The sequence below is a fragment of the Pituophis catenifer genome, unplaced genomic scaffold (assembly GCF_029215685.1).
Source record: "Pituophis catenifer annectens isolate HBS135680 unplaced genomic scaffold, rPitCat1.0.hap2 SCAF_3, whole genome shotgun sequence".
Taxonomy (NCBI): Eukaryota; Metazoa; Chordata; class Lepidosauria; order Squamata; family Colubridae; genus Pituophis; species Pituophis catenifer.
In genome coordinates this window covers 211,808,074-211,879,149 of record NW_027256883.1, presented here as the reverse complement: position 1 = coordinate 211,879,149, position 71,076 = coordinate 211,808,074, and the positions used below count along the sequence as shown (strand labels likewise).

General features: G+C 46.9%; 1 protein-coding gene across 3 annotated transcripts; it reads left to right on the top strand.

The window, feature by feature from the left end:
- The first annotated feature begins 16,115 nt into the window (after positions 1 to 16,115).
- Positions 16,116 to 39,654, top strand: LOC139314559 (serine/threonine-protein kinase 35-like). Of its 3 annotated transcripts, XR_011600192.1 has the most exons (4): positions 16,116 to 16,596; positions 27,604 to 28,352; positions 31,702 to 31,802; positions 39,459 to 39,489. XR_011600192.1 is itself a non-coding variant. In XM_070940242.1 (3 exons), the coding sequence occupies exons 1-2, from the start codon at positions 16,116 to 16,118 to the stop codon at positions 28,314 to 28,316; spliced, it is 1,194 nt and encodes a 397-aa protein (XP_070796343.1). In that variant the 3' UTR covers positions 28,317 to 28,352; positions 39,459 to 39,654. The 3 variants fall into 3 exon arrangements, 2 of the variants coding, with proteins under 2 accessions (XP_070796343.1, XP_070796342.1); XM_070940242.1 differs by lacking the exon at positions 31,702 to 31,802 and having other exon boundaries at positions 39,459 to 39,654; XM_070940241.1 differs by lacking the exon at positions 39,459 to 39,489 and having other exon boundaries at positions 31,702 to 31,810.
- Positions 39,655 to 71,076: the final 31,422 nt, after the last annotated feature.

Sequence of the window (71,076 nt, the reverse complement as noted above, 5' to 3'; positions counted from 1 at the left end):
ATGAGTTTCCACCCATTGCTTCTTGTCCTGCCCTCAGGTGCTTTGGAGAATAGCTTGACTCCCTCTTCATTGGGGCAGCCCCTGAGATATTGGACCACTGCTATCATGTCTCCCCTGGTCCTTCTCTTCATTAAACTAGACATTCCCAGTTCCTGCAACCGTTCTTCTTATGTTTTAGCCTCCAGTCCCCTAATCATCCTTGTTACTCTTCTCTGTTGATGAAATAGTGGTCAAAAGAGAAAGTCGATGATTGGATGACATCGTTGAGGAGGTCCTCGGGGGAAGGAGGTGAGGAATGAAGTGCACAATTAATGTAGGAGGTCAAGAGAGGAAGATCAAGAAAGTTGATGGTTCAACAACGTCGAGGAGACCCTCTCAAGAAGAGGCCATTAGATGAGGTCAAGAGAGGAGGAACAAGAAAATCAGGGTTGAGCAATATGGATGAGATCTTCATGAGTTAGATGTGGATTAAAGATGATGCATGGAGCAGTTGATAGACGTGGGGAAAATATAATATAGGTTTGAAAACAACCACTTCGCAAATGCATGGCACAACCAGGAGTGAGATTCAGCCGGTTCGGACAAGTTCAGCCGAACTGAAAGTTAATTTTACATCTGGTTCCGCCGAACCGGTAGTTGAAATGACTGGCTGATCCCGCCCACCTTACCCCACCCCTGCCAGGAATCTCCACGCGGCCTGTTTTGGATGCCAGGTAAGTGCAGTGTCTACGCGGAGGCTCTGGGAGGGTGAAAAACAGGCCTCCCGGAAGTTCCGGAAGTCTGGAAACAGGCCTGTTTCCAGCCTCAGGAGGGCCTCCAGAGCCCAGGGGAGGCCGTTTTCGCACTCCTGGAGGCTCGACAAAAGCCTATGGAACCTGGGGAGGGTGAAAAATGGGCCTACCAGAAGTCTGGAAGTGGGCCTGTTTCTGGCCTCCGGACGGCCTCCAGAGCCCGGGGGAGGCCGTTTTTCGCCTTCCCAGAGGCTCGAGAAAAACCTACGGAACCTGGGGAGGGTGAAAAATGGGCCTACTGGAAGTCTGGAAACAGGTCTGTTTCCAGCCTCAGGAGGGACTCCAGAGCCCAGGGGAGGCCGTTTTCGCCCTCCCAGAGGCTCGAGAAAAGCCTACGGAACCTGGGGAGGATGAAAAATGGGCCTACTAGAAGTCTGGAAGCGGGCCTGTTTCCGGCCTCCGGATGGCCTCCAGAGCCCGCGGGAGGCCATTTTCACCCTCCCGGAGGCTCAAAAAAAGCCTCCAGAGCCTGGGGAGGGTGAAAAATGGGCCTAACGGAAGTATCGGAAGTCTGGAAACGGGCCTGTTTCCGGCCTCCGGAGGGCTTCCAGAGCCCAAGGGAGGACATTTTCACCCTCCCGGAGGCTCAAAAAAAACCTTCAGAGCTCGGGGGAGGCCATTTTCGCCCTCCCGGAGGCTCAAAGCCTCCAGAGCCTGGGGAGGGCAAAAACGCCCCCCCACCATGGTGCAGGAAGCTGACTAGGCCACACCCCCATGGCCACACCCACCCAGCAACCAGGCAGAGAACCAGTTGCTAAAATTTTTCAATCCCACCCCTGGGCACAACGTAGGAGAACCGACCCATCAGGATAAGATTCGGCAGTCCAGTTGCATTTAAAAGACAAAGGCCACTCTTTTGAAGACAGCAAAGTCCACCTTCTGGACAGAGAGGGCCGCTGGTTTGAAAGAGGGGTCAAAGAAGCCATCTGTGTTAAGATTGAACAGCCCTCTCTCAATGGAGTGGGTGGGATACGACACGACCCCACCTGTCTCCTGTTTTTACGACACAGTCCTTTCAGCCGTTCCAAGAAGGTTTCGTAGCCATTTGCACTATTCGGGCCCAGATAACCTCCAAGTGACCTCAAGGACTCTCAGAGAGAGTACTAATGAGCAGATGACTGCAAGGAATATATAAAGCTTTCCATTCTCCACCATTCAGTCAGAACCGAAGAATCTTCTTGGATGAGGAGCGAAACGTCTTCAAGCAAACCAAAAGTCCAGTTGCCTCTTGAAAAAGCAACAGGAGCCTGAGTGGCGTAGGAGGCTAATGCCTCCTACTAAGGCAGCATTTAACATCCAGCTGCCTGCAATTACTGGTGAGTTCAATTCTCACCAGGCTCAAGGTCGACTCAGCCTTCCATCCTTTCTAAGAAGGGTAAAATGAGGACCCGGTTTGTGGGGGCAATAAGATGACTGTGTATAAAATATACAAAAGTATGAAGGCTATTGCTTAACGCATTGTAAGCCGCCCTGAGTCTCCGGAGAAGGGCGGCATATAAAAATAAATAAATAAAATAAAATAATAAAATAACTTTGGGATGCTTGAAAAAAGCTAAAAATAAAAATAAAAAATGGAAAAGTACTGGGAAGTCATAGGTATAAGCCAGCTGTATCTAGCTTACCCTTTCTTTTGCTTAAACTGTAATTCCTTGGGCTTATTCCCCCATAACTCTTTTTTTATGCTTCGCCTTATGTTTATTTATCTGTTTATATCTATCTATTGAATTTATATCGCCATCCATCTCACGTTCGTGACTCGGGATGGCTCACATGATTAAAACGGCCTCCCCAAAAACACAATAAGTAAAATACAGATGACAGTAAAAACAACCCCATTAAAACTGAATTAAAACCCGTAAAACATCATCAGGAGGAGAGTACCACTCATGAGTCAGTCAATAGATTCATCTAGGCTACAGATCATCACCAGCTCTGCTGGCAAGAAGGCAGAAGCCATGGCTACGTTTGGGAGGCAAGGAGATTGAGAGAGGGGGAGAGTTTGGTCTAATGGTTAACGTAGCAAGATAGAAACTAGGAGACGGTGAGTTCTAGTCCCACTTTAGGGACGAAAGCCATCTGGGTGACTATGGGCCAATCACCAAGAGATTGCGAGTTCTAATCTCGCCTTGGACATGAAAGCTCTCTGGGTGACTTTGGTCCAATCACCAGGAGACGGTGAGTTCTAGTCCGGTCTGCCTTGGGCATGAAAGCTCTCTGGATGACTTTGGGCCAATCACCAGGAGACTGTGAGTTCTAGTCCAGCCTGCCTTGGGCATGAAAGCTCTCTGGATGACTTTGGGCCAATCACAAGGAGACTGTGAGTTCTAGTCCAGCCTGCCTTGGGCATGAAAGCTCTCTGGATGACTTTGGGCCAATCACAAGGAGACGGTGAGTTCTAGTCCAGCCTGCCTTGGGCATGAAAGCTCTCTGGATGACTTTGAGCCAATCACAAGGAGACGGTGAGTTCTAGTCCAGCCTGCCTTGGGCATGAAAGCTCTCTGGATGACTTTGGGCCAATCACCAGGAGACTGTGAGTTCTAGTCCAGCCTGCCTTGGGCATGAAAGCTCTCTGGATGACTTTGGGCCAATCACAAGGAGACGGTGAGTTCTAGTCCCGCCTTAGGTATGAAATCCAGCTAGGTGACTATGGGCCAATAACCAGGAGACGGTGAGTTCTAGTCCCGCCTTAGGCATGAAAGCCACCTGGGTGACTTTGGGCCAGTCCCTTTCTCTCGGCCTAGTCCCCCTCACAGGGTTGTTGTTTTGGAGAAAATAGGAACAGGAAGGAGCATTACATATATTTGCCACCTTGAGTTGTTTACAAAAATAATTAAACGTGGGGCATAAATAATTTTTTAAAAACCCAAAATATACAGGCTACGAGGGGATGATATTCCCAAGAGCAGGTACCTTGTGTAGCTTATCCTAACAGGGTTCGCTAGATATTGTGCAGTTACATATGCAATTATACTGTCAAAATATATTCCAGTATGTAGGTCTACATAATTATACTGTCAAAGTAATTGGAAACATCTGGCCATCCTTGCCTGATCTTGAAAAATTAAGTAGGTTTGTTCTTCGTACTTTTATGGGATTTTTTTTTTTTTAAAAACTGATTGATTCTATGCCATCAAGTTGTTTTCGACTCCTAGATAAATAGATCTCCACCATTACGAGCCATCCCTAACCTGTTTTCTTCAGGACTCCCGGGGGTGCGTTGGAGAGGGAGTTTGGTATAGTGGTTGAAAAAATCCCTTAGTAACCAGGAGGAAACTAAGCTCAGAGAACCCTCCTTTCTCTTCCTCCTCCTCCTCCTCCTCCTTTTTGCAAATCTCACCCCCTTCTAGCACTGATAATGTTGCCTAGTTGGGTCATGAGATGTCTTCAAGAAAACCACCAAGCCCAGAGGGCTCCAGGACCCTATAATCTTCTTCCCACTCTTCCTATTCTTTCTCCTCTTCCTCTCCGCAAACCCCACCCCTTTCTAGCACTGATGATGTTACCTAATTGGGTCATGAAACGTCTGCAAGAAAACCAACAAGCTCAGAAAGTGCCAAGGACCCCACAGTTCGGGCTTGAGCTATAAATATTTTCTTTTATCAGAAAGTTTTTTTTTTAATTTTTTTTATTTATATGCCGCCCTTCTCTGGAGACTCAGGGCGGCTTACAATGCGTTAAGCAATAGCCTTCATACTTTTGTATATTTATACAAAGTCAGCTTATTGCCCCCATAATCTGGGTCCTCATTTTACCTACCTTAGAAAGGATGGAAGGCTGAGTCAACCCTGAGCCTGGTGAGATTTGAACTTGCAGTAATTGCAGGCAGCAGATATAAGTAGATGTTAATAACAGTGCTTTAGGCTGTAGAGCCACCAGAAAGTTTGTTCATTTGGGAGACCGTTTGGGACCTTGCATCTTTTCTGCAAAGTTTGTATCCGTGCAATGACCTAATTTTCCTCCCAGAAATTCAGAAGCACGCCAGGGTGTTTGCCTGCTCATCAGACAAAGCGTTTCACTGTTAGGCCATCTCCGTGCATTTTTCAAGGCGCCGGCTTCCACATCAGCTGGCAATGCTGGTAAACAAGGAGAAATGAGTTTCTCGGACACCATCTACTGGCCTTCAGAAGAAATAACCTTCTGAAGAAAGTTGCAAAACTTTTACCGGTACCTAACACAGTGGCTCTATCATCTTCAAGCCAACAGGACAGATCAAGAAACCTGGGGGGGGGGGAGAAAGAGAACGAGACAGAGAGGGAGAGAGAGAGAGAAGAGAAAGAGAGACAGAGAGGGAGAGAGAGAGAGAGAGAAAAGACAGACAGAGAGACAGAGAGAGAGAAAAAGACAGAGAGACAGAGAGAGACAGAGAAAGAGAGCGAGAGAGAGAGAGAAAGAGAGAAAGAGAGAAAGACAGAGACAGAAAGAGAGACAGGCAGAGACAGGCAGAGAAAGAGAGACAGAGAGAGACACACAGACACAGAGAGAGAGAAAGAAACAGAGAGAGAAAGAGAGAGAAAGGGACAGAGACAGAGAGAAAGAGAAAGACAGACAGAGAGAAAGAGAGACAGACAGAGAGAAAGAGACAGAGAAAGAGAGAAAGACAGAGAGACAGACATGGAGAGAGAGACAAATTGAGAGAAAGAGAGAGAAAGAGAGCGACACAGAGAGAGAGAAAGAAAGAGAGACAGAGAAAGAGAGACACAGACAGAGACACAGACAGAGACAGAGAGAGACAGAGAAAGACAGAGAGACAAAGAGACAGAGAGAGAGACACAGAGAGAGAGACAGAGAGAGAGAGAGAGAGAAAGGCATTGAGACAGAGAGACAGACAGAGAAAGAGAGACAGACAGAGAGAAAGAGACAGAGACAGAGAAAGAGAGAAAGACAAAGACACAGAGAGAGAGAGAGAGCGTGACACAGAGAGAGGTACAGAGAGACAGAGAAAGAAAGAAAGACAGAGAGAGAGACAGAGACAGAGAGACAGAGAGAGAAACAGAGAGAGAGAAAGAGAGACAGAAAGAGAAAGACAGAGAAACAGAGAGAAAGAGACAGAGACAGAGAGAAAGCGAGAAAGAGAAAGACAGAGAGAGAAAGAAAGAGAAAGCAGAAAAAAAGAGAGTGACAGAGAGACAGAGAGAAAGACAAAGAGAGACAGAGACAGAGACAGAGAAAGACAGAGAGAGAGAGAGAAAGAGAAAGACAGAAAAACAGAGAGACACAGAGAAAGAGAGAGGGAGAGATGAATGATGAGATCAAAGGGAGTTTATTTTAGATCTTAAGCGCTAGGGAGCCTCTGAAAACTGGTGTGATGCCCCCCAAAAAGCAAATTATAAATCAGATCTTGAATTGAAATCTCACTCCTGCTGTGAATTCACCAGGATTTTATTTATTATTAAAAGTTTTTACCTCACCTTCATAGGTTTATACAGTAGGTAACTCAAGGCAGCGAACGTATTTAATTCCTTCTCCTTCCTTCCTTCTCTTCTTTTCCCCACAACAATCCTATGAGGTGGACAGGGCTGAGAGAGAAGGACTGGCCCAAAGTCACCCAGAGAGCTTTCATGCTTAAGGCAGGACTAGAACTCACTGGCTCCTGGTGACTGGCCCAGGGCTATCCGGCGAGCTTTCGTGCCTAAGTCGGGACTAGAATTCCCCATCTCCCTGTTTCTAGCTGTACTGCAGACCGAATTGGCTCTTAATGCACCTTATAGAATCATTTAAAGCAGAGTTTCCCAGCTTAGCCATTTTAAGATGTCTGGACTTCAACTCCCAGAATGCCACCTGGGGAATTCTGGGAATTGAAGTCCATGCATCTTTGAAAAAGTTTATGAGTTCATTCAGGGAAAAATTACTGCAAAGCCCAAACATCTGGGCAATTCTAAGGACTGAAGTAAGGAGGCAATTCTTCTTTGGGGTGCCATTTGGGGATCAGGTGAGCCCCCCCAATCAGAAAGTTCACCCCAGATAGGCTTGGACCTCATCCTCCATTTTTAAAGTTTCTTCATATTCTCATACTGTTGGCTCTGTTTTTATTTTTGCCCCGGGATTTGTTTTATATTCGAACCTGCTTTTTTCTAAGCCGGCCGCCGACTTGTCACTTCGATTATGGTGGCATAGTTATCATTTTCATAAAGCAATATATTCCTTCAAAATTGTGTTTGGCCACGTTCGGAGAAACCGGTCGACCGAGTGACATCAGCAGAGACACAGCAGCCCAAGATGGATGTCTCTGAACAGGACGGATGTTAATTGAATCTTAGCCGGGCTCTGAATTTATGACCTGTGATGTTTTATTGAGTTGGCTGTTGTCGGCTTTTAATTTCGGTGAGCCGCTCTGGAGCAGCGTGGTAGGAAGGCGAGAGATGACTCCAGACAAAGAATGAGGGGTGCTCATTCAGGTAAGTTAGGATTTGGGGAGAATGAAATAAGATTTGGCATGATCTGTTTTTAACAAACCCATGCTGGCTACTAGCTATAACTTTTAAATAGACTAGACTAGACTAGACTAGACTAGACTAGAATAGAATAGAATAGAATAGAATAGAATAGAATAGAATAGAATAGAATAGAATAGGGAAAATAAATAGAATGAGAATGAGAATGAGAATAGAATAGAATAGAGAAAATAAATAGAATAAGGAGAATAAAATAGAATAGAATAGAATAGAATAGAATAGAATAGAATAGAATAGAATAGAATAGAATAGAATAGAATAGGGAAAATAAATAGAATGAGAATGAGAATGAGAATAGAATAGAATAGAGAAAATAAATAGAATAAGGAGAATAAAATAATAGAATAGAATAGAATAGAATAGAATAGAATAGAATAGAATAGAATAGAATAGAATAGAATAAGAAGAATAGAATAGAATAGAATAGAATAGGGAAAATAAATAGAATAAGGAGAATAGAATAGAATAGAATAGAATAGAATAGAATAGAATAGAATAGAATAGAATAGAATAGAATAGAATAGTTGGAAGGGACCTTGGAGGTCTTCTAGTCCAACCCCCTGCTTACGCAGGAAACCCTATAGTATAGGGCCTATACCATTTCCGACAAATGGTTATCCAATCTCTTCTTAAAAACTTCCAGTGTTGGAGCATTCACAACTTCTGGTGGCAAGCAGTTCCACCGGTTAATTGTTCTCACTGTCAGGAAATTTCTCCTTAGTTCTAAGTTGCTTCTCTCCTTGACGAGTTTCCACCCGTTGATTCTTGTCCTGCCTTCAGGTGCTTTGGAGAATAGCTTGACTCCCTCTTCTTTATGGCAGCCCCTGAGATATTGGAAGACTGCTCTCATGTCTCCCCTGGTCCTTCTTTTAATCAAACTAAACATAGAAGCAACGGTTCTTTTAATGTTTTATCCTCCAGTCTCCTAATCCTCTTTGTTGCTCTTCTCTGCACCCTTTCTAGAGTCTCCACATCTTTTTTACATCGTGGCGACCAAAATTGGATACAGGATTCCAAGTGTGGCCTTATCAAGGCTTTATAAAGTGGTATTAACACTTCATGTGATCTTGATTCCATCCCTCTATTGATGCAGCCTAGGATCGCATTGGCTTTTTTGGCAGCTGCTGCACACGGCTGGCTCAGATTTAAGTGATTGTCCACTAGGACTCCAAGATCCCTCTCAGAGTTACTACTATCAAATCTCATCTGAAAAACTTGGCACAGTTCTCAACCAGACTTTGAAACAACTGGTCTCAGAGCGAGAATGAAGACAGTCTCGTTTCTGATCTCATCTAATCGTCTAAAAGGTCAAACTAGAATTCTCGGTGGAGTTTAGGTAGGCAATGCATACAGGTAGTCCTGGACTTACAACCATTCGTTTAGTGACTGAACTTACAACGGGACTGAAAAGTGTGACTTTTGAGTTTTTCAGACTTACAACCATTGCAGCATTCCAGAGGTCACATCCTCAAAATTTAAATGCTTGACCACTGGTTCATATTTATGTCTCAGGGTCAAGTGGTCAAAATATATAATAGAGAACTGAGATATTTAATTGTGAATGTTTTAACAGCAGCTAGAATTGTATTTGCTAAAAATTGGAAAGAGGAGAAAATACCTACGAAAGATGAAATCATTAAGAAAGTTATGGAATGTGCTGAAATGAGTAAATTTGACATTTGAAATTAGAGAACAGGAAGATAAGCAATATTATATGGTATGGGATTTATTCTATCAATGGCTAGATAAGAAAGCATGGAAACGAAGTATGAAGTATGAAATAAATGCAATAATAAAATATATGATATGGTTTTTTAGGGGATAAATGCCATTGTTAAATAAATATTAAATGAGAATAATAGCACAATGAGATATAATAAATTGACAATAATTTGTAATTTGTAAATTTTGGATATGGGATTAAGCACAAAAGAATTGTAACCGGATGTGTGGATGATAGTTGTTTTTATGTTTTGTTTTTAAAAAATAAAAATTAAAAAAAAAATCTGGACACTTGGCAACTGGCGTATATTCGTGACGGCTGCAGTATCCCGGGATCATGTGTTCCCAATCTGCAACCTTAAAGTCAATGGGGAAGCCGGATTCACTTAACAACCACGTTATTAACTTGACAATGGCAGTGATTCACTTAACAACGGTGGCAAGAAACATTCACTTTAACAACCATGTTAATTAACAACCAAAACACCTGAAGGCAGGAGAAGAAGCAACGGATGGAAACTAATCAAGGAGAGAAGCAACGTGGAATTAAGGAGGAATTTCCTGACAGTGAAAACAGTTAATCCGTGGAACATATTGCCACCAGAAATTGTGGATGCTCCCTGGAGGTTTTTAAGACGAGATTGGAAAGCCATTTGTCTGGAATAGGGTCTCCTGTTCGAGCTGAGGGTAGACTAGAAGACCTCCAAGGTCCCTTCCAACTCTGTTATTCAGTGGAACGGCTTGTCTCCAGTTGCTGTGGGTGCTCCATCACCAGAGGTTTTTAAAAAGAGACCTAGATACATAGAATAACAGAATTGGAAGGGACCTTGGAGGTCTTCTAGTCCAGCCCCCTGCTTAGACAGGGGACCCTGGCCTATACCATTTTATTATTATTATTATTATTATTTAGAGACTTCTATACCACTTCATAGTGCTTTACAGCCCTCTCTAAGCGGTTTACAAAGTTAGCATATTAGCATATTGCATTAGCTAAATTAGCATATTGCCCCCAACAATCTGGGTCCTCATTTTACCCACCTCGGAAGGATGGAAGGCTGAGTCAACCTTGAGCCGGTGAGATTTGATCCGCCGATCTGCTGAACTAGCAGTCAGCTGAAGTAGCTGCAGTACTGCACTCTAACCCCTGCGCCACCTCGGCTCTTTCAAGTCCAATCCCTTTTTGAAAGCCTCCGGTGATGAAGCACCCACAACTTCTGGTGGCGAGCTGTTCCACTGGTTAATTGTCCTCACTGTTAGGAAGTTTCTCCTTAATTCTTCTCTCCTTGGTTAGTTTTAAGAGATCTGTCTGAAATGGTATAGGGCAGTGATGGCACGCATAGCCATATCAGTGGGCACGCCAGCTCACTGGCGCCCGCCGGCCAGCTGATTTTCGGGCCTTCTGGGCCCACCAGAAGTAGGGAAACAGGCTGTTTCCTGCCTCCGGAGGGCCTGGGGCGGGGGGGGGGGGAGGCTGTTTTCGCCCTCCCCAGATGCATAGATAGGATCTGGAGCCAGGTGAAAAAGAAAAATAGGCCTACCAGGCCATCGTGTGCCAGGAGCGGGGGGGGGGGGGGTTGCGCCCACATGTGCAGGGCGGGGCGCATAGAATTATGGGTGTGGGCACACATGCGTGTGAACCTCCCCCACCCACCCCCTCCTGGCACGTGATGGCAGAAAGGTTAGCCATCACTGGTATAGGGTTTCCTGACTGAGAAGGGGGGTTGGACTAGAAGACCTCCAAGATCCCTTCCAGATTCTATTCCTTTCCCTTCCCTTCCTTTCCTTTCCCTTCTATTCTATTCTGCTCAGCTTGTTGTACAAATGTCACTGCTAAGTTCCAAGCTAACTTAGTTCAGGTGTTGTGTGAACCCAGGTAGCGCATACAGTCAACTTCCCTGCTATCTTTGTGTCCTTTTTTTTTCTAGCCACCCAGCAAATCACATTTTTTTTCCACTTGTGCTGCAATGTTGCTCAGTTTTCTGCTTTAAAAAAAAAGAAGCAGCTCAGGGGCTGCCCCAAGAAAGAGGGAGTCAAGCTATTCTCCAAAGCACCTGAGGGCAGAACAAGATGCAATGGGTGGAAACTCAGCGAGAGAAGCAAACTAGAACTAAGGAGAAATTTCCTGACTGTTAGGAGCCTGGATAGCTCAGCAGACTAATGCATTGTAATTTAACTCCAGCTGTCTGCAATTAGTAAGTTCGAATCTTGCCAGGCTCAAGGTTGACTCAGCCTTCCATCCTTTCTAAGGTAGGTAAATTGAGAACCCTGTTTGTGGGGGCAATAAGCTGACTTTGTATAAAGATACAAAAGTACGAAGGCTATTGCTTAATGCATTGTAAGCCGCCCTGAGTCTCCGGAGAAGGGCGGCATATAAATCAATTTTTTTTAAAAAAAAATTAAGCAGTGGAACGACCTGCCTCCAGAAGTTGTGGGTGCTTGAACACTGGAGGCTTTTTAAGAAGAAATTGGACAGTCATAAATTTATGTGAAATGATATGGGGTCTCCTGCTTCAGCAGGGGGCTGGACTAGAAGACCTCCAAGGTCCCTTCACACTCTTATTATTCTGTTATTTGGGGGGGGGGAGTTGATGCGTCTCTTGGACCGCCAGGTGGGTCTCGTCTCGTCCACCCAGCCAGGCTCTCCTGCTTCAGCAGGGGGCTGGACTAGATGACCTCCAAGGCCCCTTCCCACTCTTATTATTCTGTTATTTTGGGGGGGGGGAGTTGATGCGTCTCTTGGACCGCCAGGTGGATCTCGTCTCGTCCACCCAGCCAGGCTCTCCTGCTTCAGCAGGGGGCTGGACTAGATGACCTCCAAGGCCCCTTCCCACTCTTATTATTGTTATTTTGGGGGGGGGAGTTGACGCGTCTCTTGGACCGCCAGGTGGATCTCGTCTCGTCCACCCAGCCAGGCTCTCCTGCTTCAGCAGGGGGCTGGACTAGATGACCTCCAAGGCCCCTTCCCACTCTTATTATTCTGTTATTTTTGGGGGGGGAGTTGACGCGTCTCTTGGATCGCCAGGTGGATCTCGTCTTGTCCACCCAGCCAGGCTCTCCTGCTTCAGCAGGGGGCTGGACTAGATGACCTCCAAGGCCCCTTCCCACTCTTAATATTCTGTTATTTTGGGGGGGGGAGTTGATGCGTCTCTTGGACCGCCAGGTGGATCTCGTCTCGTCCACCCAGCCAGGCTCTCCTGCTTCAGCAGGGGGCTGGACTAGATGACCTCCAAGGCCCCTTCCCACTCTTATTATTCTGTTATTTTTGGGGGGGGAGTTGACGCGTCTCTTGGATCGCCAGGTGGATCTCGTCTTGTCCACCCAGCCAGGCTCTCCTGCTTCAGCAGGGGGCTGGACTAGATGACCTCCAAGGCCCCTTCCCACTCTTATTATTCTGTTATTTTTTTTGGGGGGGGAGTTGACGCGTCTCTTGGACCGCCAGGTGGATCTCGTCTCGTCCACCCAGCCAGGCTCTCCTGCTTCAGCAGGGGGCTGGACTAGATGACCTCCAAGGCCCCTTCCCACTCTTAATATTCTGTTATTTTGGGGGGGGGAGTTGACGCGTCTCTTGGACCGCCAGGTGGGTCTCGTCTCGTCCACCCAGCCAGGCTCTCCTGCTTCAGCAGGGGGCTGGACTAGATGACCTCCAAGGCCCCTTCCCACTCTTATTATTCTGTTATTTTTTTGGGGGGGGGGAGTTGACGCGTCTCTTGGACCGCCAGGTGGATCTCGTCTCGTCCACCCAGCCAGGCTCTCCTGCTTCAGCAGGGGGCTGGACTAGATGACCTCCAAGGCCCCTTCCCACTCTTAATATTCTGTTATTTTGGGGGGGGGAGTTGACGCGTCTCTTGGACCGCCAGGTGGGTCTCGTCTCGTCCACCCAGCCAGGCTCTCCTGCTTCAGCAGGGGGCTGGACTAGATGACCTCCAAGGCCCCTTCCCACTCTTATTATTCTGTTATTTGGGGAGGAGGAGTTGACGCGTCTCTTGGACTGCTAGGTGGATCTCGTCTCGTCCACCCAGCCAGGCTCTCCTGCTTCAGCAGGGGGCTGGACTAGATGACCTCCAAGGCCCCTTCCCACTCTTATTATTCTGTTATTTTTGGGGGGGGAGTTGACGCGTCTCTTGGATCGCCAGGTGGATCTCGTCTTGTCCACCCAGCCAGGCTCTCCTGCTTCAGCAGGGGGCTGGACTAGATGACCTCCAAGGCCCCTTCCCACTCTTATTATTCTGTTATTTTTTTGGGGGGGGGGAGTTGACGCGTCTCTTGGACCGCCAGGTGGATCTCGTCTCGTCCACCCAGCCAGGCTCTCCTGCTTCAGCAGGGGGCTGGACTAGATGACCTCCAAGGCCCCTTCCCACTCTTAATATTCTGTTATTTTGGGGGGGGGGAGTTGACGCGTCTCTTGGACCGCCAGGTGGGTCTCGTCTCGTCCACCCAGCCAGGCTCTCCTGCTTCAGCAGGGGGCTGGACTAGATGACCTCCAAGGCCCCTTCCCACTCTTATTATTCTGTTATTTTTTTGGGGGGGGGGGAGTTGACGCGTCTCTTGGACCGCCAGGTGGATCTCGTCTCGTCCACCCAGCCAGGCTCTCCTGCTTCAGCAGGGGGCTGGACTAGATGACCTCCAAGGCCCCTTCCCACTCTTAATATTCTGTTATTTTGGGGGGGGGAGTTGACGCGTCTCTTGGACCGCCAGGTGGGTCTCGTCTCGTCCACCCAGCCAGGCTCTCCTGCTTCAGCAGGGGGCTGGACTAGATGACCTCCAAGGCCCCTTCCCACTCTTATTATTCTGTTATTTGGGGAGGAGGAGTTGACGCGTCTCTTGGACTGCTAGGTGGATCTCGTCTCGTCCACCCAGCCAGGCTCTCCTGCTTCAGCAGGGGGCTGGACTAGATGACCTCCAAGGCCCCTTCCCACTCTTATTATTCTGTTATTTGGGGAGGAGGAGTTGACGCGTCTCTTGGACCGCCAGGTGGATCTCGTCTCGTCCACCCAGCCAGGCTCTCCTGCTTCAGCAGGGGGCTGGACTAGATGACCTCCAAGGCCCCTTCCCACTCTTATTATTCTGTTATTTTGGGGGGGGGAGTTGACGCGTCTCTTGGACCGCCAGGTGGGTCTCGTCTCGTCCACCCAGCCAGGCTCTCCTGCTTCAGCAGGGGGCTGGACTAGATGACCTCCAAGGCCCCTTCCCACTCTTATTATTCTGTTATTTTGGGGGGGGGAGTTGACGCGTCTCTTGGACCGCCAGGTGGGTCTCGTCTCGTCCACCCAGCCAGGCTCTCCTGCTTCAGCAGGGGGCTGGACTAGATGACCTCCAAGGTCCCTTCCCACTCTTATTATTCTGTTATTTTTTGGGGGGGGAAGTTGACGCCTCTCTTGGACCGCCAGGTGGATCTCGTCTCGTCCACCCAGCCAGGCTCTCCTGCTTCAGCAGGGGGCTGGACTAGATGACCTCCAAGGCCCCTTCCCACTCTTATTATTCTGTTATTTTGGGGGGGGGAGTTGACGCGTCTCTTGGACCGCCAGGTGGATCTCGTCTTGTCCACCCAGCCAGGCTCTCCTGCTTCAGCAGGGGGCTGGACTAGATGACCTCCAAGGTCCCTTCCCACTCTTATTATTCTGTTATTTTTTGGGGGGGGAAGTTGACGCCTCTCTTGGACCGCCAGGTGGATCTCGTCTCGTCCACCCAGCCAGGCTCTCCTGCTTCAGCAGGGGGCTGGACTAGATGACCTCCAAGGCCCCTTCCCACTCTTATTATTCTGTTATTTTTTTGGGGGGGGGGAAGTTGACGCGTCTCTTGGACCGCCAGGTGGATCTCGTCTCGTCCACCCAGCCAGGCTCTCCTGCTTCAGCAGGGGGCTGGACTAGATGACCTCCAAGGCCCCTTCCCACTCTTATTATTCTGTTATTTTTTTGGGGGGGGGGGGGAAGTTGACGCGTCTCTTGGACCGCCAGGTGGATCTCGTCTCGTCCACCCAGCCAGGCTCTCCTGCTTCAGCAGGGGGCTGGACTAGATGACCTCCAAGGTCCCTTCCAATTCTGTTACTCTCTTTGGGAAAAAAAAGTGGATCGCCAGACGGATCTCCCCCCCCAGCCAGGCTCTTCGTGCGGCTTAGCAAGTGCCTGCCCGGCCCTCCCTTTCCCTTCTCCGGGGACAGACGGGAACTCTTACATAAGGCGCTTATGCAACGGAGCCCCCCCCCCTTCCTGCTTTCACCCCGAGGTCGGCAGCAGCAACTCTGCGTCTCTATCCTTTCAAGCATCTCTAACCTCCATTCATGCGGACGCGCCGGCATTTCCAAAGTACGCGGTGGGGGGGGGGACTCACTACAGACCCCCAAATATGGGAGAGGGATTTCCATTCATCCGACCGTTGTCCCTCATCTGGATCTGCTGGAGGGAGATGGACCTCCTGTGGAGGAAGATTAAGGAATGCCCTAAACTAAAAAGAGGCAAGAGCGATCCGAATTCTCTCTCGTTTCCCCCCCCCCGTTTCTGAGATGGAATGGACTCTCCCTTCTTCCAGAAGCTATGAATGAAATATTTGCCGCGAAAGGGAAAGGAGCAGACCATTCTAACGAAGGGGGAGGTTTGTTCTTAACTACAACTGCAAATTTAGGTTTCCGACGTGCGGAGACATTCGGGGTGCTTGGTTTTATTATTTTAGAAAGGATAAGAAGAGATACGGAGCACAGTTCGGAAGAGGCGAGAGACTCCTTAGAGCGGGGTGGTTTTTATGATCTTTTCCCCCCCTTTTCTTTCGGAAAAATAGTTCGACACGCTCCCTCCTTCCTCGGTGGGCGGGCAGCGCCGCGATTGGCTGGGCGCATTTTAAAGGGGCAGACAAGGCGCGCTTTTTCTACCCTCCGACCTTTCCTTTCGCTTCTCATTTTCGCCTCAGCCGCTCGGAGAATTACCGTCCTCCGGCCGGCCGCCCGCAAGCCAGCCAGCCAGCCAGGCGGGCAAGCGGGCGAGGAAGAGAGCCGGGGAAAAAAAAAAAAGCAGCGAACGTGAGCCTCCGTCGAGCCCCGGTCCGGCGGGGCGGGCGGGATGAAGAGAGGCGCTCCCCGCCCGCGACGACTCCGACCACGACGGGCAAAAAGGCGGCGGCGGCTGCAGTGGTGGCAGCTAGGCCCCGCCGCGGCGTTGCTATGGAAACGGGCGGCGACGGTGGCCGCCGAGGGACAGAAAGGTTGCCGGAGCGGCGCCTGAGGCGCGGCGAGCGCGAGCGGCTCCCGCCGCCGCCGCCGTTTCTGAGGGGCGCCATGGAAGGCCGCTCGGTCGGTCTTCCTCGCCGAGCTTCTCCGTCGTCGGTCAAAGCCGCCTTGGCTTCCCCTCCGCGCTACCGCCTGGTGTCTGAAATCGGGCGCGGGGCCTACGGCGTGGTGTACGAGGCGGTGTCGGGCCGCAGCGGGGCCCGCCTGGCCGTCAAGAGGCTGAGGTGCGACGCTCCGGAGAACGTGGAGCTGGCCCTGGCCGAGTTCTGGGCCTTGACCAGCCTCCGACGGCACCACCCCAACGTGGTGCGCTTCGAGGAGTGCGTCCTGCAACGCGACGGGCTCGGGCAGCGCATGAGCCACGGGAACAAGCAGAGCGCGCTCTACCTCCGCCTGGTCGAGACCTCCCTCAAGGGTGAGGAAGGGGAAGGAAGGGGCAGAGGGAGGGGTCGTCTGGGCCAAGGCTCTCCAACCTTGGCCGCTGTAAGCCTGGAGGACTTCAACTCCCAGAATTCCCCAGCCAGCTTTGCTGGCTGGGGAATTCTGGGAGTTGAAGTCCTCCAGGCTTACAGCGGCCAAGGTTGGAAACCCCTGCTCTGGGCTGTCTCCCCGGGAAGGACACGTGTCGGGGACGTTCGCACGACGAGGTGGGGGGGAAGGGAGGGGAGGGTGCTGACCTCTGGGAGGCGGTTCTGCTGAGGGCAGGGGGATCAAAGGTGGGGGGGTGTCAGGGGAGGGGTTGAACTGGGGGGAATGGGGGTCTGGGGTCTTGCAGACGTCTCAGGAGCCAGCTAGGGAACGTTATCTGTGAACTGGGGGAAATGGGGGTCTGATGTGGTCTCTGGGTGGGTGCAGTCTTGGAAACGGCTCAGGACCCAACTGCTGAGGGCAGGGAGATCAAAGGTGGGGGGGGGGGGGTGTCTGGGGAAGGGAGGGGTTGAGCTAGGGGTGGGATGGGGGTCTGGGGTCTTGCAGACGTCTCAGGAGCCAGCTAGGGAACGTCATTCAATGCTAGAAGGGACTGTGGTGTGGGGGCAACTTTGGGTCCTTGGTGGTCTCTGAGCTGGGGGGGGGGGTCTTGCAGATGTCTCAGGAGCCAGCTAGGGAACATTATCCATGAACTGGGGGGGGGGGTGCTGCTGAGGGCAGGGGGGGGTGTCTGGGGAGGGGATGGGTTGAATGGGGGGGGGAATGGGGGTCTGGGGTCTTGCAGACGTCTCAGGAGCCAACTAGGGAACGTTATCCGTGAACTGGGGGGGGTGCTGCTGAGGGCAGGGGGATCAAAGGTGGGGGGGTGTCTGGGGAGGGGATGGGTTGAATGGGGGGGGAATGGGGGTCTGGGGTCTTGCAGACGTCTCAGGAGCCAACTAGGGAACATTATCCATGAACTGGGGGGGATGTGCTGCTGAGGGCAGGGGGGTGTGTCTGGGGAGGGGATGGGTTGAATGGGGGGGGAATGGGGGTCTGGGGTCTTGCAGACGTCTCAGGAGCCAACTAGGGAACGTTATCCGTGAACTGGGGGGGGTGCTGCTGAGGGCAGGGGGATCAAAGGTGGGGGGGGGGTGTCTGGGGAGGGGATGGGTTGAATGGGGGGGGAATGGGGGTCTGGGGTCTTGCAGACGTCTCAGGAGCCAACTAGGGAACATTATCCATGAACTGGGGGGGATGTGCTGCTGAGGGCAGGGGGGGGTGTCTGGGGAGGGGATGGGTTGAATGGGGGGGGAATGGGGGTCTGGGGTCTTGCAGACGTCTCAGGAGCCAACTAGGGAACGTTATCCGTGAACTGGGGGGGGTGCTGCTGAGGGCAGGGGGATCAAAGGTGGGGGGGGGTGTCTGGGGAGGGGAGGGGTTGAACGGGGGGGGTGGGAATGGGGGTCTGGGGTCTTGCAGACGTCTCAGGAGCCAGCTAGGGAACGTCATCAGTACTAGAAGGGAGTGTGGTGTGGGGGAAGAGGAGGACAACTTTGTGTCCTTGGTGGTCTCTGAGCTGAGGGGCTGGGGTGTTATTGCAGACGTCTCAGGACCCAGCTGGGGAATGTCATCAGTGGTGAAAGCAAAGCTGGCTGGGGAATTCTGGGAGTTGAAGTCCTCCAGGTTTACAGCGGCCAAGGTTGGAAACCCCCGCTCTGAGCTGTCTCCCCGGGAAGGACACGTGTCAGGGATGTTCGCACGATGAGAGGGAGGAGAGGGTGCTGAGCTCTGGGAGGCAGTGCTGCTGAGGGCAGGGGGATCAAAGGTGGGGGGGGGGTGTCTGGGGAGGGGAGGGGTTGAACTGGGGGGAATGGGGGTCTGGGGTCTTGGAGACGTCTCAGAAGCCAACTAGGGAACGTTATCCATGAACTGGGGGGGGGGTGCTGAGGGCAGGGGGGGTGTCTGGGGAGGGGATGGGTTGAACGGGGGGGGGGAATGGGGGTCTGGGGTCTTGGAGACGTCTCAGAAGCCAACTAGGGAAAGTTATCCATGAACTGGGGGGGGGGTGCTGCTGAGGGCAGGGGGGAGGTGTCTGGGGAGGGGATGGGTTGAACGGGGGTGGGTGGGAATGGGGGTCTGGGGTCTTGCAGACGTCTCAGGAGCCAGCTAGGGAACATCATCAATACTAGAAGGGAGTGTGGTGTGGTGGGGAAGAGGAGGACAACTTTGGGTCCTTGGTGGTCTCTGAGCTGAGGGGTGGGGGGGGTTATTGCAGACGTCTCGGGACCCAGCTGGGGAATGTCATCAGTGGTGAAAGCAAAGCTGGGTGGGGAATTCTGGGAGTTGAAGTCCTCCAGGCTTACAGTGACCAAGGTTGGAGAGCCCTGCTCTGGGCTGTCTCCCCGGGAAGGACACGTGTCAGGGACGTTCGCACGACGGGGGGTGGGGGAAGGGAGGGGAGGATGCTGAGCTCTGGGAGGCGGTGCTGCTGAGGGCAGGGGGATCAAAGGTGGGGGGGTGTCTGGGCAGGGGAGGGGTTGAACGGGGGTGGGAATGGGGGTCTGGGGTCTTGCAGACGTCTCAGGAGCCAGCTAGGGAACGTCATCAGTGGTGGAAGGGAGGGGGGTGTGTGGGGGAGGAGGATTGTGGGGCTTTCTGAGGTTGCTTGTTTCCTTGCAGACGTTTCATCACCCAGCTAGGGAATGTCATCAGTGCTAAAAGGGAGTAAGGTTTGCAGAGGGGAGGAGGGGGGGGATTGTGGGAGTTGAAGTCCGCCAGGCTTACAGCGGCCAAGGTTGGAGACCCCTAGTCTGGACGGTCTCCCGGGGGAGGACACGTGTCGGGACCGTTCGCACGATGGAGAGGGGGGAAGGGATGGGAGGGTGCTGAGCTCTTGGAGGCGGTGCTGCTGAGGGCAGGGGGAGCCACGATGGGGGGTGCTTGGGGAGAGGAGGGGTTCAACTTGGGGGAATGGGGGTCTGATGTGGTCTCTGAACTGGGTGGGTGGGGAGGTCTTGGATACGTCTCCGGATCCAGCTAGGGAACATCATCAGTGGTAGAAGGGAAGTGGGGTGTGTGGGTGGGAGAGGAGGATTGTGGGGCTCTCGGTCGGTTCTGAGGTTGCTGGTTTCCTTGCAGAGGAAGCGTTATCTGTGCTAGAAGGGAGTAAGGTTTGCAGAGGGGAGGAGGGGGATTGTGGGGTCCTTGGTGCTCTCTGAACATGGTGGTTTTCTTGCAGTGGTCTCTGAGTTGGGGGGGGGGATCTTGGGGACGTCTCAGGACCCAGCTAGGGAACGTCATCAGTGCTGGAATGGGTGGGGTGTGTGGGGGAGGATTGTGGGGCTCCGTCTTTTCTGAGGTTACTTGTTTTCTTGCAGATGTCTCAGGACCCAGCTAGGGAACGTCATCAGTGTTAGAAGGGAGTGTGATGGGGAAGAGGAGGTCAACTTTGGGTCCTTGGTGGTCTCTGAGCTGGGTGTGGGGGGGGGGTCTTGCAGACATCTCAGGACCCAGCTAGGGAATGTTATCAGTGCTGGAAAGGAGAGGAGTTTGTAGAGGAGGAAGAAATAGGACTTTGGGGTCCTTTGGTACTCTCTGAACTTGGTGGTATTCTTGCGGATGTTTCAGGACCCAGCTAGGTAATATCAGTGCTAGAAGAGAGGGGGGTTTGAGGGGGGACTGTTGGGATCCTTGGTGCTCTGAGCTTGGTTGGCTCTCTTACAGACGTTTCATGACCCAGCTAGGTAATATCATCAGTGCTAGTAATAAGGGAAGAGCCCAAACCCCATCAGCCTAGCTAACGTAGAGGGATAAACCGGGGAAGGAAGGGGCAGCTAACAGGTGTAGAAGTGCCCCAGCTATGCAGGAAAGTGATGGGTTTACAAGGGAGATGTTGGAAGAAACGGGTAAGTCCTTAACTATTACTAACTGAAGAGATAGTACTATATCCTCCTGCCGTGAATATACTAACACTGTACTCCTGTTTCTTATTTATCCCCACAACAATGCTCTTGCGAGTGGATTGGGCTGAGAAAGAGGGTCTGAGACTGAACTAGAACTCAAAATCTTCCCGTTTCTAGGTCAGCTCTACTGGCTGGGGCATTCTGGGAGTTGAAGTCCACACATCTTCAAACTGCCGTGGTTGAGAAACACAGGACCTCTTTACAGTAGCATCTTTAGTATATGCAACGTTGGTTCTTTTGTTGGCTCCGAATTTAGTGGCCCTCAAAGTGTAATTTTTGAGAGCCGAGGTGGCGCAGTGATTAGGGTGCAGTACTGCAGCTACTTCAACTGACTGCTAGCTCAGCAGATCAGCGGATCAAATCTCACCAGGCTCAAGGTTGACTCAGCTTTCCATCCTTCCGAGGTGGGTAAAATGAGGACCCAGATTGTTGGGGGGCAATATGCTATTTAGTATACTGTTGATTGTTGTAAGCCGCCTAGAGTCCTCGGAGAGTGGGCGGCATAGAAATATGATTAATAAAAAAATAATAATAATTTTCAAAATTTACTCTGTTTCCCCCCAAATAAGACATCCCCTGATAATAAGCCCAATCGGGCTTTTGAGCACATGGCAATAAGGCCAAGCGCTTATTTCAGGGTTCAAAAAAAATATAAGACAGGGTCTTATTTTTGGGGAAACACGGTAGTGAGAAGCTGAGATAATGCTGGTAATAGCTGAAGAATAATAAGTCTTTGGATCCTGGCTTAGTCCTGCAAAAGCCAAAAGCACCTTAGGATGCTCACTATCCATCTCTGTTAGTTATGCTGTTCTGGATAAAGAAATAGAAAGCTGTCGAGTCCCACCATTGGTTCACTCAGTATAATATTTATGTAGCATTGATAGTGTTATGTAGTTTGGTAATGAAACGTCCACAAGAACACAACCAAGCTCAGAAAGCGCCAAGGACCTCATAATGATTAAATAAATGATTATGTCATCATTTTGGACTTCTAATTTCCATATAGACTTTCTCTATGAAAGGTTTGCCCTTAACTTGGTTTTTTTAGATCTTCTGAAGACCATTTTAACCAAGACCATCCACCTTGCTGCTGGTCACCCTCTTCGCTTTCCTTCCACTGTGGCTGTGTTCTTGCAGACGTTTCATTACCAAACTAGGTAACATCATCAGTACTACATAAGCATTATTCTGAGTGAAACAGTGGTGGCACTGATGATGTTACCTAGTTTGGTAATAAAATGTCTGCAAGAAAACCAAGCACAAGAGAGTGCCAAGAACCCCTCTTTTCAGCCTGTAGAAATATTTTCCTATATTGGTACCATTGTTTTGTCTTATGCTTTCTGGAATATATGAGAGCAGGTGAGCCTTTTCTAAGCCACCCTAAAAATGCTGGGAATTCATACATTCAAACCTTCCCAGTCGTGGTGCAATCACTGTGAATCCTCTACTCTTGTGTTTGAGCTTTTTCAAGCCAGGAGAACTTTTTACATGCACCGTGTAGTGTTGCTTACACAGAAGGGTAATCTAACTAGTAAAGCAGGGGCCTCTGCACTTGGCAACTTTAAGACTTGTGGACTTCAACTCCTTTGCAAATACAAATTTGCCAAAATAACAAGGAAAGCCCAATGCTCGCTCGGGCTTCCAGTAGTCAGTTCTTCGGCAGACTGCGGCTGCCAGTATTTCATTCCTCTATATTTAGTATAAATCTGGTTTTAACGAGGTATCCTGTAGACTCAAGTGAACCTTGCTGTTTAATTGAGAACAGAACGGTGGAGGGGAGAGCAGAGAGGAAACCACATGGCCGAACAGCGTGCCCGGTCACCGCATAACCAGACGTGGGCTGGGCATCACGCACGTCATCGGTCACGCATGTGTGTGTGATTTTTTTTTTTGAGCAGAAGCGTCTTCTTAAATAAGCCAGACCCTTTCACGTGTCAGCCAGCCTGCTGCAGATGTGGGGGGGGGACGTGCCAGAGCACACAGAGTGGGCAGATGGGCACCGAGCATTGTGCCTTATTCATTTGCCGGGCATCAGCAGTCTTTGTGCTTCTAGTTATATCATCTGTCATGTGGCTAATTGCTGGCTGTAATCTCTTGGGCCTAACACGGCAGGTCAACACAGAATAAGCGGTCACCGAGTGGAATTAATACTACACGACCCATCTGATCTGGAGAAGGGGGCACCGATCCCTTTGTTGTCCAACCAACTGATGGATTTTGTCAGAACATTTTTAAAAACAATTATTATTTTTACAAGCGTGGAATAGAACAGTGAAAGATTATATAAAGCAGAAGCAAGAAAAATAATGCACTAAAAAGACCTTTCCTCCCCCCCCCCCACTCCCCGAAACTGATTTCTCGCGACCACCACCGTGACAAGTATAAACAATTCTCTGATCGCTTCGCCTTCACTTAGCGAACAAAAATAAAGAGCTTCATCCCCTTAATCCGCCTGCTCACAATAGGCAAAACAAGTAAGTCGTGTCTTATTCGATCCAGTGACCAGCAAAAGAGAGAGAGAGAGAGAGAGACAAAGCGAGTGTCAAACATTTTTAAGGTGATAACAAGCTGTGGATTAAAGGGAAGCCTGTGACATCAGTGAAATCTGTACTTCTAAGCACATTTACTTGGAAGGATTCCCGCTGGATTCCAGAAAGGTGGTTTTTGCGTAACAAGGTTCCGATGGGTATAAGGTACGGTATCCTCGTTGGAACCTTGTTACGTAAAAACAACTTTTTGGGAGTATGTTTATATTGGATGGATATTCTAGTGCAGTGATGGTTAACCTTTTTGGGCCCCGAGTGCCCAGAGAGCACACGCATGTGAATGCACGCACGCGTGCCCAAACCCCCAAAATTCAATGCATGCACACGCATCCCCGCACATGCGCCCCCACGCCCCGTTTTGGCTTCCAGCTTGGTGCAGGAGGCTTTCCAGGCCCAAAACGTTTGAAACTTCAAACGTTATAAATCAAGGCAATCTGAGTAAGATTTTAGTTCATTAGAAACGAGCAATTGTTCTCTTTTGGTTGTTTCCATGCAGCAGGTAGTGTCCATATGGTAATGCCAGTTAAACATCTGTCAGATTTGCCCAAACTCACTCGCTTCATACAGGTTTGAACCTGCAAAACCTGTTGGTATTAAATTATAGAAAGAAAGAAAAAATAGTTAAGTGGCTAAGAGCAATAAAACATCTGCCTCCCAACATTATCTCTCATAAAATCAGCTGCAGTCAGAGTTCCATATATATATATATATGATGTGCCAAAGTGCCATCTGGTCTGGATCGGTCTTTGAAGGGCCTTTCAGAAGCTGGGATAAAACGTTGGCAAAGCTACTTCTTTCTTTGAAAAGTCAGGATGGGGTGAACGGCAAGTAGTCCTCGACTTACGACCACAATGGAACCCCCAAATTTCTGCTGCTGGGCAAAACAGTTGTTAAGTGAGTTCAAGTGAGGGAGTGGGGTTTGCGGAGAGGCGGCAGAAGACTGCGGTCCGTGGTAATCTCTGAGTTCGGTTGTTTTCTTACAGACATTTCATTACCAGACTAGGTACCGTCATCAGTGCTAGAAGGGAGTGGGGTTTGCTTTCTTTTTATATACAAGTAGTCCTCAACTTACGACCACAATTGAGCCCAACGTTTATGTTGCTAAGTGAGAAAGTTGTTCAATGGGTTTTGCCCCATTCTGTGACCTTTTTTGCCACAGTCGTTAAGTGAATCACTGGGGTTGTTAAGTTAGTAACACAGTTATTCAGTGGATCTGGCCTCCCCATTGACTTTGCTGGAAAGAAAGTTGCCAATGTGTGATCCTGAGATAACTCCAACCGTCATAAATATGATAGCCAAGCATCCTGAATTTTGATCAAGAGACGATACTGCAACGGTCGTTAAGTGTGAACAACGGTTGCAAGTCACTTTTTCCACCGCCATTGTAACTTTGAACGATCATCAAATGTTTTGTTGTAAGTCGAGAACTCTCTGTAGTCTTTGGAAGCGACGGTTCCTTGTGAGAATTTTTTCTGACTATGGGTAGTCCTCGACTTACAACAGTTCATTTAGTGACTGCTCAGAGTTACAACGGCACTGAAAAAAGTGACCATCGTGACCATTTTTCGCACTTACGACCGTTGCAGCATCCTCGTGGGCACGTGGTCAAAATTCCGACACCTGGCCTCTGACTCATATTTATGACAGTCGCAGTGTCCCAGGGTTATGTGATTCCCCCTTTTGCGACCTTCTGACAAGCTAAGGCGATGGGGAAGCCCAGTTCATTTAACAACCGTGTTCCTAACTTAACTGCAGTGATTCACTTAACGACGGTGGCAAGAAAGGCCGCAAAAATGGAGCAAACCTCACAACAAACGTGTCACTCAGCAACATAAATTTTGGGCTCGATTGGTCATAACTCGAGGCAAGAGGCTGACTCTGTAAACTGCTTAGAAAGGGCTGTAAAGGGCTATATCAGTGCTATTGCTTATTACTTGTACAGTATTTCCTCTTGTGTGGTCTGAAAGAGAAAGCAATCTTGAAGCGCTCTTCCGCATCCTCATAACGAAAGAAAAAGCAGTAATATTATTTCTTTAATTATTGAATGCAGCCACCATAGAATTTTTATAACTTGGGCCCTGCCTTTCCTCTCCGTGTTTGTTTACCAGCCGAGATTAAGGAGGAAATAGGATGAGAAAAAGCTCCTTTATGTGGGATTAAGTCCTTCGATCCTTCAGGGTTGTAGTTCACACCCATTTTCCAACATGTTTTCTTTGTTGAGGAGGAAGCCCAGCCAAATTTTGATAGGACCTTCAATTACCATAGTAATAGTCATGGTGACAGACATGTTTATGCAAATAACCAGCATTTCTCACAATCCTTTATGGCAAAAATAATATTAAAAAAAAAAACAATCCGGATACAGGTAGTCCTCGATTTACGACTACAATTGAGCCCAACATTTTGGTAGTTAAGTAAGACACTGGTTAAGTGATTTTTTTGCCCCGTTTTACCACCTTCCTTGCCACAGTCGCTAAGTGGAATCACTGCAGTTGATAAATCAGTAACCTGGTTGTGAAGTGAATCTGGCTTCCCATTTGACTTTGCTTGACCCACACGACCTTGGGACACAGCAATGGTCATAAGTACGAACCACTTGCCAAGCACCTGAATTTTGATCGCAGGATCATAGCGGCTGCTTCAAAAGGTCGTAACTGTGAAAAATGGTCATAACTCCCTTTTTTTCAGGCCGTTATAACGTTGAATGGTCACTAAGCAAACTGTTGGAGGATTACCTGTAGTTTTTTGTGTGTGTGTGTGTTAGCAGCATTTAGTTATCTATGCCTCATTCTGTTTGGAAGATTAGTGATATTTTGTAAGCCTCCCAGGCTCATATAGAGTAGAATGGCAAAGTTACATCAAAGTTTGAGGAAGGGGAAAAGTCAGTTCTGTACTTAAACCAGTGTGTGTTCTGTCCCCGTCTCACACACGCACACAAACAGACAGCCAGGGGTTAAATAAACTGGCAGACAACCAATTCTTCCGATAAGAGGCTTGGCAGCAACCCAGTAGCTGCTTGCCAAGAACTTTTACTCAATAAACAAAATACCCACAGTCAAGAATTGTCCAGTCCGTAAAATAAATCCAAGGCCAATAATGTTGTTTCCAAAGGTGCAATGTGACTCGATAGTAGTTAGTTTTGTCCGTCACAGAGTCTGAATGGCCACCTCACCCCCTTTTATGCCCTGTGGGGTGTGGTCCAGTGACTCAGCTTAATCTCTGGCACACCTTTTCTTCTGTTGCACGCGCTTATCTCTGCGACGCTGCCAAGGATCCAGCCAAGACTCATTTCCCTCATCACTGTCCACCTGTGGCTGTGTGGACGTGCTTGGCCCCGGCCCTATCTCTTGCCCTTCGGCGGACACCAAAGGCATTGCCAGAGAGGAGGGTCCTGGAGAGGGAGGCCTTGCCAACTCCTCTCCTTCACTCTCGGAGTCCTCTCCTGCCGATGACACAGGCTCCGGTAACGGAGCCACAACAGCGTGATGACTTCTCAATGCTAGTAAAAGGGACGTGTGAACAGTATACACAAGATTTGAGTATACACAAATCTTGTGTATACTCAGCAGGCTGTGGCTGCAAAAAAAAGCAGAAATAGGGTTTTAGAAGGCTCCCAGGAAGTAATAGCTTTATTTTATTATTCTCCTTTGGTCCGATGCTGTCTGGAATCCGGTATCCAGCTCAGCATCACACACGAGTTGCTAAGATTCTAAGGCGGTCTCAACCTTGGCAACTTGAAGATGTGTGGACTTCAACTCCCAGAATTCAATTCCCCAGACAGACAGAATTAATTGAATTCTGGGAGTTGAAGTCCACACATCTTCAAGTTGCCAAGGTTGAGAAATACAGTAGTCCTCAACCTATGACAATTCATTCAGTGACCGTTCAAAGTTACAACGGCACTGAAAAATGAATTGATGACAGTTTTCCACTGTTATGACCGTTGCAGCACCCCCATGGTCACATGATCAAAATTCAGACACTTGGCAACTGGCATGTATATTTCTGCCCGTTCCAGTGCCCTGGGTGATAGCACCATTTGCAAACTTCTGACGGGCAAAGTCTGTGGGGAAGCCAGATTGATTCACTGCAGTTGTTAAGTTAGTAATGCAGTTGTTAGGTGCACATGCCAATAACTGTGGCAAGAAAATGGGGCAAAATTCACTTAGCAGCATAAATCATGGACTCAATTGTGGTCAGCAGTCAAAGACTACTGATATTCTGGTTTCTTAACCAGCGGTGGGTTTCACATTACTACTGCTTCACCCCGTGTGCGCAAAGCGCACACACACAACTTCCGCACATGTGCTCGGCCTCAAAAACGTGGTTAAATAGGATGGCATTATGCTGCTACCGATTCACCCGAACCGGCTGAATACCACCTCTGATCTTAACCTGTGTGAATCCTAAATGAATGGTTTCAATCCGTTCTAAGTGATTTGGAGTCACTCCGTTTTGCCCAAGGCAGTAATTATTCCTCCTGCTCTTTTCTCCTTCTGCCAGGCGAGAGGATTCTGGGTTACGCCGAAGAGCCTTGTTACCTGTGGTTCGTCATGGAGTACTGCGAAGGGGGAGACTTGAACCAGTATATTCTTTCCCGCAGGCCCGACCCGGCCACCAACAAGAGTTTCATGCTCCAGCTGACCAGCGCCATTGCGTTCCTGCACAAAAACCACATCGTGCACAGAGACCTGAAGCCGGACAATATCCTGATCACCGAGCAGTCGGGAGCTCCGGTTCTCAAAGTCGCAGACTTTGGGCTGAGCAAAGTGTGCGCGGGATTGACCGCCCGAGGCAAGGACGGCGACGACGACGACAAAAATGTGAATGTGAACAAGTACTGGTTGTCCTCGGCTTGTGGTTCGGATTTCTACATGGCTCCCGAAGTGTGGGAGGGGCACTACACGGCCAAAGCGGACATCTTTGCGCTGGGCATCATTATCTGGGCCATGATCGAGCGGATAACCTTCATCGATGCCGAGACCAAGAAGGAACTCTTGGGGACTTACGTCAAGCAGGGGACCGAGATCGTACCTGTCGGGGAAGCTCTACTAGAAAACCCAAAGATGGAGTTGCACATTCCTCAGAAACGCAGGACTTCCATGTCTGAAGGAATCAAACAGCTCCTGAAAGACATGTTGGCTGCTAACCCGCAAGATCGACCCGATGCCTTTGAGCTTGAATCCAGAATGGACCAGGTTACTTGTGCTGCTTAAACTCAGGTCAAAGTGTTGGTGGGCTCTGAAAACAGGGTAAGGGGCCTTTCTTCTGTTTCTCTGCCTATTAAAATGATCCTGCCATGAATCCAAGGGCTTGAGGCACTTGGGTGAAATTATACCGGTTCGGGCCGGTTCGGCCTAACCGGAGTAAAAAAATGCTTTAAAAAGTTAAGAAAAAGAAGGCATCACCACAAAAAGACTGACTTATTTATTGTTTGGAAGGCAAGTTAGGCCCTTTCCTGCTACCTCTATGAATTTAAAGTCTCGGCCCAGGTAAAGAACTTTCTGGAACTTTCCCTCTCTTTTTAAATGCAGGGTGGGCTTCCTCTTAAGCTGCATGTGGAAAGGCGACACTCCTCGACTTAATGACCAGAATGTTTGTTGTTAAAGCAAGGCGGTTGTTAAATGAGTCAGGCTCAATTTTACCTTTTTGGCCGCCGTTATTAAGTGAATGTCACTTTTCGCAGTGCCGTTGCAACTTCGGTCACTAAACGAATGGCTATAGAACGAGGACTGCCTGTAGTTTCTCCAGACAGGTGTTGTGCAACCTTAGCAAATTTAAGACCCTGGCTGGGAAAGATTCTGGGAGTTGTAAATTTTTTAAAAAAATTAAATCAGATTTTTTTTTTATTTTTATCAAATTTATTTTAATAAAATGCTTTTATTCCTTGCTCAGCAAGGACCTTGCTGAGGTTGAGAGAGCGTGGCCGGCCTGCAAGAGCCATGAAGCCAGCTGTGGTTGCCCTCACCCGCTGCTCACAAGTCAAATTCGGCAGAAGGGGGTCTGTTTTTTCCTTTGGGCTCCAGGCAGGTTGGATTTGATTTAAATCAAGTTGATTTAAATCACAGTTTAAATCATGATTTAAATCACTAGTAAAAAGGCTTGATTTAAATCAGCTCGATTTAAATCATAATTTTTAAAGAGCAACTGTCATCTCTGCTACTCCTTTGACCCACTGTTGACTCACCAATAGTCCCAGTGTTGCAGAATATACAGCCTCCTGCTACATAACTAAGCTCCATTTCATGCTGAATAAACTAAATTATTTATGTATCTTAAATAGTTTAAATAGTTAGGCCTGGCCTAACTTTCCCTTTATATTGCTTTTGATTTTGTTTTAAACTGGGATGTCTTGAATTATCTAGGACCAGAGTGTTTAGTATATTTTAATTGGGTTTTTTTTAACGTTTGTATTACATGTATTTTTATCTTTCGCTGTTCACCGCCCTGAGTCCCTCAGAAATAGGGCGGTATATAAATTTAATAAATAAATAAATAGAAAACTATCTTACGATAGATTTTTACCCCAAAAGTTTGTTATTAAAATAAATTCAATAAAAATAAAAAAAACTGATTTAAATCAAAAAATCCAATTTAAATCAAAAAAATCTGATTTTTTTTTTTTTAAAATCATTGATTTTTATCCACCCTGGCTCCAAGCGAGGCCGGAGAACAATCGGCAGAGACGCAGAGGCCCGTCTCTCTAGAGACATTCCAGACATAGGAAGATGCTTTCCAAACATCACCGTGTCACGAACAATAGTTTGGGCTTTTGCAGGCTCCGATGTAGCACAACAGATACTCCCTGGAGCTCCCGCACTCTCTCTCTCGTCACCCTGCCGTATTTGTGGATCACCGCAGAAGCCAGCCGGGGAACCTCTTAACCACGGCCTGCAATTTTAAATAATTGCCTAGCTGCTGTCATGCAAAACCCCCTGTGTTCTGCTCACTGAATTGAGCCTGGGTGGCTAAGGGGAATTCTTCTGCTTTTGAGAGGCGTCTCCGCTTGCAAATTGGGGGTTAGGAACAAGAGTTTGAGAATTCTTACTTTTTTCTTTTGTTTTCCCCGCTCTGCTGCTTTGAGGGAGGCTTTAAAAAGCGCATTTTGCTTGTTGGCCCCAGATATGAAGAAGAGAGTATGAAAATAGGTGCTTTTCTACAGAGCAGTCTGAAGGATTTTATTCACTAAAACAAGGAGGAAGGGTACCAAAGATGTTTTTTTTTTCAAGCGGCAACTGGACTTTCTGGTGTTTCTTTGAAGACGTTTCGCTTCTCATCCAAGAAGCTTCTTCAGCTCTGAGCTGCAGCTTCTTGGATGAGAAGCGAAACGTCGTCAAAGAAACACCCGAAAGTCCAGTTGCCTCTTGAAAAAAAAAGCACCTTTGGGACAACCGTGATCCGGATTTCCATAGATGAGAGGGGTAGTATATTATCCCCTAGGCCAGGGGTGGGCAGTTGTGGCTCTTTTACAACCTGTGGACTTCAACTCCCAGAATTCCTGAAACAGCTTGGCTATCTACCCCTGTGCTGGAACAAAGTGGCCGAATTCAGAAAACATGTCAGTTTTGCTTGGCAGGAATTTGAAAATTAGAATCAGTTGAGGGTAGTGGTGAAGGTGGCGGCCTAGAAACCAGGAGACTGAATTCTAGTCTCGCACGAAAGCAGCTGGGTGACTATGGGCCAATCACCAGGAGATGGTGAGTTCTAGTCCCGCCTTAGGCATGAAAGATGATTGGGTGACTTCGGACCAATCACCAAGAGATGGTGTGAGTTCTAGTCCCGCTTTAGGAATGAAAGGGACTGGGTGACTTTGGGCCAATCACCAGGAGATGGTGAGTTCTAGTCCCGCCCTAAGCATGAAAGCCAGTTGGGTGACTTTGGGCCAATCACCAGGAGATGGTGAGTTCTAGTCCCGCCCTAAGCATGAAAGCCAGTTGGGTGACTTTGGGCCAATCACCTGGCGGCAGTGAGTTCTAGTCCCGCCCTAAGCATGAAAGCCAGCTGGGTGACTTTGGGCCAATCACCAGGAGATGATGAGTTCTAGTCCCGCCTTAGGCATGAAAGATGATTGGGTGACTTTGGACCAATCACCAAGAGATGGTGTGAGTTCTAGTCCCGCTTTAGGAATGAAAGGGACTGGGTGACTTTGATCCAATCACCAGGAGATGGTGAGTTCTAGTCCTGCCCTAAACATAAAAGCCAATTGGGTGACTTTGGGCCAGTCATTCTCTCAGCCCTATCTTACCTCACAGAATGGTAGTTGTGGAGAAAATTGGAAGAAGCAGTGAAAGAAAAAAGAGGCTAAAAAATAAATTAGTTAATATTATGAAATGCAAATATGGGTATTTTAAGATGCGGAGGGTTAGGGAACAGATGCCCATCGGGAGAAAGTCCTTGCAGTTTCCTTGAATTGGAAGCCCATTGGGTCGTCTACGACAGGCTCAATGAAACGGTTAAATTGCCTGATTGGTATCCGGCCGCAGCTTTTGTGCAGGTGTGTTACCTGTGATATGACCCCTCCCATTTGGCATTAAAAGGAAAGTCCCGTCCAGTCCTCCTTAGAAAAATGACCCATAATTAATTCTCCGTCTTGCTTTCCAGCTCATTTTGGGTGAGCCTCTTTGAGCCCTCAAGAACCCATCCCAGAAAATACGTTGATGCATTGATTATACATCAGTTGACAAGGCTGTTTGGATTAAAAAGTTAAGACCCGAAGCCCCTTATCGAATAGTTGCTCTGAAATGAAGCTGGGCTGAAGTGTTTCGCCAGTATTGATCTTGTTTTCAGTTGTTTGTAATTAATTTAACATGGATACCTGCTGTTGCATCAATCATTAAAAATAATAAATCATATTCACCAATAAATCATATTCACCAAGCTCGGTATCCAAATAATGAATATCAAAAGAGTACAGGTAGTCCTTGGCTTAACGACCAGAATTGAGCCCCAAATTTCCATTGCTAAACAAAACAGTTAAGTGAGCTTTGCCCCATTTTACGGCCTTTCTTGCCGCGGTTCTTAAGTGAATCACTGCAGGTGTTAAGTTAGTAACCCTGTTGTTAAGTGAATGTGGCTCCCCCATTCACTTTGCTCATCAGAAGGTCGCTAAAGGGACACTGCAACCGTCATAAATATGAGCCGGTTGCCAAGCTTCCAAAGTTTGATCACGTGACCCTGGGGATGCTGCAACGGTCGTAAGTGTGAAAAACGGTCATAAGTCACTTTCTTCAGTGCCGTCATAACTTGGAGCGGTCACTAAATGAACGGTTGTAAGTTGAGCATTACCTCTACTACTTTTCGTCAGCTGAACCTGTCTCACTTAAGGCCTTGGACTTGTGGGGTGAACAGAGGAAGGATGTTTAAATGTATTAAATGCTGCCCTACATTCTTGGAAGAGACGCCCTAAATAGAGAGCCGGCCTGGCCTAGTAATTAAGGCACCATGTTAGAAAGCAGGAAGCCATGGGTTCAAGTCCCACCTTAGCCATTAAAGCCAATTTATTTATTTATTTATTGCTTCGCTTTATATGCCGCCCTTCTCCGGAGACTCAGGGCGGCTTACAATGCGTTAAGCAATAGCCTTCATACTTTTGTATATTTTATACAAAGTCAGCTTATTGCCCCCACAAACCGGGTCCTCATTTTACCTACCTTAGAAAGGATGGAAGGCTGAGTCAACCTTGAGCCTGGTGAGATTCGAACTTGCAGTAATTGCAGGCAGCTGGTGCTATTTAACAGCACTTTAGTCTGTTGCGCCACCAAGGCTCTTATTAGATAGATGATAGATAGACAAGACAGACAGACAGATGATAGAGAGAGAGAGAGATGATAGATAGAGAGAGAGAGAGAGAGAGAGAGAGAGATAAAGAGATAGATTTATTTATTTATTGGTTCAATTTATATGTCGCCCTTCTCCGGAGACTCAGGGCGGCTTACAATGCGTTAAGCAACAGCCTTCATACTTTTGTATATTTTATACAAAGTCAGCTTATTGCCCCCACAAACCGGGTCCTCATTTTACCTACCTTAGAAAGGATGGAAGGCTGAGTCAACCTTGAGCCTGGTGAGATTCGAACTTGCAGTAATTGCAGGCAGCTGGTGCTATTTAACAGCACTTTAGTCTGTTGCGCCACCAAGGCTCTTATTAGATAGATGATAGATAGACAAGACAGACAGACAGATGATAGAGAGAGAGAGATGATAGATAGATAGAGAGAGAGAGAGAGAGAGAGAGATAAAGAGATAGATTTATTTATTTATTGGTTCAATTTATATGTCGCCCTTCTCCGGAGACTCAGGGCGGCTTACAATGCGTTAAGCAACAGCCTTCATACTTTTGTATATTTTATACAAAGTCAGCTTATTGCCCCCACAAACCGGGTCCTCATTTTACCTACCTCGAAAAGGATGGAAGGCTGAGTCAACCTTGAGCCTGGTGAGATTTGAACTTGCAGTAATTGCAGGCAGCTGGTGCTATTTAACAGCACTTTAGTCTGTTGCGCCACCAAGGCTCTTATTAGATAGATGATAGATAGACAAGACAGACAGACAGATGATAGAGAGAGAGAGAGATGATAGATAGAGAGATAGAGAGAGAGAGAGAGAGATAAAGAGATAGATTTATTTATTTATTGGTTCAATTTATATGCTGCCCTTCTCCGGAGACTCAGGGCGGCTTACAATGCGTTAAGCAACAGCCTTCATACTTTTGTATATACCTGCTTAGTAGGGCTTTCGCCCCCCCCCCCCAAGCGGTGTTCTTTTTTATACAAAGTCAGCTTATTGCACGCACAAACCGGGTCCTCATTTTACCTACCTCGGAAGGATGGAAGGCTGAGTCAACCTTGAGCCTGGTGAGATTTGAACTCTCACTAATTGCAGGCAGCTGGTGCTACTTAACAGCACTTTAGTTTGCTGCGCCCAAGGCTCTTGGGTTGGGTGACTTTGGACCAGTGATTGCCAGCCCAACCCACCTTTGTTGTTGTGGGGAAACCAGGAGGATAACAGATAACAGAGTTGGAAGGGACCTTGGAGGTCTTCTAGTCCAACCCCCTGCTCAGGCAGGAGATCCTATACTATTTCAGACAAATGGTTGTCTAGTCCCTTCTTAAAAACCTCCATTGATGGAGCACCTACAACTTCTGGTGGCAAGCAGTTCCACTGATTGATTGTTCTAACAGTCAGGAAATTTCTCCTTAGTTCTAAGTTGCTTCTCTCCTTGATTAATTTCCATCCATTGCTTCTTGTTCTGCCTTCAGGTGCTTTGGAGAATAGCTTGACTTCCTCTTCTTTGGGGCAGCCCCTGAGATATTGGAACACTTGCTATCATGTCTCCCCTAGTCCTTCTTTTCATTAAACTAGACATACCCAAAAACTATTCTTCACGTTTTAGCCTAAATCCCCGTATCCTCTTTGTTGCTCTTCTCTGCCTTCTTTCCAGCATCTCAACATCTTTTTTATCTCGTGACGACCAAATATCGTGGCTGTAATATCCCTTACCAAGGCATTATAAAGTGAGGAAGGTCCGTTGGATACGTTTTGCCCCTTTGAGCGATTTGTAAAAAAATAATAAAGGTACCAATAAATACAATCAAAATAAAATATTTGCCACGTGACGGAAGAAGCCTCGTCTGACCTCTCCGTAATCCAAAAACAAGCGATATTTCCATTCTTGTTTTTTTTTTTAAAAAAAAAAAACCCACATGCTTTGGATTAATCCCAGGACAACGAATGAAGCTTTGCATCCCTCGGGACATGACTGTACCTTTTTAAAAGAGTACCTGTCCAGACCTTTTTAATCCTTTTCGTAGACATTTGCTTCTCAGGCACAGAGATGATTAGAGGTTATGTAAGGAGCCCTCCATCCCCCAGACTTGTTTATGAGGGCATCAAAAGCTCCAGAGGAATGGCTTTCCTTCCTCTCGGGTCCTTTTGGAGCATTTGATGTTGTCTTCGATTTCTGTTTATTTTTTTATTTTTATTTTTTTGAGCCCGTCCTCCCCGCCCAAAACTTTTCAAATCATCTGCGTCTGCCAGTTGCGTTTGTTCCTGCGCCCATAACATGACGGTGCAGGGTTGCATAACCAGGCTGTGCCCTCTGGGGAGAAAAAAAAAATCCTTCAAAATTCAGGATGCTTACACGCGAGTCCAGTAAACACAAAAGGCCGGGACGGAACTGCCCCTTTGGCTGTTTGTTTGGCCGGGAGGGGGCTAGCCGTCTGTCCTTATCCCCCCCCCCCTTGGATATGAGCTTAGTCAGGAATGGGTCTTCTCCGAAAAAAACAGCGAAAGAGGGCTGCTCCTTATATAACCGAAAAGGAGGAGGGGAGGACGACACACACTGGCTGACCCCTTGCGTGCTTCCGAGCGAGAGGGATTGCCTTGTTTACACAGACTTAGTTGCGGGTCGGTCAAACGCGGCATTTTCTTCCTTTTGAACTTGTGGGAAGCCGGCTTCTTACCGTGACAGCATCTCTTGAAGAACTGGGCTTGTAGCCAGATCTGTGTCTGGCTACGGTCTGGTTTGCCCTCTGTAATCCTCAGTGGTAAGTGGAGGTAGTCCTCTACTTACGACTGCAATTGAGCTCCCACGTTTCTGTTGCTGAGCCAGACAGTTGCTTTGGGCACTGGGTTGGGCTATAAGATCTCCGAGGGTGCTTCCAACTCTTGTTTATTCTGCTGCGTTAAATATTTGACTTGGGCAATAAAAATTGGGCCCGCCGTGTATATATGGCCCTGCACGTTGGAAGGATTTTGCCAGATCAGATCTTTCAGAACTGTCTAGCAAGGGTCCTTCCCACCCTGTTATTCTATATATAAAGTGTTAATACCACTTTATAATACCTTGATAAGGCCACACTTGGAATACTGCATTCAGTTTTGGTCGCCATGATATAAAAAAGATGTTGAGACTCTAGAAAGAGTGCAGAGAAGAGCAACAAAGAGGATTAGGAGACTGGAAGCTAAAACATATGAAGAACGATTGCAGGAATTGGGTATGTTTAGTTTAATGAAGGACTAGGGGTGACATGATAGCAGTCTTCCAATATCTCAGGGGCTGCCCCAAAGAAGAGGGAGTCAAGCTATTCTCCAAAGCTCTTGGCAGGACAAGAAGCAATGGGTGGAAACTATTGGTTTGATTTATTGTTTATTGGTTCAGTTTATATGCCGCCCTTCTCCGGAGACTCAGGGCGGCTTACAATGCATTAAGCAATAGCCTTCATATTTTTGTATATACCTGCTTAGTAGGGCTTTTGGGCCCCCCCTAAGTGGTGTTCTTTTTTACACAAAATCAGCTTATTGCCCCCACAATCCGGGTCCTCATTTTACCTACCTCGGAAGGATGGAAGGCCGAGTCAACCTTGAGCCTGGTGAGATTTGAACTCGCAATAATTGCAGGCAGCTGGTGTTACTTAACAGTGCTTTAGTCTGTTGCGCCAACAACTAACCAAGAAGAGAAGCAACCTAGAACTAAGGAGAAATTTCCTGACAGTGAGAACAATTAACCAGTGGAACAACTTGCCTCCAAAAGTTGTAAATGCTCCAACATTGGAAGTTTTTAAGAAGATGTTGGAGAACCATTTGTCTGAAGTGGTGTAAGGTTTCCTGCCTAAGCTGGGGGTTGGACTAGAAGACCTCCAAGGTCCCTTCCAACTCTGTTATTCTATTCTATTCTATTCTATTCTATTCCATTCCATTCCATTCCATTCCATTCCATTCCATTCTATTCTATTCTATATCCTATGCTGTCTTTCCACTATAAGCCTTTAAATGTCTGTGTATGTCTAGTTTAATGAAAAAAGGGACTAGGGGAGACATGATAGCAGTCTTTCAATATCTCAGGGGTTGCCACAAAGAAGAGGGAGTCAAGCTATTCTCCAAAGCACCTGAGAGTAGAACAAGAAGCAATGGGTGGAAACTAACCAAGAAGAGAAGCAACCTAGAACTAAGGAGAAATTTCCTGACAGTGAGAACAATTAACCAGTGGAAGAACTTCCCTCCAGAAGTTGTAAATGCTCCAACACTGGAAGTTTTTAAGATGTTGGATACCCATTTGTCTGAAGTGGTGTAGGCTTTCCTGCCTAAGTAAGGGGTTGGACTAGAAGATCTCCAAAGTCCCTTCCAACCCTGTTCTGTACAAGTGCCAAATATGGACACTTACGACAAAACATACATGAAACTGAATAAACGAGATGGTTGAGGAAAGCTGCTGGAGTGACCAAAAGAGATAAAATCAGCAATGAGACCATCAAAGAAAGAATTAGCCTAGAAGAACCAATCTTAAACTGCAGGAAGGGGGTTGGACTAGAAGATCTCCAAGGTCCCTTCCAATTCTGTCATTCTGTTGTGTTAAAGATTTGATTCGGGCAGTAAAAAAATTGGAGATGCCGTGTATTTATGGTCCTGCACACTGGAAGGATTTTGCCAGATCAGATCTTCCAGAGCTGTCTAGCAGCAGAACAGTTTTCTTTGCCTGCTGGTCTTTTTTTTTTTTTAAAAAAAAAAAATATTATTATTATTATTATTATTATTATTATTATTATTATTATTATTGTTATTGTTATTATTTAATCTTTAGTGAGATTCGCAGCCTTTGAGCCTGGTTAATAGATGATGATGATGATGATGATGATGATGATTATTATTATTATTATTATTATTATTATTATTATTATTATTATTATAGATTTCTCTGCCTTAGCTGATCCTGTAAAATAGCTGGTCCTGCTATGCTTGACGTGATGCCAGTTACAGCAGCCTCAGCAGAATTCTCCTCTCCCGAGGGGCCAATTTCGACCCTCCGTAGCTCCGATTTCAGAAACACCCTTTTGCCAAAGCCAGCAAGGAAAATAGAGCAGGAGTAAAAGCCATGTCTAATTATGGCATACTTTTAGCCATTGTTTTCTTCTGAAGGCTAATTGGGCCTTTCCACTGGGGGACGGTGGAGGAGGAGGAGGAGGAGGATTTAGTCCCAAGAAACTTGGTGACTGAGTTTGGATGCTAGGAGTTAAAAGGCCAGGCAAGGTTTCCCTTGTGACCCAGGTAAATTAGGAGGCAAACTTTGTGAATTACTGATGATGTCACTGACTTTGATGCGTGTTTATCTTCCTGGCCTGTCTCTCAAAAGTACAGGTAGTCCTCGAATGTGAGGGGCTTTACAATAGTTGAGTAACAATATTGGGGGGGAGGTCCTTGGTGCTCCCTGAGATTGGTGGTGGTCTTGCAAACTTTAATGACCCAACTAGGTAACATCACCAACAGTGCAAACCCCACTGCCTTGTAGCACTGATGATGTTACCTAGTTGGGTCATGAAACGTCTGCCAGAAAACGACTAATCTCGGAGAGTGCCAAGGACCCACACACACACAGAGTTCTCCTCCTCCTCCTCCTCCTCCTTCCTGCAAGCCCCATTCCCTTTGAGCACTGATGAGGTTACCTAGTCGGGTAATAAAATGTCGGCAAGGAAACAACCAAGCTCAGAGAGCACCAAGGACCCCACAGTCTTCCCCTTCCTCTCTGCAAACCCCACTCCCTTCTAGCACTGATGGTGTTACTTAGTTGGCTCGTGAAACGTCTGCAAGAAAACCACCAGGCTCAGGGAGGCCCCAGGGCAGGGTGAAATGCTCCCGGTTCAGACCGGATCACCCGATCCGGTAGCGATGGCGGCGGGTGGTTCGGAGAACCGGTAAAAAAAATCCCTGCCCGCCCCCATGCCCAGCTGAGCCGCACAATCATCAGAGGCCTTTTTTTTTTACTTTTAAAAGCATTTTTTTCTACAACCTCTTTGGCCGAAAAAATGCTTTTAAAAGTTAAAAAAGCCTCTGATGTAGTCGTGCGGCTCAGCTGGGATCGTCAAAGGCTTTTAAAAGAAAAAAAAACCCTTTTTTTTTTTCTTTTAAATGCCTCTGATGATCCCAGCTGAGTTGCTTGATCGGCAGAGGCTTTTTAAAAAAACTCAGCTGGGATCATCAAAGCCTTCTGAAAGCATTTTTTACAACCTCTTCTCCGAAGAGGCTGTAGAAAAAAAATGGTTTTAAAAGTTAAAAAAAAAAATTTGGCCACGCCCACCCAGTCACATTACCTCCCCCAAGCCACGCCCACAGAACCGGTAGTAACAAATTTTAGATTTCATCACTGCCCCAGGAACCCCATATCAAGGAATTTCAGAAAGTTTGCTTCTCCAGTGGCATTTAAGAACCAGTCACATTCTTCAGACCCTTCGCTCTACAGTTTCTCCGTAATCAGTAGTTAACCGATTTCAGCATAATAATTATATTAAGTAAATTAATATCAGGGCTCTGATAATAGACATTTCACCAGCGCTTTTCTTTTTTCTTTCTTTCTTTCTTTTCTTGCAGGATTTTTTACTGGGACCTGGAGAGTCTCCCCCGACGTACATGCAAACTTTACGAAGCAACTAACATAGACACCAAGTTCTCTGGTATATCGTGAAACTTTTGAGACTCGTCTGGAGGCCCCGGGAGATTCAAGGAGGGCAGGAGCTGCTGCAACCGACTTCATTATAAGACTATTAAATCCTCTTTTATTTTTTTTTACATTTCCCCCTTCCTTTTTTTCCCCCCTCCCTCCCGGCTCATCTTTTGCTTATTCCCTTCATCTGCGCAGTTCATTTGGAATTCCTCTTTCACTTAAACAAAATACTGAAGAAAAAAAAAACCCCAGCAAATAATTTTCTGTTGCTGCTACTGTTTAAGTACCAGAATTCTGGGACAAAATGTGTACATAAGGTTTTGTTTTGTTTTGTTTTTTCCCCCCTCTCCGAATGTCATTGAGCAGGGTGATATTTAGTTGAGAGTATGAAGATCTGTGACAAAAATTTTATTTTTATTTTTTTGGTTTCTGGTTGCTGCTGCCTGGCCCCTAAAGCTAGAAACACAGCGGAACACACATTTCTCCTGCTCCCCTTTTTTTCAAAATGACCTACATCGGGGGACCTAAAGACATGAGATATCGGATAGGGATATTTAAGGTAGACACACAAACCTTTCAAGGTGTCTGCTGGGTTAGAAACCCAGATCTAAGCATCCCAGGAGCCTGTGTTTCTGTATGCCAAACTTTACAGAAAGGTGTGTGGGGTTTAGAAGTGATAGAAAACATCCGTAGAAACGGTCTTCATGTAGAAAAAGTTATCCTAAGTCTGTATCTAGGGGTTTGTAGTTTACTTAGCTAGTCCTTGGCTGGCTAAATTCAGCCAGCCTGAAATCAAGTGGCTATCTTAACATCGCCTTTTACCTATTTTAGCCGTCAATCTTCTTGAAATTTCTTCCCTTCCACAGAAGTACAGGCCCTGTCTTACTTCTTGAAGGCTTCTTCAAAGTTAAGGCTATCTTTTCAAAGTTAAGAGTATCCACTTGCAGCCATCGCGTGTCTACGTTTACGCACCCACAAAAGAATTATTCCCAATTTTAAACGCTGCCCTAAGTAGCGCTCTCCTAAGACGATCATTCCATGGTTCTCGAAAGTCTGAAAGCCAGTCGCTTCTCTTCGGTGACGGGGACGCTAAGCCGACCGCCTGCTTTGAACTGACTATCCTGCTCCTTTCAATCAGCCGTAGGTTGGTCTTGGGGGTTACCGCTCTTCGTTCAGCGGCAGGGAAGACACAGTTGGATCGGCGTCATAAAACCGAATCGGTGCTTTGCCTTTCGCCCCCCCTGGTCTAAGACGAACCGGGTCATTTCAAATGGTTCCCGAGGTCGTTCGTCAGTTTCTCGAGGATTGAGTGCTGCAGAATATTTACTCTCCAAAATATCGGCGTTCCTTAGTTATGTGCAGCCAGTTTTAGACCATGAATATCAGTCTTATTGTAGATGTAACGTGGCTTGCGAGGGTTTTCATTCTACACAGCCCTGATTGACAAGACAGAGCTCAAAAGAGCTCCTTTTGGGATCCAAGGTGAACTAATCTAAACTAAAACAATTTCCCAAGAGACGTTTCACACTACCGAATGTTTCTCTTTTATCATTTGAAATTAGCCTGTTTTTTGGGGGGGTAGAGTTGGATCAAAAATTTAGGGTGTTGACAAGCCCTGTTTTGAACCCGTTGCCCCGAATTAAGATTTTGAGAACTCCCCCTTTTCCTACAGAGGTCCATTCATCCACGCATCCTACCTATCCCAGGGCACAAGCCACGTCGCATTGCGTGTCAAATGTCCCGCGAGCTTCCGTGCTGCTCCAGCCAAGGGGTCCTCGCGTTCTACTTCTGCACTTTTGAGGGATGTTTGGGTGGGTGCGAGCGTGTGTGTGTGTGCGGAGGAAGCCTCGTGGGCAAGATGCCATCGTGCGATTTCCTTTCCCGTTGGTGAGGTTAACGCTTTTGTGGTGATAGCTTAGATCTTTGGCGGACTTCAACTCCCAGAATTCCCCAGCCAGCCATGCTGGCTGGGGAATTCTGGGAATTGAAGTCCGCAGGTCTTAAAAGCTGCGGACACTCCTGGCTTAGACCTTATTCAAGTGCCTTATTCAAGGATTTTGAAAGCCTCTTGCGAGAAATGCGTTAAAGCTAAGGAAAGAGCTCTTTGGCTTGTTGAGTTGTGCTTCAGCCCCGGTTCTCCACTTTACAATCTCTTTGTCCGTGTCGGTCTTCTTCTCGGTTGCCCACAAAAGCTCTTTAGAAATCGATCGACGTTTCTTGGGTTGGCTGTATCAGGTGCCAACAAGACGTTTCTGGAGGCCAGCAGCAGCATCTCAGGAGGGTCTCCTCCTAAGGTCTTTTGCCCTCGTTCCTAAGGACGGGAGCCTCTCCCTGCTTCTGGGTGTGATCTTCCTTTGACTTAATGGATGTGACTGTGTTGTGTTACAAGCAACAGACCTTTGGCCCCAGGATTCTGGTGTCTCCCGGGTTTCAGACACGACGATTGGGGTTCCTGCAGAAGTATCTCTCCCACCTTCACTCAGAACTCGTCATCCCCGTCCCCCCTCCTCAGTCGCTGGTTATATGAATGTTGAATGGAGATTGCTAATTTATTATTGAGAGTGATCAGATCTCACCGGCGTAGTAAAAAAAAAGTTATTTGGGGATCGATTGGCGGGGTTTTTTTTTCCCGAGTTTATTTTAAACTGTTTACATCTCAGTTTGCTGTTTACAGTGTGGGCTTTGCGCTTTGACCCTGGCCCATTCACAGAACCTTCCTTTCCCTCCCCCCCATCATCTTTTCCCAACGACTCGATCTCTACTTTTCATTGGAAGGATGGCAGAGGCTGGCACCGAAGCTGGCATCATCTCGACAGCTTTTCTAAAGGTGCCAACGTGCCATCCACACCTGTCTTCTCTTTTGTACATCTGGCCATATCTTCCTGTTTCCCTTTTTTAACCACATTGCATTCTCATATTTGACTCTTAAACTTGGCAGAAGAATTTTTAAAAAGTCCGTCATGGGTAAGTTCTGTACCATCGAGAAACTAAGTTTGAACTTTCCTTTGGCTTTGATCAGATTCAAGGCCAGTCACAGGAAACGATGATCGCTTTATGACCTATGGACTTCAACTCCCAGAATTCCTGAGCCAGCCATGGCTGGCTCAAGAATTCTAGGAGCTGAAGTCCTCAGGTCATAAAAGGAACCTAGTTCCCCACTCATTCTAGGCCAAAAAAAGCTCTTTTGCCAAGGTTGTGTATCAGGATCTCTTCCTCCCACCATAAGGTTGGAAAATGAGAGGTCAAAGGTAGCCATTACAAAGACTACAGCTGCTGTCATCTCAGTCTGGGTTGTAGTGAGCATTGGGGTAGGAACCCAACACATCATTCTTGATCAACCCAACACATGGCATTCTTGGTTATAAGTCTTCCTTCCCACCAGCTTTGGGGACAGCTGGATACCTAAGTAGCAATAGATGTCACTAGCCTAAGGCCTGGGAGGCTTTGGCCTATTGAGGGAAGACCGGCCATCAACCACAGTTGACGTTGGCCAAGATCAACTCATCGGGGGGGGGTGGAATATAATTGTTGAGTTGGCATTAGGAACTAGAAGCATAGAGTCTGCAGATCAACGGCGTGAGAGCAGAAGACACTGCCCAGGGCACTCGGGGACCCCACTCCCCATCATGAGGACTACTCTCTTTGCAAGTTGGTCACCTTCTAGGGCTGTGCCTTGACCTTCCCAGCTGACCCATGGGGAAGAGGGAGGGCAGGATTTCCACTTCTCCAGATGTACTGAAGAGTTGAGGTGCTGCTCATTGGCTTTGCCGTCTCCCTAATACCTTCGCTCCCTCAGCTTCCCACACTGCCGGTCCTTTTATAGAGCAATAATCTTTTTTATTTTTAATCTGTGTGTGTGCGCGCACGCAAGATAGATTCCAGTTTGAATCTCTTTTGTCTTTATCCTTCTCAACGTATTGTATCTAGTTATCATCTGGATTTAAGTCCTCGGTTGCCTGATGGGGCTTTTACTAACCCATAGAAATGGCTGACCCAAACAGCCTGTCAGGAATGGGGTAGATCTGCTTTTCCAGTGACCAAATGGTTAAAATCGAAGAGGGCAGCGTTGTGTTGCGGGTTGGGAAGGTTCCTTCAAAACTAGACTTTTAGCCAGCCCAGGGTTTTGTTGTGGCTGATGGGTGGACAACTGCTAGATCTTCTCGTTTGTGGCCTCCGACACGACATATATCAGCGGTGTCCCACCTTGCAACTTTAAGACTTGTGGACTTCAACTCCCAGAATTCCCCAGCCAGCATGGCTGGCTGGGGAATTCTGGGAGTTGAAGTCCACAAGTCTTAAAAGTTGCCAAGGTGGGACACCACTGATATATTCCATGAGCCCACTGTTCCAAAACGAGAGAAGATGACTTGGACAGAACATCTGAGAACTTGCCTTTTAAGCATCTGGCGCCATTTCTCTCTGGGGCTTTGCTCGGTTCCTCAGAGAGGAGAAATCTTTTGGGGCACCCCGAGGCAAGCAGCAGCTCTCGACCTGCACGGAATTAAAACGATTGTTGCAAAAAGCTGTCGGAAGTTTGAAAAAGAAAAAAATAATTCAATGTCACTTCCTGGAATACCTGACTTGGATTGGCATGATGGAAAAGCTACCTCACTCCTGGCGGTTGAGCGGATGCTGGGTGCCCCTCTCTTTCTCTCTTTCTCTCTCTCTCTCTCTCTCTCTCCCTCCCTCCCTCTCTCTCTCTCACCCTCCTCTCTCTCTCTGTGTACTGGGTTCAAAAATTGTACACCCCTTCGTGTTGCGCTGGGCAAAATTGGCCCCCAAGGATCTTTTTTGCCATGTTGAGTTGAAGAACACGAGTCTTCCTCTTACAGAATTTCTTCCGCCTGGCAAAACTCGGATCGCTGCCCAGGTCATCCGTCCTGTCATTCCTTCTGCTACTTTTCCAAGAGTCACGAGTTTTCCTGACTTTAAAGACCTCCAGAAACTATTGGGCTACCATTTCCAGGTTTCTCTCAACTAGTAGGGATATCTAGAACTTAAGGGATATCTAGATACCTAGTTTCTAGTAGAACGATATCTGGAACTAGATACCAACTGGTAGGGATATCTAGAACTTAAGGTATACCTAGATACCTAGTTCCTAGTAGAATTAGATATCTAGAACTAGATAACAACTGGTAGGGATATCTAGAAATTGAAGGATATCTAGATCCAGATACTTGGTTTCTAGTAGAATTAGATATCTGGAATTAGATACCAACTGGTAGGGATATCTAGAACTTAAGGTATACCTAGATCCCTAGTTCTTAGTAGAATTAGATATACAGAACTAGATAACAACTGGTAGGGATATCTAGAAATTGAAGGATATCTAGACCCAGATACTTGGTTTCTAGTAGAATTAGATATCTGGAATTAGATACCAACTGGTAGGGATATCTAGAACTTAAGGTATACCTAGATACCTAGTTTCTAGTAGAATTAGATATCTGGAACTAGATACCAACTGGTAGGGATATCTAGAACTGAAGGGATATTTAGATACTAGATACCTAGTTTCTAGTGGAACTAGATATCTGGAAGTAGATACCAACTGATAGGGGTATCTAGAACTTAACTGGAGGCCCATTGGGTTGAAGACGCTGGAAGGTCCTTAATCTAGACCAGGGTGTCTCGAAAACCTGGCAATTTTAGAACTTGTGGACTACAACTTCCAGAGTTCCCCAGCCAGCTGGTTGAGGAATTCTGGGAGTTGAAGTCCACAAGTCTTAAAAGTTGTCCAGTATGGAGACCCCTGATCTAGAAGAGCAAGGCTTATGAAAGATGAAAATAATCCCTATATACTATCTCGTTATGATCACCAACTTGTTTTTTTGGTTGTTGTTTTTTTTTAAATCCTCTCTCCTGCAGATACCCCTGAGGAAAAAGGGGGGGAAAGCCCTTTTTTTTTTTCCACAGGATCCAGGCCCAGACATGGCCCATTGCAAACATGGACACAGATCCCGGAAAAAATAATAATAATTGAATGTCCAGAAGGAACGTCTTAAATCCCAGATTTCAAGGGGCCGTTTTCCCATGCTAGTCTTAAGAGAATTCTCCTCCCTTTTCTTTGCACAGAAGCTGGTAACTCTAGGACCCGTGTGTGAATAAATCTTTTTATTTTATGGTTTCCATTTTTTATTTTTTATTTTGGTTTACTTGGGTTGGTGTGAGACCTTGTATTTAAATCCTCGGAACACTGTGGAAATCCTGATTGTGTTTGAATGACAGCAGCTTTGTAAATTAAAATGTTTGTGTGAATAAAGCTAGCGGGTGGGATTGAAAAGCCCTTCCCAGTTTTGAAACGAAGCCTCTTTGCTTTTGTTTTTTAAACCTTTTTGAGTCTGTCTTTTTTTTTTTTTTTCCCCCGTCATAATCAGACACAGAGGAATGCATCTCGGGCGTGATAAAGAATTTCCAGGAATAAAATACTAAACCCCTCCCAAAAAATTCAGGCCTGAATCCAATAGTTGTCCACAGCAAAGAGTGAATGTCAGAGATAAAATTGGAAGACAGAGCAGAAAAGGATAAAGGAGTGCTGCACATTTTTAAAACTGGAATTAACAGTGTTTAATAAAGTTTTAAATGCCTTAGAACAGCCTTTTGCGAGTTTTAAGATCGGTGGACTTCAACTCCCAGAATTCCCCAGCCAGCTGGCTGGGGAATTCTGGGAGTTGAAGTCCACCGATCTGAAAACTTATCAAGGTTGGGAAACACTGGCTTAATATTTAAACTGCGTCTTCTCCCTACTTCTTGTGGCCCACCAGCTACCAGCGGAGCTGGCGGCAGACTCAGACGATGAGGAAGTTGGGGAGGAAATTGAGCCAGTTCTGGAGTCTGGGGAAGGCTCTGATGGATGCTCTGCGTCGGACGCAGAGATAGAGCCAGGGCCGCCCGATATTTTCCAGCCACTGGAGAGAGGCAGCTGCCTTTGGAGGCTGAGATGAGTGAGGAGGAAGAACAGCTGGGGCCTGTTCCAGATTCACGTATGCGCAGAGCAGTTAGGAGAGGTGAGCAACGGAGGACAAGGAGTCGACTCGGGAAGCAAAGGCACACGTGGACGCTGAATCGCCCCTCCCTGGCTGGGGAACAAATAAGAAGGAAAGGGGAGTGGTGGTTGTAGGAGACAACCGTTCGTATTTCTGAAGATTTCGCTCATGGTGTTTCGTGGCCCAAAGACTGCTTGCCAGAACTTAGATTTGCAGCTTTGCGGCCTGGCAATTATCTCAAGGAACTGATCAGGTCTTTTCCTGCAGTTAACTCCTTGAAGGACTCTTGCCTGGACTTTTCGGTGTGTGAATACCATTAATTCACAGGAGATAAATAAAGAGGGATTTTTCCGTGACAAGGAGTCTGTTTCTTGCTTCTGCTAAGGCTGGGTGAGAACACTGCCTCTAAAACCCTGTTTATGGCATTCTTGCAAAAAGGACGCTTTTTGTAAAAGTAGTTTTTGGTTTAAGTGGGGGGGGGTAAAAATAGCGGAGACTAGGCCCTCTTTTGCAGGAAGAATGGATTAGCCGGAAGGCTGCATTAAGACGTTAGGGGCTGCCCCATAGAGGGATTTTTTGCCCCTTTTAAGCCGGAGAGCCAAAACAAGTGGTGTTTTCCTAGATGCTTTTAATCATTCCTGGGGATGCAGTTTTGGCTCGTCGCTTGACAAAGTTTGCCGACTGCAATGCCATCCTGGATTTCAGCCAGAACCACCATTCAACACTACCCAAGCTTAGGGTTGAGCAAGTCACAACTTGGCTCTTTCGGATTTGCAGACGGGGAGGATCGTGGGGTTCTTGGTGCTCTCTGAGCTTGGTTTTTTTCCTTGCAGACGTTTCATGACCCAAATAGGTTACAACCTCAGTGCTAGAAGGGAGTGGGGCTTGTGGGGAAGAGGATGAGGACTGTGGGCTTGGTTGTTTTCTTGCAGACATTTCATGACCCAACTAGGTTACAACATCAATGCTAGAAGCGAGCGGGGTTTGCCATCTATATACAGGTATTCCTTGATTTAAATAACCACCATTGAGCCCCACAATTTATGCTGCTAAGTGAGAAATTTGTTAAGGGAGTTTTGCCCCGTTTTAACGACTTTTCTCGCCACGTTTGTTAAGCGAATCTGTCGAAATTAGCAACACCGTTGTTAAGTGAATCTGGCTTCCCCGTTGACTTTGCATGTCGCAAAAGGGGAACACACGACCCCGGGGGACACTGCGACCGTCATAAATATGAACCATCATTCAAGTACCCAAATGTCAATCACACGACCATCGGGATGCTGCAACGGTCAGAAGTGTGAAAAATTGTCGTTTTTTTAGTGCCATTATAACCTTGTCCAGTCACTAAATGAACTGTTGTAAGTCAAGAACTACCTGTACAGGGCAAGCTGGACAGAACAAGGCATTAATGCAGTGATGGCTAACCTTTTTGCCATCGCATGCCGGGGGCGGGGGCGGGGGGCGCGCACATGCCCACACCCATAGTTCTATGCGCCCTGCGCATGCATGTGCAAATCCACCCACCCCTGTTCCCCCAGGTCCTAGAGCTCACCTGGTTCCAGGGCCTCTCTAGGAGTCTGGGGAGGGCGAAAACAGCCTTCCCCAACTCCCTGTAGGTCTTCCGGAGGCTGAAAACAGCCCGTTCGACAACTTCCGGTGAGCCTAGAAGACCTCAAAATCAGCTGGTTGGCGCGCATATTCCCGCCGGAGCTGAGCTCACATGCCCACTGATACGGCTACGCATGCCACCTGTGGCACGAGTGCCATAAGTTCGCCATCACAGCACTAATGTCTAAACAAAGAGCAAACCCCATTCTCTTCTACCACTGATTATGTTATTTAGTTGGGTAATGAAACATCTGCAAACCCCGCTCCCTTCTAGCACTGATGATGTTACCTAGTTGGGTCATGAAACGTCTGCAAGAAAACCACCAAATTCAGAGAGCACCAAGGAACCCACAGTCCTCCTCCTCCTGTTCCTCCACCTCCCCACTTCCTTCTAGCACTGATAATGTTACCTAGCTGGGTCATGAAACATCTGCAAGAAAACCAAGCTCAGAGAGCACCATGGAGCCCACAGTCGTCCTCCTCCTGTTCCTCTACCTCCCCACTTCCTTCTAGCACTGATAATGTTACCTAGCTGGGTCATGAAACGTCTGCAAGAAAACCACCAAATTCAGAGAGCACCAAGGACCCCACAGTCCTCCTCCTCCTGTTCCTCCACCTCCCCACTTCCTTCTAGCACTGATAATGTTACCTAGCTGGGTCATGAAACATCTGCAAGAAAACCACCAAGCTCAGAGAGCACCAAGGAGCCCACAGTCGTCCTCCTCCTGTTCCTCCACGTCCCTACTTCCTTCTAGCACTGATAATGTTACCTAGCTGGGTCATGAAACGTCTGCAAGAAAACCACCAAATTCAGAGAGCACCAAGGACCCCACAGTCCTCCTCCTCCTGTTCCTCCACCTCCCCACTCCCTTCTAGCACTGATAATGTTACCTAGCTGGGTCATGAAACGTCTGCAAGAAAACCACCAAATTCAGAGAGCACCAAGGACCCCACAGTCCTCCTCCTCCTGTTCCTCCACCTCCCCACTCCCTTCTAGCACTGATGATGTTACCTAGCTGGGTCATGAAACGTCTGCAAGAAAACCACCAAGCTCGGAGAGCACCGAGGACCTCACAGATCAGGCTTTAGTGGGAAGGAGCAACCTTGGCACAAACCAAGTCCCATCCCCATCACACATGTTTGGAAAGCTCCCTTTTGTCCTCTGACTGGAATATAAACAAGCATCATTCAAAGCCGGTCAGCTGGAAGAGATCCATTTTAGAGCATTGTCCGGGGACATTACGAGCCACGATACGGACATGTTCCGTTTCCAAGAGCCGCCGGCTGTTTAGCTTTTGTGTTTTGCATATCCTGAGTGTTTTCCCATGTGCACCGGGTACCAACCAACAATGCCAAAGCCCGATCAAAACAAATCAAGGGTTTCACCTTTGACAGATTACATAACGCGACGGTGTTATGCAATTGCTGACAAGAGCTTTTCTCGTCCCCGCTCGCAAGGTGTTTGCGCTCCCTGGGATGAAAATAGCAAAGAGTACCAGATGCTTCGCTGGACATCTGCAAATCCGACAACCGAGTCTTTGCAAATCCTTGGAAAACAATCTCAGAAAGGCATCCGAGCACTTTTTTTTTTTTATTATTTGATTTATATGCCGCCCTTCTCCGGAGACTCAGGGCGGCTTACAATGCGTTAAGCAATAGCCTTCATCCTTTTGTGCATTTATACAAAGTCAGCTTATTGCCCCCACAAACTGGGTCCTCAATTTACCTACCTTAGAAAGGATGGAAGGCTGAGTCAACCTTGAGCCTGGCGAGATTCGAACTTGCAGTAATTGCAGGCAGCTGAATGTTAATAACACGCTATTAGCCAGCTGCGCCACTAGGCCCCGTGGTTTGGGAAAGGGATGCAAGCATCAAATCTTAAAGGTGCAAAATTTGGGGTCGATTCTGGCAGGAAGCAGGACAGCCAAGGTACGAACGAATGTCCAGCTTCACTTCACATTCCTTTTATTTTGGGGGGATATTTTTTCTGTGCTCAGTCTGGAGCCATTCCAGAAAATGGACGAGACCAGGAGACAGCAACCTGCAGCTCTGGAGCCGCATGTGGCTCTTTCACCCCTCTGCTGCGGCTCCCTGTCACTCAAAATATGTGTCACAACTGCCAATGTGCGACACCTGCCAGCACACAATTTATTACGCTTTTTCAACCCCTGGTAGGCCAACCATGGATAAATCCAAGAAAAGAAAAGTTTCAGAAGAAAACAGAACGTTTAATTCAACTACATATGCTAGTTTTGTGGCATCTCAAGAAATAGTCAGGCACGGGAAGGGTTTTGTGGCTCTGTTCTGCCCCAGCTACAGACCCCAAAGAACGCAGCACACACAAAGTCTGTTCAAACCTTAGTTTACTAAATAAAACGGTTTTTTTTTACAACAATTGCTGTTAATTAACTGCATTAACAGCCGCCAAGAATTCAAAGAATAATACTGAAAGCTTACTGTGGTCAGCAGAATGCCCAGAAGCAATTTGCAGAAAGCTGATAAGATAAGCAAGACAAGACAAGAAGGTATGTGAACGGAGTTGTTTCCTGCAAATTGCCGCAGTCATCGTCCTTCCTTAAATAGGCTAAGGGAGGGGCCAATTAGCTCCAAGCCTTACTCTCGAGGAGACCTTCTCCTGAGGAGCCACTCCTGCCTTTTGGCAGCTCTGTGCGCCCGTGCATCGAGAAGAGGCTCCTCCTCTTCTTCCTCTTCACTTAAGGGAGGTTCTGAAGGCCCTGGCTGAATCCCTGCCTCTGGCACCACATCTTCTCCAGCCTCCTCATTGTCCGACTCGAGTGCCAGCTGTACAGGCTGCTGGTGCAGCACCACACCAGCCTCCTCGCTGTCGGAATCAGCTACTAGCTGTACCAGCCGCTGATGGGCCATAACAGGCTCCCGGTGTTTTCTGTGGGAAGTGGGTCCAAATGGCTCTTTGAGAGTTTAAGGTTGCAGACCCCTGGACTAGACGACCTACCATTGTTTGACAATCTTGACCTCTTGAAGATGGGAGGACTTCAACTCCCAGAATTCCCCTGTAGCAAAGGTTGAGAAACACCGATCTAAGCCAAAAACTCTTCATTCCCAAGCATATTTTTGCACACTGTTCTCTAACAATCACGGGGTTACCTTGTATCCAGACCTGGAACGCTCACCAAAGAGTTTTCACGACACCCCAAAAATGACATCACCATAAGAGATGTCAGGATTAAATTTGGGGGGTTTCCTAAAACCCCCAATAGGGCTTACCCTGAAGCATGCAAAAATTAAACCTAACTTTTTTGGTTGAAGAGCTCATATATGATGAGGTCAAATTGCAGTGTTTACACCTCTTTGTTCATACCATTTTTTTTTTGGCTTGGCGCAGTTTCCCAAACAAACCTGGTTTGATTCAAAGCCACCCTCTACTCATTCTCGAAGGTTTGTTATAGGATTGTGTGCCTTTCACAACTTCATCAAACACACCAAACGGAGAGATAATTTAAAAAGAGAGAGAGAAAGCAAAGAATCATTAAATCAACATGGAGCCCATGGAAGAAACGTCATGTCAACAGAAACCTAGGATAAAAACACTAATTTTGTCCAGGAAGAAAAACAAGAGTTGGAAGGGACCTTGGAGATCTTCTAGTCCAACCCCCTGCTCAAGCAGGAAACCCTATGCTCGTGATAATAATAATAATAATAATAATTTTATTTCTATACCGCCCTTCTCCCGAAGGACTCAGGGCGGTGTACAGCCAATTTAAAAACACAAGACACAACAATAATTAAAAATTAAAATAATTAAATAAATTTGGCCGATTTAAAACCCCAAAAATTTAAATACCCCAATTTAAAATTATTAAGTCGATAGCCCGGCCTGGCGGAACAACAGGGTCTTCAATGCGCAACGAAACACCCGGAGGTCGGAGATCTTGCGTATTTCCGGGGGCAGTTCATTCCACAGGGCTGGGGCTCCCACAGAGAAGGCCCTCCCCCTGGGTGTCGCCAGCCGACATAACTTGGCTGATGGCACCCTGAGGAGACCCTCTCTGTGGGAGCGGACTGGTCGGTGGGAGGCTATTGGTGGCAGAAGACGGTCTCGAAGGTACCCGGGTCCTATGCCATGGAGCGCTTTAAAGGTGGTAACCAACACCTTGAATCGCACCCGGAAGACCACTGGGAGCCAGTGCAGCTCGCGCAGGAGGGGTGTCACACGGGCACAACGGGTTGCGCCCATAACCACCCGTGCGGCCGCATTCTGGACCAGTTGGAGCCTCCGAGTGCTCTTCAAGGGGAGCCCCATGTAGAGAGCATTACAATAGTCCAGCCGGGAGGTGACAAGGGCATGAGTGACCGTGCGCAAGGCGTCCCGGTCCAGAAAGGGCTGCAACTGGCGGATCAGGCGAACCTGATAAAAGGCCCCCCTGGCCACGGCCGTCATGTGCTCTTCTAAAGACAGCCGTGCATCCAGGAGGACGCCAAGATTGCGAGCCCTCTCTGTGGGGGGCAAAGATTCACCCCCAATAGTCAGCGATGGCACCTGCTGACTATATCGGGACGCCGGCAACCACAGCCACTCGGTCTTGGACGGGTTGAGTCTGAGCCTGTTCCTCCCCATCCAGACCCGCACGGCCTCCAGGCAGCGAGACATCACAGCAAGGGCATCGTTGGGGTGGTCTGGGGTGGAAATGTACAGCTGAGTATCATCAGCGTACAGATGACACTTCACCCCAAAACCACGGATGATCTCACCCAGTGGCTTCACATAAATGTTGAACAGAAGAGGCGAAGGCGAACCTATGGCATGCGTGCCACCTGTGGCACGTGTAGCCATATCAGTAGGCACGCCAGTTCCGCTCCATGATTTTCGGGCCTTCTGGGCCCACCAGAAGTAGAGAAACAGTCTGTTTCCTGCCTCCAGAGGGCTTGGGGAGGGCAGGGAAGGCCCGTTTTTCTTTCTCACCTGGCTCCAGATCCTCTCTATGCATCTGGGGAGGGCAAAAACAACCTTCCCCACTCCCTCGGAGGCCCTCCGGAGGTCCGAAACGGCCTGTTTCCCAACTTCCGGTTGGACAGGAAGTGACTTTTTTGCTGTCCCCAGCCTCCAGAGCCTCTCTGCGTGCCAGGAGCGGGGTAATGTAAATGAAGCAGGCTCTGATAAATGACCACTGGATAACTTTCTATTCACTCTATTCTAAAAAGCAATGCATCCGGTTGGAAAAAGTACAAACTCAGCCAAAATCCTTTTGGTACCTCTAGGAGGCCTCTAAGTTGTCAGAAGAAAGGAACATTCTAATGACATACAGCTTAAAGGTTAGTTAGGTCAAGGGGATCCACATGAGTTAAAAGTTGTCTATCGTCAGAAGATGATTTGAGTCTATGCTTCAGTAATCTACAAAAAGAATTATAACTGTTTTGCAAAGAAACTCAGTAATTAGGAAATGTCAATTAAAAATGACAAATGTATACGACCATATGAATTGCTGAGTTAACAGAATCCTTTGTCTAGAAGGGTATAAAAACCATTGTACCTAATTTCTGTCTTTGTTCAACGCTTCATGTACAGAGCTTTGAACCTATTGCGCAATATACAAATTGTCTCTGATTAACCCAAAAGTTATGTTGGTCTTATTAAATCCACAACAGGGGGGGGGAGGGAGTCACGCATGCATGCGCAGGGCGGGGTGCATAGAATTATGGGTGTGGGCACGCACGAACGCGAACCTCCCCCACCCCTTCCCCCTCCTGGCACGCGATGGCAAAAAGGTTAGCCACCACCGCCCTATGCCATCTCTTGTTCCTCCACTTTGCCATGGGCAACAGCTTTCCTAATTGAAAATAAATAAATGCAGATTTTACTGATTTGTCAGTCTTCAATCTTTTATGACAGTCACAGACCAGAATTAAAAACATCACCTTTTTGTGATCTTCCCAGCCAGCTTCTGACAAGCATAGTCAAGGAAGGAAGCCAGATTCACTTAATGGCTGCATGAGTCACTTAACAGCTGCAGTGATTCCCTTAACAACTGTGGCAAGAAAAGGTCATAAAATGAGGTGCAATTCGCTTATCAACTCACTTTCAGCGGGACTAGAACTCACTGTCTCCTGCTGATTGGCCCAAAGTCACCCGGCTGGCATGGCTAAAGCGGGATTAGAACTCACTCTCTCCTGGTGATTGGCCCAAAGTCACCCAACCGGCTTCCATGAACAAGGCAGAACTAGAACTCACTGTCTCCCACTTTCTAGCCTGGTGCCTTAACCAGTAGACCAGTGATGGCTAACCTTTTTGCCGTTGTGTGCCAAAAGTGGGGGTAATGGGGGAGATTGCGCGTGCCCACACCCATAATTCAATGCGCCCCGTCCCCCCACACATACGCGTGTGACACCCTCCCGCTCCCCCCCGCTTTTGGCACGCGATGGCACAGTGGGCCTAGTAGGCCCATTTTTTTGCCCTCCCCAGGCTCCAGAGCCTTTCTAGGAGCCTGGGGAGGGTGAAAACAGCCTTCCCCACTCCCCCGGAGGCCCTCCGGAGGCCCGGAAACAGCCCGTTTCCTGACTTCCGGTGGGCCCGGAAGGCCTGAAAATCAGTTGGCTAGATGCGCACATGCGTGCTGGACTGAGGTAGGGCAATGCTCGTGTGCCCACAGATATGGCTCCATGTGCCACCTGTGGCACCCGTGCCATAGGTTCGCCATCACGGCACTAGACCAATCTGTCTCTCCCCATTTCATGAGAGGCAGACGATTCTTGATTTCATGGCTCCAGTCACCATTTCTGTGAATTTTTGATTCCACTGGATCTATTATTCAGCCATCTTTACCTGTTTTTATTCCTTTCGCTTTTATTATCCCATTTTTCATATTTTAAGGCATTTGCAAATGACACCCAGCATCACTGGAAGTCAGGTGACTTATAAATTGTAATGCACGTATTCTTTGACATACAACCATAATTGAGCCCGCAATTATGTTTGTAAGTCGTGACGGTCCTTAAATGAGTCATCGTGTAATGTTGCCTGATTTTACATTCTTTTCTTCTTCTTCTTTTTTTTTTTTTGCCACAATATATTTTAAGATTCTTGATGACTCTTGCCAGTGATTTTAAATTAAATTAACTCAATAATGGTAACAGAGTTGGAAGGGACCTTGGAGGTCATCCAGCCCAACCCCCCGGCTCACACAGGAGACCAGCTTTTGGCAAATGGCTGCCCAGTCGCTTCTTATTATAAATAATCATTATTATAAATTATCATTGCAATTATTATTGTAATAATTATAATTATTATAAATTATAACTATAAATTATATTTACTTTAGAAATTTTTATAAATTATATAAACTGATAAAATATATATCATATATCATATCATATCATATTATATTATATTATATTATATTATATTATATTATATTATATTATATTATATTATATTATATTATATTATATTATATTATATTATTATATTATATTAATTATATTGACTCAGTATGAGCCACGGTGGCACAGTGGTTAGAGTGCAGTACTGCAGGCTACTTCTGCTGACTGCCGGCTGCCTGCAATTTAGCAGTTCAAATCTCACCAGGCTCAAGGTTGACTCAGCCTTCCGTCCTTCCGAGGTGGGTAAAATGAGGACCGAAATTGTTGGGGTCAAGAGGCTGACTCTGTAAACCACTTAGAGAGGGTTGGAAAGCACTGTGAACCGGTATATAAGCGCTATTGCTATATTATTATATTATATCCCAGCCGTATCTATGTATCTATGGACATCTCTTCCCTAACAACAGCCTTTACCTGTCCAGTGTGTTGCATGTCCCTTCTCATAACCCCGAAAGCTGTCACTCAGGCTCAACGTCTTAAAATACATAATTTTATCATCCCTTCGTTTTCCCCGGGTGACTCATGCCTTGCAAGAGGAAAACACCCTTATTTTGATGGTTTACGCCTTGCTTTTAAATCATCCTCTGTAGTGCAATCTCTTGATGTGGCTGGATTAGTAATCAATGCAGGCCAGCAACGCAGGAAGTTGCAACCGACTTAACCATTCATTTAGTGACCGTTTCAAAGTTACAACGGCGCTGCAAAAGAGAGACTTACAACCAATTTTCACGCTTAGAATGTTGCAGCCTCCCCACAATCGTGTGATCGAAAATTCAGATGCTTGGCTACCAGTTCACATTTATGACGGTGGCAGCGTCCCCGGGGGTCAAAGGCAGGGGTGAAATCCAGCAGGCTCTGACAGGTTCTAGAGAACCGGGAGTGGAAATTTTGAGCAGTTCGGAGAACCGGCAAATACCACCTCTGGCTGGCCCCCGAGTGGGGTGGGAATGGGGATTTTGCAATATCCTTCCCCCAGGAGTGGGGAGGGAATGGGGATTTTGCAGTATCCTTCCCCTGGAGTGGGGTGGGAATGGAGACTTTGCAGTATCCTTCCCCTGCCACGCCCACCAAGCCACGCCCACCAAGCCACGCCCACATAACCGGTAGTAAAAAAAAAAAAAGATTTCACCACTGGTCAAAGGCCAAAATAAACCCTTTTCTGCTGAAAATCGCGATGTTTTCAAGCATCTTTCAAAAGGAGAGAATCCCGCCCGGAGGAAACCTGGTGGCGGAGTTATTATTTAAAAGGCATGAAAAGAGAGAAATAGAGCATGTTTTAACAATATTTTATTTTTATATGTTTATTTTTATTTAATCAGATTTAGGGCGCTGCCAATTTCGTACATTTGACACTTGGGCGCTGCGCGTGACTGAATCACGAGGCTAAACAATCCGCAAAACCTGTCACCATTCAAAAAATTGTTGAAACTCATATTTTATTTTGTCAAGAGCCGGTATATGTCCAATCTTGGCACGTTTAAGACTTGTAGACTTGCAACTCCCAGAATTCCCCAGCCAGCAATTGACTGGCTGGGGAATTCTGGGAATTGAAGTCCACTGATTGGTTGGTAACTCCCGTTCTAAAGACTTCCTTATCCCTGTTGCGACTTATTTTAGCCATTCCATCTTTATTGCTGCTCTCTTGCCATTTTTGAGCCCCCATTGTCCTATAACCAACATTTATACCTATGCCTTTAAATGCAAAAAAAAACCCCACACCCCTTCATTCTCCCCAAAATATAATAAACCGTATTATGGCACATTAGAGGCACATTAGAACATCTGTTAGGCCTTGGGCTAGGCTAATTCAAGGTCCTTTCAGACTAATTTTTATATTTTGGAGAGGGGTTTTATTGATCCCCGGGGTGACTAAACTTTCTTTCCTGATATTCCGTCTTCCTTGCAGCCCTTGTGCAGTCAGGCAGCCCGAGAAAGGGATGGAATTAATTACTTAAGTACATTGGCAGTTCGATTTGATTTGGCTAGGGATCAGAATTTGCACTCCTTCCAGAGAGCGTGAAATTAAAACTTGCAATTTGCAAGCGAGGCAAAGGGGGTAGAGGCGTAGCTCCGTGGTTTTGAAACTACTCCCGGGCTACCCATAGAAGAGAATATTTGTAGCTCTGAGTTGAACTGTGGGGTCCTTGGTGCTCTCTAAGCAGAGTGAGATTCAGCCGGTTCGGGCGATTCGGTAGTTAGGGCCAGCGGATGGGCTCGCCCAACTGCCCTGGCACTATCCCGTCTTATACAATTGCTGTGTTTTTGACGCCGCACGCATGTGTGCAAGGCGCGCGCACGAGCGAAGCTATCCCGTCCTATACAATCGCTGTGTTTTTGATGTAGCGCACATGTGTGCAAGGCGCACGTGTGCACATGTTCAATTCTGGGCGAACCGATTGTTAAATGAGGTGAAGTCCGCCTCTGTCTCTAAGCTTGGTTGTCTTCTTGCCAACGTTTTATGACCCAACTAGATAACATCATCAGTGCTAGAAGGGAGTAAGGTTTTGTGGATGTGGAGGAGGAGGAGGAGGAGGAGGAGGAGGAGGAGGAGGAGGAGGAGGAGGAGGAGGAGGAGGAGAACTGTGGGGTCTTTGGTGCTCTCTGAGATTAGTTGTTTTCTGGCAGACATTTCATGACCCCACTAGATAACATCATCAGTGGTAGAAGGAAGTGGGGTTTTGTGGAGGAGGAGGAGGAAGAGGAGGAGGAGGAGGAGGAGAAAGAGAAAAAGAAGAGGAGGAGGAGGAGGAAAGGAAAGGACTGTGGGGATCTTGGTGCTCTCTGAGATTAGTTGTTTTCTGGCAGACATTTCATGACACAACTAGATAACATAATCAGTGCTAGAAGGGAGGGTGTTTGTTGAGGAGGAGGAGGAGGAGGAGGAGGAGGAGGAGGAGGAGGAGGAGGAGGAGGAGGAGGAGGAGGAGGAGGAGGAGGAGGAGGAGGAAATGATTTGAAATTGAGCAGCAGAAGACAGAACGTGACGTTTTCTGTGAAAAATCAGAAGACCAATTCTCCATGTTCCTGTTTGCATTTTGAAGTATTTTCTATTTAACTCTTGATTTTTTCCCCTCCCTTGCCATATAAACTGAGATCTATTTTTCCACCACTGTTTAAGTGATACAGCAATTGTCAGAATAAGCATTGTTCCAAACCAAAAACTCCTTGGCAAAACATTAATTTCTATCACGGACATTTCTCGCCAACAGTGACAATATTAATTTCTCTCTAATCTCATTCTATGTCTCCACATAATTATTCCGCTGTAATGTACAATTCATATTAGTCACAGCGATACCGAAGTATCTTCCTTTTTTTTTTCTCTCTCTGTCTTAAAAGCAGTTTTTCCCATCAATGCCATTTGTTTTTTGAAGATCGTATTCTTGGTTAATAATATCTCTGTCTTTTGTTTTCAGCTAAAAGCTGGCTAATACCCTTAAGTCCATCAATATCCCATTAATATTTTTATTCCTTCCGGAGGCTCTTCAAAAAATTATCACGGGTGGTTGGCAAATCTTACAATTTATTAAGTTTCTCTTTTTAATCTTCATTCCAGCAATTCTGTCATCTTATCTTATATCTCTCTTCAATACTTCCAGAGCTAAAATAAATAGCAACGGGGACAAGAGGCGCCTTTATCTAGTCCCTTATTCTATTTCACAAGGTTTTGTTAATTCGGCATTCGCAACAGGGAATTGTGCCTTTTGTGAACGTGTAAATTGATTTTACCCGTTTAATAAAATTCTCCCCGCGATTCAAATCCTCCAAACTTTTACACAAAAGAATCGAGTTCCAATTGGCGAAGAACTTTTCGGCACCGAGGAAAATCAATGCTGCCCGTAATTCTTTATGTTAATTTAAAATATTGTCAAATATCTATTGGTAGTCCTCGACTTATGACCATAGATTGAGACTGGAATGTCTGTGGCTGAGGAAGGCTGTTGCTGAGGGAATCGCGCCTCATTTTACGACATTTTTTTGATGCAATTGTGGCATTGTTACGTGAATTATACCGTTGTTAAGCGAATCTAGCTTCCCCCCCCCCATTGACTTTGCTTGTCAGATACTACCTGGGAAGAGATGTAAACGGCAGCCACATGACCCCAGGATGCTGCCATGTCCAAATTTTGCAGCAGTGGTACCTACTTGGGTAATGAAACATCTGCAGGAAAACAACTCAAATAACAAAATGTCTGTAAAGAAAAACAATTAAACTCAGAGAGCACCAAGATCCCCACAGTCCTTTCCTCTCCTCCTCCTCCTCCTCCTGCTCTTCTTCTTCTTCTTCTTCTTCTTCTTCTTCTTCTTCTTCTTCTTCTGCTTCTGCTTCTGCTTCTGCTTCTTCTTCCTCCTCCTCTTCTTCTTTTTCTCCTCCTCCTCCTCCTTCTTCCTCTCTTCTTCTCTTCCTCCTCCCCTTCTTCTTCTTCTTCCTCTTCTTTTTCTTCTCTTCCTCCTCCTTCTTCCTCTTCTTCTTCTCTTCCTCCTCCTCCTCCTCCTTCTTCTCTTCCTCCTCCCCTTCTTCTTCTTCTTCTTCTTCTTCTTCTTCTTCTTCTTCTTCTTCTTCTTCTTCTTCTTCTTCTCCTTCTTCTTCTTTTTCTTCTCCTCCTCCTCCTTCTTCCTCTTCTTCTTCTCTTCCTCCTCCTCCCCCTCCCCTTCCTCCTCCTCCTTCTTCTCCTTCTCCTCCTCCTTCTTCTTCTTCTCTCTGCAAACCCCACTCCCTTCTAGCACTGATGATGTTACCTAGCTGGGTAATGAAATGTCTGCAAGAAAACAATTAAACTCAGAGAGCACCAAGATCCCCACAGTCCTTTCCTCTCCTCCTCCTCCTCCTCTTCTTTTTTCTCTTCCTCCTCCCCTTCTTCTTCTTCTTCTTCTTTTCTTCTTCATCTTCTTCTTCTCCTTCTCTTCTCCCCCTCCCCCTTCTCCCCCTTCCCCTCCTCCTCCCTCCTTTTCCTTCTTCTCCTTCTCCTTCTTCCCCTTCTCCCCCTCACCATCCTTCTCCTCCTCCTCCTCCTTCCTCCTCTCCCCAAATCCCCCTCCCTTCAAGCACTGATGATGTTACCTAGTCAGATAACAAAATGTCTGCAAGAAAACAATTAAACTCAGAGAGCACCAAGATCCCCACAGTCCTTTCCTCTCCTCCTCCTCCTCTTCTTCTTCTCCTTCTCCTCCTCCTCCTTCATCTTCTTCTTCTTTGCTTCTTCTTCTCCTTCTCTTCCTCCCTCTTCCCCTCCTCCTCCCCCTCCTTTTCCTTCTTCTCCTCCTCCTTCTTCCTTCCTCCTCCTCCTCCCCAAATCCCCCTCCCTTCAAGCACTGATGATGTTAACCTAGGTCAGATAACAAAATGTCTACAAGAAAATCAAGCTGTCTGCAATTACTGTAAGTTCAAATCTCCCCAGGCTCAAGGTTGACTCAGCCTTCCATCCTTTCTAAGGTAGGTAAAATGAGGACCCGGTTTGTGGGGGCAATAAGCTGACTTTGTATAAATATACAAAAGGATGAAGGCTATTGCTTAAACGCATTGTAAGCCGCCCTGAGTCTCCGGAGAAGGGCGGCATATAAATCAAATTAAAAAAATGAAATAACCAAACCTAGAGAAAAACAAAGATGCCACAGTTCTCCTCCTCCTCCTCCTCCTCCTCCTCCTCCTAAACCCCACCCCCTTCCATCCCTGATGATGTTACCTACTTGGGTCATGAAATGTCTGCAAGAAAAACCACTAAACCCAGAGAGCATCAAGGATCCCACAGTTCTCCTCTCCCCTCCTCCTCCTCTCCTCAAATCCCTTCTAGCCCTGATCATATTCCCTAGTTGGGCCACGAAACGCCTGCAAGAAAACAACCAAACTCCGAGAGCACCAAGGAGCCCACAGTCCAACCCCGAGCTACAAATACTCTCCTCTGTGGGTTTTGTGGATCTCTCCCTGTTTGACACGCATCCTCGTCGGGGTGTTTTTTGACCAAAAGTCTCCCGAAACTTTTAAACAACTTGAGAGTTAAACTGACCACGGCCTCGGATGGGTAGATAAAGATCGATATGGCAGGGGGTGGGAAAAATATGTTCTTTTGCAAAGCTCTTTTCTAATTCCAGGATCGATGGCTCTTGGCTCTCTATCTGCGGGTCGAGAATTAAACATCTGCAAAGGGAAGTTCTCAAACCCTCAGCAAATGAGAGCATTAAAAGCTCATTATTCCCCGGGTGACAAGGAAAAAAAGCCTTTTTCGCCAGTCCTCAAACTTCGGATATTGATCCCCCCCCCCCCCCCCTCGAGAGGCTCATTTATTTTCAGAAACATCTAAGGCTGCTCGGGAGTTTGGGTTTAAGAAAGTGAAAGGGGGGGAGGGAAATAATATATTTTGTGTGCATCTTGTTCCAAGACCCAGAAAAAGGAATGGAGATAATCCTCGCCTTACGACCATCATGGAGCTCAAAGTTTAGGTCAGGTGTCGGCAACCTTAAACACTCAAAGAGCCACGAAGGTCTTAGATTATTGCTAAGGAAATGATTATTCCAATTACTTCGGCTAAGCCAATGTTCCAGGAAGCTGAAGAGTATTTGTTAAGGACCTCAACACAAGGTTTTCCTCCACAGGGGTGAAATGCTCCCGGTTCGGACCGGATCGCCCGATCCGGTAGCGATGGCGACAGGTGGTTCGGAGAAGTGGTAGCAAAAATCCCTGCCCCCCCCACACACCCAGCTGAGCCACACAATCATCAGAGGCTTTTTTTCTTTTAACTTTTAAAAGCATTTTTTCTACAACCTCTTCCAATGAAAAAAATGCTTTTAAAAGTTAAAAAAAAAAGCCTCTGATGATCGCGCGGCTCAGCTGGGATCATCAGAGGCTTTTCAAAGCATTTTTTTCTGCAACCTCTTGGCCGAAGAGGTGGTTAAAAAAATGCTTTTAAAAGTCTCTGACGATCCCAGCTGAGTTGCCTGATCGGCAGAGGCTTTTCAAAGCATTAGAAAAAATGCTTTGAAAAGTTGGGAAAAAAAAAAAAAGTTGGCCACGCCCACACAGTCACATTACCCACCACCACCAAGCCACACCCACAGAACCGGTAGTAACAGATTTTACATTTCACCCCTGCTCCAAATCCATGAATACAGTTACGGTTATAAGCACCATATGTATTCTCACACAGGGCGCCATTCCAACATGGGTTTTTGATGCATTCATCGACATCAGTTAGGTACCTGCAAAATCTTAAAAGATGTTGGGAGTCTGTGAATACTAACAGCATATATCCAGGTTACACACTCATAAGTTTACAGATACCAAGATTCTTATAATATGAATTGCAGCGGACTGTAAAGTAATCTGAACTCCACGTTCAATTCTGGAGACGACCGGAAGCCCCACGTTCAATTCTGGAGCCGACCGGAAGTCCGGTTCCCCCCACCATAAAGTCTCCTCCTAGCACGGCATCCTTTTTTCCTCTGCTGACCGGAAAGTACAGTTTCACCGCCACCATAGAGTCTCTCCCTAGCACGGCGTCCTTTTCCCTCTACCTATCCTAACTGAAAACCCTATCAATTGTGGAGCTGACTGGCAACAGGGAGCCCCATCAGAGGGATGAAAGAGCCACATGCGGCTCCAGAGCCGCAGGTTGCCGACTCCTGGTTTAAGTTGTTAAGCGAGGAGAAACTTGTGAACTGAGCTTTGCCCCATTTTACAACTTTTCTTGCCACCTTTGTTAAGTGAATCAGTGCAACGGCTAAATTAGTAACCCGGTTGTTAAGTGAATCTGGCTTTCCCCTCAGTGACTTTGCTTGTCAGAAGGTTGCAAAAGGGGATTGCGTGATTCTGGGATGCTGCAACCGTCATAAATGTGAGTCGGTTGTCAAGCATAGGAATGTAAATCACAACTGTGGGGATGCTACAACAGTCGTAAGTGTGAAAAACGGTCATAAATCACTTTTTTTTCAGTGCTGTTGTAACTTTGAATGGTCACTAAACGAGCTGTTGTAAATTGGGGGCTACCTGTACAGATAATCCTCGAATTTACAACCCATAATTGTGACTAAGAATCTCCTAAGCAAGGAGGTGAAGTGAATCAGACCTGATTTGACGGCCTTATTCGTCATGTTTGTTAAGTGAATCAGGTGGTCATTAATCAAGTCTGGCTTCCCCCAGTGACTTTGTTTGTCGGCAGCCAACTGGGAAGGTCCCAAATGGTGATCAAGTGACTCCAGGATGCTGCAATTCTTGTAAATACATGTCGCCCCCCCCCCCACAAGTGCCCAAATTTTGATTCTTGTGAGTCTATGAATCATTGAATAAACCCGTTCAAGGTCTCACTGAAATCACAAATCATCAGGCTCAAGTGAACCTATCAATCAATCAATCAAAATACAACTGGAAGAGACCTTGGAGGGCTTCTAGCCAGGGGTGAAATCTAAAATTTGTTACTACTGGTTCTGTGGGCGTGGCTTGGTGGGGGGGGGGGTAATGTGACTGGGTGGGCGTGGCCAATTTTTTTTTTTTTAACTTTTAAAACCATTTTTTTCTACAACCTCTTCGGCGAAGAGGTTGTTAAAAAATGCTTTCAAAAGGCTCTGACGATCCCAGCTGAGTGGCCTGATCGGCAGAGGCTTTTTTTTTGTCTTTTAAATGCCTCTGACGATCAGGCAACTCAGCTGGGATCGTCAGAGGCATTTAAAAGAAAAAAAAAGGGTTGTTTTTTTTCTTTTAAAAGCCTTTGACGATCCCAGCTGAGCTGCGCGATCATCAGAGGCTTTTTTTTTTTTTTACTTTTAAAAGCATTTTTTCCGTCGAAGAGGTTGTAGAAAAAATGCTTTTAAAAGTAAAAAAAAAAAAAAAAGCTTCTGATGATTGCGCGGCTCAGCTGGGCATGGGGGGGGGCAGGGATTTTTGCTACCGGTTCTCCGAACCACCCGCCTCCATCACTACTGGATCGGGCGATCCGGTCCGAACCGGGAGCATTTCACCCATGTTTCTAGTCCAATCCCCTGTTCAAGCAGGACACCCTGGCCTATACAATTTCAGACAAGCAGCTGTCCAACCTCTTCTTGAAAACCTCCAGTGATGGAGCATTCACAACTTCTGGTGGCAAGTTGTTCCACTGGTTAATTGTTCTCACTATCAGGAAATTTCTCCTTAGTTCCAGGTAGCTTCTCTCCTTGGTGAGTTTCCATCCGTTGCTTCTTCTCCTGCCTTCGGGTGCTTTGGAAAATAAGTTTACCCCCCTCTTTTTTGTGTCGACCTCTCAAATATTGGAACGCTGCTATTATTTGTCCTTTTTATCATTAAACTAGACACACCCAATTACTGCAACCGTTCCTTCATATGTTTTCGCCTCCAGAGATGACATTCATTTCTGGAAATTCAAATTCATTGAAGTCCATGAAATGAAATTCACTGAAATGCATGAAATGAAAAACGAAGTCCATTGTTTCTGACGTAGGCTTCCCGAGAGCATGAAGCAGATTCCTTGTCCCGACAAAAAACTCCTTTTTATTAAGTTACTGTGAATTCCTCTCATTCACATCCAGCAAAGTCTTTCAAGGGAGAATTGACAGTCACAGACCTTACCTGGCTTGGAGAGCTGCCAGGCTGATATCTTCAAAACTTGGGAAGAAATCTCAGAGAGTCACAAACCCAATTGTCTCCTGCAAACTCCACTCCCCTTTCGCTCCTCTTTATTCTCTATGGGAGGGGCCGTTCACCGTCCACCTGAGGCTTTACTCCTGAGTCGACCCTTGTTCTTTAGCTGTTCCCTTCATCTGGTAACTCTGCACATGCGCACACTGGGAACAGGCTCCAGTTGTTCTTTTGCCCCACTTGATGTCCGACTCCGAAGGCAGCTGACAACTGTCAGACGTCCCCTGGCCCCATCTCTGCCTCCGATGCAGAGCCCTCATCAGAGCCTTCCCCAGACTCCAGGACTGGCCCATGTTCCTCTCCGATCTCCTCACTGTCTGAGTCTGCCACCAGCTCCGCTGGCAGGCCATAACATCCATTATCCTGAGAAAGCTGGAAGGAAGGAGAAGATTATGACCAGCAAGATGGATGTTCTCAATTCCAGTGACACCATTGATAGAATGAAAGGACCAGTTGAAGACTGGATGAAGATTGTCTTGGAGAAAAAAATTATCTATAGGGTTCCTAAGAGTCAACACCAACTTAATGGCATCTAATCAATTCTTCTGGATGACTGAAGTTCTTTCAAGACTGCTGAGAAGTGGGTTTAATCCATCCATAAATTAAAAAAAATTATTTCCCTTGACGTCTAATCCCATTTTTAAAACAGCTTTTGCTCTTATTTATTTATTTATTTATTTGTTTAAATTTCTATACCACCCTTCTCCAAATAGGACTCAGGGCGGTGCACAGCCTAAGTAAAAACAAAGCATACAAAATTTAAAAAACAGTATTAAAATAATTAAATATTCTGGCCATAAATTAAAACAACCCAATTTAAAATCAATTTAAAATTTAGCTCTTTCTTTACCATAAAATCACCATCTTCAGTCAACTAAAGAGGCATCTTTTTCTCCATTACCTTCTTAGCAGACTTTTTTTAAAAAATGAAGTTAATCAAAGAAAATTGACATTCAGCAAAAAAAAAAAAAAAAAGCACAGCAAAAAAGAGAGAAAGAAAGAAACTAGATGTTCCACCACATCAAAGAGCCTCTAAATATTAAACTTGGGATGCTTGAAGTGCAGGATATTTAATCTATACTTAATTTTAAGTTCAAGTTAGCCAGAAAGAGAATTGTAGATCTCAGTTATATTAATCTTCAAAGTTTGCCATGTTGTTGCCAACTCCTGCTAAAGGCAGAATGTTCTGTATTGATCTGGGGTTTAAAGAGATGAGCATTTCAAGTTATGGATAGAGGGGGGAGGGAGAGGAGGAGGAGGAGGAGGACTTGGTGGGGTTGTCCTTGGTGCTTAGTTGTTAGTTGTTTTCTTGCAGTTGTTTCATGATGCAAACTACATAACATCTTCAGGGCTAGAAGGGAATGGGGTTTGTGGAGAGGAAGAGAAGGAGAAGGAAGGGAAAATAACAGAACCTGAGATTTTAGCAGTTGATGGTGAGGTTCCAGAATCTGCAAAGTTGGACCGGAGGACACAGAGAACAATGCAATCCTAAACTGCATTAACAGAGAGCTACAATCAAGATCGAGGGAGGTATTAATACCACTCTATAAAGCCTTAATAAGGCCACACCTAGAATCCTGCATCCAGTTTTGGTCCCCACATTATAAAAAAGATGTTGAGACTCTAGAAAGAGTGCAGAGAAGAGCAACCAGGATGATGAGGGGACTGGAGGCTAAAACATAGGATGAATGGTTGCAGGAACTGGGCATGGCTAGTCTAGTGAAGAGAAGGATCAGGGGAGACAGTCTTCCAATATTTGAGGGGCTGCCCCAGAGAGGAAGGGGTCAAGCTATTTTCCAAAGCACCTGAAGGCCAGACAAGGAATAATGGATGGAAACTGATCAAGGAGAGATTCAACCTGGAAAGGAGGAATTTTCTGACAGTGAGAACAAAAACAGAAGTTGCCTTCAGAAGTTGTGGGAGCTTCATCACTGGAAGCTTTCAAGAAGAGACTGGATTGCCATCTGTCAGAAATGGTTGTAGGGTCTCCTACTTGGGTGGGGGCTTGGACTAGAGAAAAGAAGGACTAGGGGTGACATGTTAGAAGTCTTCCCATATCTCAGGGGCTGCCCCAAAGAAGAGGGAGTCAAGCTATTCTCCAAAGCACCAGAAGGTAGAACAAGAAGCAATGGGTGGAAACTAACCAAGAAGAGAAGCACCTTGAACTAAGGAGAAACTTCCTAACAGTGAGAACAATTAACCAGTGGAACTGCTTGCCACCAGAAGTTGTGGGTGCTCCATCACTGGAGGTGTTTAAGAAGAGACTGGAGAGCCCCTTGTCTGAAATAGTATAGTCTCCTGCTTGAACAGAGGGTTGAACTAGAAGACCTTGAAGTTCCTTTCAGCTCTATTGATTGATTGATTGATTGATTGATTGATTGAGAGGGGGTCAACCTATTCTCCAAAGTACTAGAGGGCAGGACAAGAAGTAACAGGTAGAAGAAGATCATTATAGAGAGATCGAACCTTACGCAACCAGGCACAGCCCCTCCTTACCCTGTCCTTCACTCAGATTTCATAAGAAGCCAACTCCACCCCTTCTGTTTTGAAGGCAAAGTCACGGGAGAAGGTTCCTGGGCTGGTCCAGCTGCTATTTGCCCCCAAGAGAGGACTGTCAAGAAACAACATCTAGAGGGCAAGTTGTAGCAAAGGAGCAGCAGGTGTACAAACATTGCTAGAAAATATTGAAGTTCAGAATGAGTCATGGTGAGATTATGTACGTCTAGGGATGCAGGCACACCTGTTTGTCTCTTAAGGGGAGGGGGAGGGGGAGGGGAAGGAAAGGGGGAGGGGAAGCGGGAGGGGGAGGGGAGGAGGAGGAGGAGGAGGAGGAGGAGAAGAAGGAGAAGGAGAAGAAAAGAAGGAGGAGGAGGAGAAGAAGGAGAAGAAAAGAAGGAAGAGGAGGAGGAGGAGGAGGAGGAGGAGGAGGGAGGAGGAGGAGGAGAAGAAGAAGAAGAAGAAGAAGAAGAAGAAGAAGAAGAAGAAGAAGAAGAAGAAGAAGAAGAAGAAGAAGAAGAAGAAGAAGAAGAAGAAGAAGAAGAAGAAGAAAGGAAGGACTGTGGGGATGGACATTTCATGACCCAGCTAGGCAACATCATCAGGGATGGAAGGGAGTGGAGTTTAGGAAGAGGAGGAGGAGGAGGAGGAGGAAGAAGAAGAAGAAGATAGAGAAGAAGACGGAGAAGGCGAAGGAGAAGAGGAGGAGGAAGAGGAGGAAGAGGAGAAACATCAAAGCAGCAACAGACCATTACAGGTATTCCTCGACATGCAACAGTTCACTTAGTGACCATTTGAAAAAAGTGACTTATAACCATCACACTTATGACCTTTGCACCTGTGATCCCATGGTGACGTGATCAAAATATAGATGCTTGGCAACTGACCGGTATTTACGACCGTTTCAGTGTCCCGGTGATCCCCTTTTTGTGACCTTCTGACAAGCAAAATCCACGGGGGAAGCCCGATTCACTTAACGACCATGTGACTAACTGAATGGCAGCAGCAATTCACTTCTCAAGGGTGGAGAGAAAGCTTGTAAAATGGAGCAAAGTGTTGTGGCCCGTCAGCGGCCTGTGCAGCTAGTAGCTGATTCCGACAGCGAGGAGGCTGGTGTGGTGCTGCGCCAGCAGCCTGTGCAGCTGGCACTCGAGTCAGACAATGAAGAGGCTGGAGAAGATGTGGTGCCAGAGGCAGGGATTCAGCCAGGGCCTTCAGAACCTCCAGAAGCTCCCATAAGTGAAGAGGACGAAGAGGAGGAGTCTCTTCTCAATGCACGGGCGCGCAGAGCTGCCAAAAGGCAGGAGTGGCTTCTCAGGAGGAGGTCTCCTGGAGAGTAAGGCTTGGGGCTAATTGGCCCATCCCCTAGCCTATTTAAGGAGAAAGGCCGACTGAAGCAATTTGCAGGGAACAACTTAGTTCACATATCTTCGTGTCTTGCCTTGCTTATCTTATCAGCTTCCTGCAAATTGCTTCTGGGCATTCTTCCAACCACAGTAAGCTTTCAGTTATTATTCTTTGAATTCTTGGAGGCTGTTAATGCAGTTAATTAACAGCCGTTGTTGTAAAAGACTGGTTTATTCAGTAAACTAAGGTTTGAACGGACTTTGTGTGTGCTGCATTCTTTGGGATCCATAACTGGGGCTGAACACAAAGCCCCCTTAACAGGTGTCTCGCTTAGCCGCAGATACATTGGGCTCAATCGTGGTCATAAGTCGAGGACGGCCTGTATTGAAGGACCCCGCAGGGCCGTCTTCTAACTTGAGGCCAGAGATGGGCAAAGACTTTTAATTGGAATTCGCTCCGTTTGACAACCTTAAGCAATGAATTTCACCCGAAGATGAATTTCAGATCCTTCGGCCAATCTGACAGGGAGCGGCAAACTTTTTGCTTAGTCCTGGCATATGAAAATATAATGTTTTATTAAGTAGTGGATCAGAGCGAGCCAGAGAAGGGATGAAAAAAAATCAATCTCTCCCTTTATGTTTTGATCCCAGAGACAGCAGCGATGACACATACTTAATTCCGATTGCCGTAGTTCGTGGGAGTTAATGCCGTGGACAATTACAATCGGTTTCTTGACAGGAAAATCTTGCTGATCAAGGGAAGCGAAGAGTTTTGACGTCTTTGAGCAAATTTATTTGTGCATCAGTTCTCAGAACCCCTGTAATCTGGCCGCGGCCAACGTGCCACGGCAACAACTCGCCGCGGGACAATCCAACAAGTCAATTGAATTTTTAAAAAATAATTAAAGATTTATTTTAATTTTTGCCATACACGTTTTATTCTTTCCCTCCTTTGAAGCATCTCCTTTAATGATTCGGTTCGACTATTTCTTCGATGTTAGTGTAACTCTCTTGTCCCGTGGCAAATTGGCTGCAGTGAGTTGGCCATTTTGAGTTGACTTGTGCTGCAGTGAGTTGGCCACGTTGAGTTGACCATGGGGAGTTGTCCCACAGCAAGTTGGCCATGGCCAGTTGGCTGCAGTGAGTTGGTTGCAGTGAGTTGGCCATGGTGAGTTGACTGTGGCGACTTGTCCTGCAGTGAGTTGGCTGTGGCAAGTTGGCTGCAATGAGTTGGCCATGTTGAGTTGACTTGTGCTGCAGTGAGTTGGCCGTGGCAAGTTGGCTGCAATGAGTTGGCCATGTTGAGTTGACTTGTGCTGCAGTGAGTTGGCCGTGGCAAGTTGGCTGCAATGAGTTGGCCATGTTGAGTTGACTTGTGCTGCAGTGAGTTGGCCGTGGCAAGTTGGCTGCAATGAGTTGGCCATGTTGAGTTGACTTGTGCTGCAGTGAGTTGGCCGTGGCAAGTTGGCTGCAATGAGTTGGCCATGTTGAGTTGACTTGTGCTGCAGTGAGTTGGCCGTGGCAAGTTGGCTGCAATGAGTTGGCCATGTTGAGTTGACTGTGGCGACTTGTCCTGCAGTGAGTTGGCTGTGGCAAGTTGGCTGCAATGAGTTGGCCATGTTGAGTTGACTTGTGCTGCAGTGAGTTGGCCGTGGCAAGTTGGCTGCAATGAGTTGGCCATGTTGAGTTGACTTGTGCTGCAGTGAGTTGGCCGTGGCAAGTTGGCTGCAATGAGTTGGCCATGTTGAGTTGACTGTGGCGACTTGTCCTGCAGTGAGTTGGCTGTGGCAAGTTGGCTGCAATGAGTTGGCCATGTTGAGTTGACTTGTGCTGCAGTGAGTTGGCCGTGGCAAGTTGGCTGCAATGAGTTGGCCATGTTGAGTTGACTTGTGCTGCAGTGAGTTGGCCGTGGCAAGTTGGCTGCAATGAGTTGGCCATGTTGAGTTGACTTGTGCTGCAGTGAGTTGGCCGTGGCAAGTTGGCTGCAATGAGTTGGCCATGTTGAGTTGACTTGTGCTGCAGTGAGTTGGCCGTGGCAAGTTGGCTGCAATGAGTTGGCCATGTTGAGTTGACTTGTGCTGCAGTGAGTTGGCCGTGGCAAGTTGGCTGCAATGAGTTGGCCATGTTG

Coding starts and splice junctions, on each gene's coding strand:
- LOC139314559 (XM_070940242.1), top strand. CDS start 16,116: ATGGAAACGGGCGGCGACGGTGGCCGCCGAGGGACAGAAAGGTTGCCG. Junction 16,597..27,603: donor GGTCGAGACCTCCCTCAAGG/GTGAGGAAGGGG, acceptor TCCTTCTGCCAG/GCGAGAGGATTCTGGGTTAC.